This window comes from Dendrobates tinctorius, unplaced genomic scaffold, assembly GCF_039654945.1.
Source record: "Dendrobates tinctorius isolate UK_male_01 unplaced genomic scaffold, ASM3965494v1 ptg000115l, whole genome shotgun sequence".
NCBI classification, from domain to species: Eukaryota; Metazoa; Chordata; class Amphibia; order Anura; family Dendrobatidae; genus Dendrobates; species Dendrobates tinctorius.
Window position 1 is genome coordinate 11,335,165 of NW_027361783.1, and position 72,089 is coordinate 11,407,253.

Consider the following 72,089-nt stretch of genomic DNA (forward strand, 5'->3'; position numbering starts at 1 on the left):
TGCCTACACCCTCCTATTTCCTGGGCTTCAACACAGCCAGTTGTAGCTCGGAAGTGCCGTCCACACGGAAAGAGACACTTGCTCCCGTGTCTCAGTGGGGTTCAGTAACGCTAGCTGATCCCCTGCTGTGTGGATGGCAGTCTCTCCTGCTATCTCTGCATTCCAAAGACAGTAGGCCTCTGCCTACACCCTCCTATTTCCTGGGCTTCAACACAGCCAGTTGTAGCTCGGAAGTGCCGTCCACACGGAAAGAGACACTTGCTCCCGTGTCTCAGTGGGGTTCAGTAACGTCAGCTGTTCCCCTGCTGTGTGGATGGCAGTCTCTCCTGCTGTCTCCACATTCCAAAGACAGTAGGCCTCTGCCTACACCCTCCTATTTCCTGGGCTTCAACACAGCCAGTTGTAGCTCGGAAGTGCCGTCCACACGGAAAGAGACACTTGCTCCCGTGTCTCAGTGGGGTTCAGTAACGTCAGCTGATCCCCTGCTGTGTGGATGGCAGTCTCTCCTGCTGTCACCACATTCCAAATACAGTAGGCCTCTGCCTACACCCTCCTATTTCCTGGGCTTCAACACAGCCAGTTGTAGCTCGGAAGTGCCGTCCACACGGAAAGAGACACTTGCTCCCGTGTCTCAGTGGGGTTCAGTAACATCAGCTGATCCCCTGCTGTGTGGATGGCAGTCTCTCCTGCTATCATCACATTCCAAATACAGTAGGCCTCTGCCTACACCCTCCTATTTCCTGGGCTTCAACACAGCCAGTTGTAGCTCGGACGTGCCGTCCACACGGAAAGAGACACTTGCTCCCGTGTCTCAGTGGGGTTCAGTAACGTCAGCTGATCCCCTGCTGTGTGGATGGCAAAGTCTCCTGCTGCCTACACAGTCGTATCACTACTGATTTTTAACCGTGCTCCAATTAGGCCTGTGGCTCCACTGTCTCTCGTATTTCCCCTGTCCTCCAACCCTGACAGTTACAGCTCCGAAGTGGCGTCTGCACAATCCACACTTGTTCCTGTGTTCTAGGTGTTCAGTCCGGTCAGTTAATCCCCTGATGTGTGTCCGGCAATGTCGCCTGCTCTGTCCACATTCCCATAACTAGTTATGGGAATGTGGACAGAGCAGGCGACATTGCCGGACACACATCAGAGGATTAACTGACCGGACTGAACACCTGTTACACAGGAAGAAGTGTGGATTGTGCAGACGCCACTTCGGAGCTGTAACTGGCGGGGTTGGAGGACAGGGGAAATACAAATATCAGTGATACTCGTATTTCCCCTGTCCTCCAACCCCACCAGTTACAGCTCCGAAGTGGTGTCTGCACAATCCACACTTGTTCCTGTGTTACAGGTGTTCAGTCCGGTCAGTTAATCCCCTGATGTGTTTCCGGCAATGTCGCCTGCTCTGTCCACATTCCCATAACTGAGAATGTGGACAGAGCAGGCAACATTGCCGGACACACATCAGGGGATTAACTGACCGGACTGAACACCTGTAACACAGGAACAAGTGTGGATTGTGCAGACACCACTTCGGAGCTGTAACTGGCGGGGTTGGAGGACAGGGGAAATACAAAAATCAGTGAAGCCACAGGCCTAAGTGGAGCTTGGTTAAAATTAGTAGAAGTCTACAACCGATCTTAAAATTTCTTCAATGCAGCCTCAGTCTGCTCCGTGCTTGTCCCTGGGCTTCAACACAGCCAGTTGTTGCTCGGAAGTGCCGTCTTCACAGAGTAAAACACTAGCTCCTGTGTTTGTGGGGTTCAGTAACGTCAGCTGTTCCCCTGCTGTTTTGATGGCAATCTGTCCTGCTGCCTCCCAATTGACAGCACATCAGGCCTCAGCCTGCTAAGTGCTTGTCCCTGGGCTCCAACATCGCCAGTTGCTGCTCATAACTGACTTTGGCACGGGTACTCCCTCCTGCCCAGCTTGGTTCCAGCCCTGCCTGCTGTTTCCGGGAAGTGTCAATGTCAATTTGCCACCCCAAGTTGCCATGTCGTGTTGCGGTTGGGTTAGCCGAGGCTAGGGTGCCAGCAGTTTAGGTGCTTCCTATGTGGACTGCGGGTTCTGGTAAGAAAGGCTTGTTCCATAGTGCCAGTAGGACAAGCACCCCCTGTAGGACTGTGTGATTCGGTAACTGCGGCCAGCTTGCGGCATGCTAACTTTGCTTTTCAGGGGTAACTTCTGCTACCCCTCCGGGTTCCAGCACCGTCAGCTGGTTCTCGTCAGAGCCTTTGGCCTAGGTGCCTCCATCTCGGTATCCGAGTTCCGGCAACGTCTGTTGGTCCTTGGTAGTGCTTTGTAGCACAGGTACCTCCTGCTTAGTAACCGGGTTCCAGCACCGTCAGCTGGTCCTCGGTTGTGCCATTGGCTCTTATTCCTTCTGCTGCCCCTCCGGGTGCCAGCACTGTCAGCTGGTCCTCGCTATTTCCATTTGTTCTTGCAGCTTCTGCTACCCCTCCAGGTTCCAGCACCGTCAGCTGGTTCTCGTCAGAGCCTTTGGCCTAGGTGCCTCTATCTCGGTATCTGAGTTCCGGCAACGTAGCTGGTCCTTGGTAGTGCTTTGTAGCACAGGTACCTCCTGCTTAGTAACCGGGTTCCAGCACCGTCAGCTGGTCCTCGGTTGTGCCATTGGCTCTTATTCCTTCTGCTGCCCCTCCGGGTGCCAGCACTGTCAGCTGGTCCTCGCTATTTCCATTTGCTCTTGCAGCTTCTGCTACCCCTCCGGGTTCCAGCACCATCAGCTGGTTCTCGTCAGAGCCTTTGGCCTAGGTGCCTCCATCTCGGTATCCGAGTTCCGGCAACGTCTGCTGGTCCTTGGTAGTGCTTTGTAGCACAGGTACCTCCTGCTTAGTAACCGGGTTCCAGCACCATCAGCTGGTCCTCGGTTGTGCCATTGGCTCTTATTCCTTCTGCTGCCCCTCCGGGTGCCAGCACTGTCAGCTGGTCCTCGCTATTTCCATTTGCTCTTGCAGCTTCTGCTACCCCTCCGGGTTCCAGCACCGTCAGCTGGTTCTCGTCAGAGCCTTTGGCCTAGGTGCCTCCATCTCGGTATCCGAGTTCCGGCAACGTCTGCTGGTCCTTGGTAGTGCTTTGTAGCACAGCTACCTCCTGCTTCTGAACCGGGTTCCAGCACCATCAGCTGGTCCTCGGTAGTGCCATTGGCTCTTGTTCCTTCTGCTGCCCCTCCGGGTGCCAGTACCGTCAGCTGGTTCAAGAGGACAAAGAACAGGAAGACAACCACCAAGATGCAGAACAACAAGAGAGAGAAGACAAAGAAGCATAAAAAAACAAAGCAGAAGAACATTAAGCATAAGACTAATACTCTGAGCAAATGATATTATCTTATTTATAAGCAGAAGAAGACTAAGCAGTGTATGGGGGTGAGTCCGTTCCTCCTCATGGTGCCCCTGGAAAAGACCTGCTGCTGCAGGCCAAACTGAACGCGGACAAATCCTGTTGTAAATCTTTTGTGACAGGCAGAACGGAAGGTGTAAACTTCTAACTTTTCTAGATAACAACTACAGGAATGCCTGACACAAACAAGAATATGATGAAGAAGAATAGGAAGAAGATGAAGAAGTTGAATATGTAGAATAATAATTGTTGAATAAGAAGAATATGAAGAATGTAAGAAAAGGAAGAAGAAGAAGAATGTAAAAAAAGGAAGTAGAAGAATTTAAAAAAAGGAAGAAGAAGAAGAATGTAAAAAAAGGAATAAGAAGAAGAATGTAAAAAAAGGAAGTAGAAGAATGTAAAAAAAGGAAGAAGAAGAAGAAGAATGTAAAAAAAGGAATAAGAAGAAGAAGAAGAAGGTAAAAAAAGGAAGAAGAAGAAGAAAGAAGAAGAAAGAAGAAAGAAGAAGAAGACATACATGTCTGGCAAAATATAAATGAGGCTAACATAGTCAATATCTTTGTAACTCCTAACGTCTTTAAAAAAAAAAGTTTAATTCCTGCTATTCCATTTGATTGGGCTAAACCTCTATGGCTTTAATGTCTCCTCCACCTCCCACAATACATTCTACATTATTCTTAGTTGTTTTTCTTCATGTAGAATTAACCTACAAGGAAAGAAAGGGTTTTTTTTAATTCCGATATTTTGGCCCCATTGACTTGCATTGGTTCCCGGTATCGGAATCGGCGATACCGATACTTTTTTTTAAGATCGGCCAATCCATTCCGATCCGATATTTTCAAGTATCGGCTGGTATCGCTCAACTCTATTTATAACACCAGCTTGAAAAAATGATTTTAAAATCTGAAATATTGGCCTACTTAAAGGTATGTTCAGTAAATGCACTCAATACTTGGTCGAGGCTTCTTACTTTCTTAAGCAGTCTTCAGCTTAAGTAAGAAACACTAAGATGAGAAACACCAGACTCAACAATGCAGATGAGCTGAAGACTGCTATCAAAGCAACCTGGGCTTCCATAACATATCAGCAGTGCCACAGGCTGAACCCCTCCATGCCATGCCACATTGATACAGTAATTAAGAAGTAATTAAGTAAGTGCAGTACCTTTGTGGCGACTGAGCCTCAGGGGCGCCACAGCTATGTTGGTCCCTTTTTTTTTTTTGGTTTTGAATGTCATAAATGTTTATTTCTACATTCTGTGCTGTTATATTGGTATACCTGGTGAAAATAAACAAGTGAGATGGGTATATATTTGGTTTTTATTAAGTTGCCTAATAATTCTGCACTGCAATAGTTACTTGCACAAACAGATATCCTCCTAAGATAGCCAAATCTAAAAAAAAACCCACTCCAACTTCCAAAAATATTAAGCTTTGATATTTATGAGTCTTTTCGGTTGATTGAGAACATAGTTGCTTTTCAATAATAAAAAGAATCCTCTCAAATATAACTTGCCTAGTAATAATTATGCAAACAGTGTATAAAGCTCCATATATAATGTGCCCCATTAATAATTCTCCAGTGTATAAAGGGCCCCCGTATATGATGCTCCAGTGTATGATGGGCCACATTTATAATGCTCCAGTGTATGATGGACCACATTTATAATGCTCCAGTGTATGATGGGCCCCATTTATAATGCTCCAGTGTATGATGGGCCCCATGGATGATGCTCCAGTGTATGATGGGCCCCATTTATAATGCTCCAGTGTATGATGGGCCCATATAATGCTCCATATATTGTATAAATGGCACCATATGATGCTGCAGTGTATAATGGGCCCTATCTATGATGCTCAAGTGTATGATGGGCCCCATATATAATTCTCCAGTGTATAATGCTCCCCATATATTGCTCCAAACATTAAAAAAATGAAATACCTCTCCTCGCTGGGCCCTGCTCTACTCTAGACTCCTCAGCGTCGCCATCTTCAAGCTCTCTGCACTTGGACTGTTCAGGCAGAGGGCGTACAGACGTGACATCATCGCGCTCTCTGATATGAATGTCACTCTCAGGAAACGCGGAAGAGGTCACAGCGCTGGAGCAGGGAGAGGTAAGTATTGCAAGTGCTGGTGCCCTGAGCAAGCATGGGGGGCCCACTCATGGGCGACGGCAGTGGCACAGGGCCCCTCAAAGTACGACGGTGTCTGTGATGGCGAGTGGGCGCCCCCACCGTCAGAGACTTGCATACTGTGAGGGGCCCTGTGCCAGTGCCATCACCCAATAGTGGGCCCCCCGACCTGGTCAGGACCCCGGCACTTGCCCAGGTGCGCCAGGTGCTGACACCGGCCCTGGGGGGGACAGCCGAGTTAGGGAGGTGGAAAAACTGCCATATGTTGAGGTGTAGGCTGGACATTCCGAAACTGCAAATGGAGGAATTGCAGAAGTCGGAGGAAGAGGAGGACAAAGCGAGCCATTTTGCTGGCAACCTATGTGTCATCAGGGGAAGGTCGTACAAAATCCTTTGAAACACAGGCATGGTTCACTTTAATGAAGGTGAGATCACCAACATTTTGGGTCGACAGCCGGGTCCTTCTTTCTGTCAGGATTGATCCAGCAGCACTGAAGACTCTTTCTCATAGCACACTACCAGCAGGGCAAGCGAGCTCCTGTAAGGCATATTGTGCCAATTCAGGCCAGGTGTCCAGTTTAGAGGCCCAGTAGTCAAAGGGGAATGAACTGTGAGGGAGAACATCGATAGGGGAGGAGAGGTAATTTTGAACCATAGTTGACAACTGCTGTCTCCTGTCTGTTGCAATTGATTCAGTATTAACAGTCGTGTGAGTGGTCCTCAAGAAATCAGTCCACAACATGTTCATGAAACCCCTGTCTCCAACGCCAGTTCGGCTGTGTGCTCCACGAACACCTCTTCCATTTGGCCCAGTACGGCTCATGGTAGAACCTGCACCGCTGCTGTGTGCTGGAAATGCCTCTAACAAATGGTTTACCAGTGTTGCTTGTTTGTTCGCCAATATTAGCTCTAGGTTCTCCTGTGGCATGATGTTCTGTAATTTGCCTTCATAGCGTGGATCGAAGGATGCTGACCAGTAGTCGTCATCCTTCATAATTTTGACAATGCGGGGGTCCCTTTTTTAGGATCGGCAAGAGATAATCACACATGTGGGTCAATGTTCAAGGTGTCAATGATGCACTGACAGTGGTGGGTGGAGGAGCACTTTCTGCCAAATTCACATCCCTCCAGTCACGCACAAACCCTGTACCTGACCATGGCAAGACAACATTTTCTCTTGCTCCCCAAGAAGCATCCTTCTCCCCAAAATAATAATCCCCCTCATCCTCCTCCTCTTCTTCCTCCACCTCATCCAGGACAGTTCCTTGAGCAGACAATGGCTGGCTGTCATCAAGGCTTCCCTCCTCCTCTTCCTCCTCCGCTGCAGATGCCTGATCCTTAGTGTGCGTCAAAGTTTGCATGAGCAGACGCATAAGTGGGATGCTTATGCTTATGATGGCGTCGTCTTTGCTTACTAGCTGTGTGCATTCCTCAAAACACTGAAGAACTTTACAGAGATCTTTCAGCTTTGACCACTGCACACCTGACAACTCCATGTCTGCCCTCAAACTGCGTGCCCGTGTATCCTCCCATAAATGCATTACAGCCTGCCTCTGTTCACACAGCCTCTCAACCATGTGCATGGTGGAGTTCCACCTTGTTGCAACGTCTATGATTAGACGGTGCTTGGGGAGTTGGAGCGATCGCTGCAGCCTCTGCATACGACTGGAGTCTACGGGCGAGTGACGGATGTGCGAGCAGTCTTCGCACCTTATGGAGCAGGTCTACTAACTCCAGATAATTATTTAGGAAGCACTGCACCACCAGGTTCAAGGTGTGAGCCAGGCAAGGTATGTGTCTGAGTTTTGCAAGGGCTATGGCTGCCTCAAAATTACGGCCGTCATCACTGACTATATTGCCTGGCTCAAGATGTAGACTGCCCAGCCATGACTCAGTTTCTCGCTGCAAGTAGTCAGCCAGTACCTCTGCGGTGTGTCTTTTGCCGCCCAAGACATCATCTTTAAAACAGCCTGCTGATGCTTACCACTAGCTGCTTGATAGTGGGACACCTCGTGTGCAACACTGGCAGCTGCGTGCGACTGCGCTCTGTCGATGAGCTTTCACTTCTGGAGGAGGAGGAGGGTCGAACACCTACAGCCTACTGTTTCCTATACCGTGGGCTAGGCAGCACTGTCTCACCTTCGCTGTCCCCTGTGGACCCTGCATCCACCACATTAACCCAGTGCGCAGTGATGGACAAGTAACGGCCCTGGCCATGCCTACTGGCCCATGCATCTGTTGTGAGGTGCACCTTTCCACTCACTGATTTTTTGAGTGCATGGACAATACAGTCTTTCACATGCAGCTGGAGGGCAGGGATGGTGTTGTGAACTCATTTTCTGCTCCACCAGTTGAGAGTTCTTCCGTTCTCCCTCTGGTGGTGACAGGAGATAGTGAGGTTGGTTTAATTGGAAGTGATCTGCCACCTGATGAGGAGGATAACGATTGGATCTCTGGAGTATCAGACTGGATATAAGACAGCCGACGCCCTATCCTGGTGCTGGTGATTCAGTCTGCTTCTCAGGTCTTGGACTTCAGCTCTGTTCCAGTCTTCTCAAGTTAAATTTGTTTTTGCTATTGTTCACACTTGCTCTTGTTGGTCAATTCAGTTTTTTGTGGTCAGCCAGCCCCTGCTGGGGTTGTGCTGAATTTCCACTCCTATTTATCTGTATTTGCCTTTTGGTCCCATATTAGATTGGTCTCTTTTTGCTCTGTCTCAGGATATTTCAGAGTGCTGATATAGTGGGAGAAGTGTAGTGACTTCAGGGTTAATTTTGCTATCAGAAGTGTTGGACATTATTTTGGTAGGGTTTTTGACAGATTGCAGACAGTGTCTTTCCTTTCCTGTCCATTCTAGTTAGTCGGGCCCCATTGTTTGCTCAGCCTATTTTTCTGCCTTTGTGTTTTCATCTTGTTTCACCGTCAATACATGTGGGGGGCTGTCTTTCCTTTGGGGTCTGCTCTGGGGCAGTTAGTTTTCCTCTTTTCCTGCTTTAGGCTTATGTAGCTCTCCGGTTGTGACGAGGCGTCTAGGTTCATCGTAGGTACGCTCCACGACTGCTGCTAGTTGTGTGGTAAGATCAGGGATCTGCAATCTGCATAGTTACCAACCTCTCTGGTTTTCTGAGACTTGGCTTGTGTTGTTTTTTCCTCCTCGGTGACCCATTCATAACAGAATCACCAGCCATACCGCAGATTCTAGGGTACTCAAAAGCAAGAGAAAATTGCTTAAAAAGGAAAAAAAAAGTGTCAGAATTTTTTTTTATTATATTTTTTCCTCTTTTTCTCTGGGGCCGTAGGAGGATTTTTTTTTCCTAATGGAAATTAAGCAACCGTTTGATCGTGTGGAGCAACTTGCTGCTGAAGTACAGGGAATTTCCACCTATCTCATTCAGTCACATGCTGCTCAACCCAAGATTCCTATTCCTGATGTGTTTTCTGGGGATCGGTCTAAATTTCTGAATTTTAAGAATAATTGTAAATTATTTCTTGCCTTGAAGCCTAACTCATCGGGGAGCTCTGTGCAGCAGGTTAAAATTGTCATCTCCTTGCTGCGCGGCGATCCCCAGGATTGGGCTTTTTCTCTGACACCTGAAAATCCTATTCTGACTAATGTGGATGCATTTTTTCAGGCCTTGGGGTTGTTGTATGATGAACCTAATGCCATTGATCAAACTAAGAGAACAAACCAGACCCTGGAGTCTTATTTAAGATGTTTTATACCTGCTGATCAAGATGATTTGGTCTCATTTTTTCCCTTGGCCGAATTTGCGCTGAACAATAGAGCTAGTTCTGCCACTTTGATGTCACCCTTTTTCTGTAATTTTGGATTTCATCCTCGATTCTCTTCAGGGTAAGTGGAATCTTCATCCTGCCCAGGTGTGGACACTGTGGTTGTGAGAATGCAGCAGATATGGGACCAAGTGGTGGATAAGTTGTCACTCTCTCAGGAAAAGGCCCAGCGTTTTTCCAACCGGCATAGGACCATTGGTCCCCGGTTTAAAGTGGGTGATATGGTTTGGTTGTCGTCTAAGAATATTCCTATGAAGGTTGCATCTCCAAAATTTAAGCCAAGATTTATTGGACCTTATAAGGTTTTGGAGATTCTTAATCCTGTTTCTTTTCGATTGGCTCTTCCAGTTACGTTCAAAATCCATGACGTATTTCACAAGTCACTGTTGAAGAGGTTTGTTCAGCCAGTAGTTCCTGTGGCGGCACCTCCTGACCCTGTATTGGTTAAAGGCAATGTGGAATATGAGGTAGAGAAAATATTGGATTCTTGCTTGGTTTGACAGAGACTTCAGTATTTGGTCAAATGGAAGGGTTATGGCCAGGAGGATAATTCTTGGGTCTCTGCCTCTGATATTCATGCCAATAAATTGGTTCGTGCTTTTCACCAGGCCCATCCTGATCGGCCTGGTGGTATGGATGAGGGTTCGGTGACCCCTCCTCAAGGGGGGGTACTGTTGTGAACTCATTTTCTGCTCCACCAGTTGAGAGTTCTCCTTCCGTTCTCCCTCTGGTGGTGACAGGAGGTAGTGAGGTTGGTTTAATTGGAAGTGATCTGCCACCTGATGAGGAGAATAACGATTGGATCTCTGGAGTATCAGACTGGATATAAGACAGCCGACGCCCTATCCTGGTGCTGGTGATTCAGTCTGCTTCTCAGGCCATGGACTTCAGCTCTGTTCCAGTCTTCTCAAGATAAGTTTGTTTTTGCTATTGTTGGTCAATTCAGTTTTTTGTGGTCAGCCAGCCCCTGCTGGGGTTGTGCTGAATTTCCACTCCTATTTATCTGTATTTGCCTTTTGGTCCCTTATTAGATTGGCCTCTTTTTGCTCTGTCTCAGAATATATCAGAGTGCTGATATAGTGGGAGAAGTCTAGTGACTTCAGGGTTAATTTTGCTATCAGAAGTGTTGGACATTATTTTGGTAGGGTTTTTGGCAGATTGCAGACAGTGTCTTTCCTTTCCTGTCCTTTCTAGTTAGTCGGGCCCCATCGTTTGCTCAGCCTATTTTTCTGCCTTTGTTTGTGTTTTCATCTTGTTTCACCATCAATACATGTGGGGGGCTGTCTTTCCTTTGGGGTCTGCTCTGGGGCAGTTAGTTTTCCTCTTTTCCTGCTTTAGGCTTATGCAGCTCTCCGGTTGTGACAAGGCATCTAGGATCATCGTAGGTACGCTCCACAACTGCTGCTAGTTGTGTGGTAAGATCAGGAATCTGCAATCTGCATAGTTACCAACCTCTCTGGTTTTCTGAGACTTGGCTTGTGTTGTTTTTTCCTCCTCGGTGACCCATTCATAACAGGATGGCTTTTCTAGAAAAGAAGTGCTGACTGGGTAGGTCATAGTGTGGGACAGCGTAGGCCATGAGCTCTCAGAAAGCTTCGCTTTCAACCAAACGGAAGGGCATCAACTCTAATGAGATCAGTTTGGCAACGTAGGCGTTCAAAGCCAGTGTACGTGGATGAGAGGATGTGTACTTTCTTGTCCTACTCAGAGTATCTGGTAGGGTGAGCTGGACTTGAGAGCTGCATATGGGGGAACTAGTGGTGGACCTGACGGACTGACAGGGGGTTGGTGATGGTGATGGTGGTGATGGCCTAGATTCAGTCTTTCGTTGCAAAACATTGGATTCCCTGACTGCTTTGGCCTTGCGATGACACCTCAACATTTCTTGCTGGTGGTGTGCTTACCGGTGGGCTTACAGTGGGGGAAGTGATGGAGCGTTGCTGGCTACCTTCAGTCAGAGCAGATGCACATATGCTACCTGAGGTTTTCTAGTCCATCCACGCTTGCAAGTGCATGGTGGTTAAATGTCTAAGCATGCAGCTGGTATTCAAATTTCGGAGATTTTTCCCTCGGCTAAAGGTCCTTCCGCACTACTTACAGATAACCTTTGCCTCATCAATAGGATTTTGGTCAAAAAAGTGCCACACTGCACTCTTCCTACTATGGTGTAAATTTTCAAGGCTTGCACACTGTGCTAATTTGTCCATCTGGCCAAGCTGTCCTGCAGCTCTTTTTTTTTTTACCACGTTTTTGGATAGCTACGGGCCTGCCAGATAACCGCTGCTGCGATGATGATGCCTGCTGCGGATCCTTCTCCTCTTCTGAGCTATTGCCAGCGGCACCCTCTTCCCCCAATGGATGCCAATCCGGGTAAAAAACTGGGTCATCCATCACCTCCTTTTCAATTTAATCTGCACCTTCCTCTGTGTCACTGTGTAAGGTGGTATAGAACACGGGAAGTGGCACCTGAGTTTCATCAGGGTCAGATTCTGGCTCAGTAGACTGCGAGGGCAATGTAGTGCTCTGGGTCAGTGTAGCAGCAGAATCATCTAGCAGTGGCTGTGCATCAGTGCACTCTATGTCAGATTCATCTTGGACTGGGGAATTCAGGATTTGACTTGATAACCCAGGCATGGTATGTAAAAAGAGCTCCATGGAGTAATCTGAAGTGTGGCCTGCCGCATCCTTCACTTTTGGTGGGGTTGAAGGACACAAGGAAAGGTGTTGTTCCTGACCAGAAGCCAGCACTTATGACTCAGTGCTTGCAGTTTTGAAACTTCAGAAGAGGAGGCGATAGAGCTGGAGGCTGTTTCAGCAATGTAAGCCAAAACCTGTTCCTGATGCTCCGGCTTTAAAAGCAGTTTACCTACTCCCATAAAAGGGAACCTTACATGCCTTCTTGAGCCAGACGATGACGCAGGCTCAACATCTCCTGCCTTAGCTGCTATTGTGCTTTTGGCATAACCAGCAGATGCACCACCACCACCATCAGTACCAGCTGCCCCCCCGCCCATGTCCGCGGCCTCTTCCACCATACTTCCTCATGTTTGTGAAAATGTACCAAAAATACCAGCAGCTATATGGTACTATATGAGGAGCATAGAGCTGTATAGGGTGCAGTGAAGATTTTAAATCTCCGTATATATTTCCTTAGTCACAGGCTCTCTCCCAGTATGTATTTGACAGTAATCCAAACAGCAGATATATGGTACTGTATCAGAAGCGGACAGCTCTATACAGTGTATGGAAAAATGGAAATCTCCGTATATTTATTTTCAGAGTCACACACACACTGTCTCAGTATGGATTTGACCTAAATCCAAACAGCAGATATGCGGTACTGTATCAGAAGCGGACAGCTGAATACAGTGTAGGGGAAATGTAAATCTCTGTTTATTTATTTCTGGAGTCACACACAGATAGCATGTATTTGTCCGTGATACCAGACGGTACACGGTAGTGTGTGAGGAGCGTACAGCTCTATACGTTGTATGGAAAAATGTAAATCTCTGTATATTTATTTCCAGAGTCACACACACGCTGTCTCAGTATGGATTTGACCGTATTCCAAACAGCAAATATACGGTACTGTATCAGAAGCAGACAGCTGAATACGGTGTAGGGGAAATGTAAATCTCTGTATATTTATTTCTGGAGTCACACACAGATAGCATGTGTTTGTCCGTGATACCAGCTGGTACACGGTAGTGTGTGAGGAGCGTACAGCTCTATACGGTGTATGGAAAAATGTAAATCTCCATATATTTATTTCCGGAGTCACACACACACGCTGTCTCAGTATGGATTTGACCGTAATCCAAACAGCAGATATACGGTACTGTATCAGAAGCGGACAGCTCTATACGGTGTATGGAAAAATGTAAATCTCCATATATTTATTTCCGGAGTCACACACACGCTGTCTCAGTATGGATTTGACCGTATTCCAAACAGCAAATATATGGTACTGTATCAGAAGCAGACAGCTGAATACGGTGTAGGGGAAATGTAAATGGTAAATCTCCGTATATTTAATTCTGGAGTCACACACACACGCTGTCTCAGTATGGATTTGACCGTAATCCAAACAGCAGATATACTGTACTGTATCAGAAGCGGACAGCTGAATACGGTGTAGGGGGAAATGTAAATCTCTGTATATTTATTTCCAGAGTTACACACAGATAGCATGTATTTGTCCATGATACCAGCCGGTACACGGTAGTGTGTGAGGAGCGTACAGCTCTATACGGTGTATGGAAAAATGTAAATCTCCATATATTTATTTCCGGAGTCACACACACACGCTGTCTCAGTATGGATTTGATTGTAATCCAAACAGCAGATATACTGTACTCTATCAGAAGCGGACAGCTGAATACGGTGTAGGGGGAAATGTAAATCTCCGTATATTTATTTCCGGAGTCACACACACATGCTTTCTCAGTATGGATTTGACAGTACTCCAAACAGCAGATATACGGTACTGTATCATAAGCGGACAGCTCTATACGGTGTATGGAAAAATGTAAATCTCTGTATATTTATTTCCAGAGTTACACACAGATAGCATGTGTTTGTCCGGAATACCAGCTGGTACACGGTAGTGTGTGAGGAGCGTACAGCTCTATACGGTGTATGGAAAAATGTAAATCTCCATATATTTATTTCCGGAGTCACACACACACGCTGTCTCAGTATGGATTTGACCATAATCCAAACAGCAGATATATGGTACTGTATCATAAGCGGACAGCTCTATATGGTGTATGGAAAAATGTAAATATCCGTATATTTATTTCCGGAGTCACACACAGATAGCATGTATTTGTCCATGATACCAGCTGGTACATGGCAGTGTGGGAGGAGTGTACAACACTAGAAGGTGTAGGAAAAAATGAACGCTCGGTAACTGTGCAGAAAAAAAGAATAAAAGTATGAGTGCTGTGTAAAAAGCAGTCTGTACAGCAGTGTGCACACAGCAATGCAGCTATCAGGCAGCCTAACAACCAGCGCTGCTGCACATAAGAAAAACCTCCCCTGTCATTGCACACTAACTGTGCAGCACAATTGCTATCAGCAGAAGCACAGAATGTTTTTTCTTTCCTGCCTATCTGTTTTCTTTCCTGCGTAACAGTCTCCCTATTGAGAAACAGCGGCAGCAACCCCTCCCTATGCTAAGATCGGCAGAAGTAAAATGGCGGTCGGCGGTCAGGGCTTTTATAGCCACTGTGATGCCATACAAAGCAAGCCAATCACTGCAATGCCCATCTCTAAAATGGTGGTGGCCACTTCCCATGTCTTCGCGTTGCCCACAGTGTGCATCCTTGCACATTGGCAGAGAAAAGGTGCCTGAAAGCATTATGGGAAATGCGACTTTGGTGCTCGGGTTGGCGACCGCATGGCCCACTTCACGCTATGGTCGGGTTTCGCTCGGCGAAACCCGACTTTGGCAAAAGTCGGCGACTTTTGAATGTGACCGACCCGTTTCGCTCAACTCTATTCAGCAGTTTTCCCATCTATTTTAACATTTTCACTGCCCCCCAGACCTCTTTGTAAGGCCTGCTGGAAAAAATGCTTGGATTTCCCATTGATTTCCATGATACTAATTACTCGAAACAAGCATTTGAGTATTAGGATTTACTCGGTTCGAGTAATGATCATCCGAGCATTTTAGTGCTTGCAGATCTCTAGTAGCTATAATTCAAATTGCTAAATGTGCTGCTGAATGTATTTGAAAATGTGTTAAAGAAGGTTAGATACTTATTGCCCTGAATGTAATGAATATAAATATGTAATAAATGAGACCAATGAGAACAATATACAATATAATATCATTTTATAAATACCCCAAAAATGAATAATGTCAATATAGGCAACTATACTTATGATTCTATGTATGTTGCTGTTAGGAGGTAAAATAAGTAAAAGTATTACAATACATGGCCAGTACACCTGCCATATGCAGATATTTACATAAGATAGGGAACTTTAACCATGGAAAACTAATAAAAATCATAAATAGGTAAAATGAAAAAGATATAAACAATATAAAGGTGCTCAGTGCAAGTGCACGTCTAAGGCTGGGGTTACACCTGTGAGTGCAATGCGGGAAACTTGCGTGAGTCTCTCATCTCAATACCGGCACTGCCCTCGGTACTCAGGATCGGCGTGTGCGGCTGCATGTCTTTCTATGCAGCTGGATGCTCCAGTCTGAACTACTGGCAGCAGTGTTGAGTATTGAGACAAGAGACTCGTGTGAGTTTCTCGCATTGCGCTTGCAAGTGTGATCCCAGCCTAAGGAAAGAAATTAGACACATATTCCTATAGATAAATATAATAAATTTAGAAATAAATATACTGTATGATAAATATATATAATTTGATTCCATAGATACTCACATTATTAAAACATAAAAGAGTGAGCAATATAACCATAAATAACTATGCTTATATGGACATAAACATCTTGGTCATAAGATAATACTATATATTTCATTGGTTCTAATCCTTTAAAATAAGCAAGCTGTTAGATACACATGCTATATAACAAGAATGGTAGAAGTTTTGTAAAATAAGGGTCAATACTGTATATATTGAGTCTTTGCATAAACTTGATGTATTTGTCAATAAAGGTTTTAAAAAATATGAAATGATTATAATGATACTTCAGTAACCATATAAACATCTTACTAGATCAAAAAGCACTAAAGCAGAAAACAGTGAAAAAACAAAATTGTGGTAGTCTCAAAGCTTTTGGCCATGACTGTATGCTTGAATGCGTTGAACACAGTGCTTTTGAACATCTTTTGTCTCAATTTTTTCTTTTTATTCCAGCAGACTCTGCACTTACAATGTTAAGCTTTTCAATCAGAAGCTATGAGCTCCTTCTGGTTTTCAGTATTGAGACCTGGGTTTGCGATGATGATATACTAGGCCAAGAGCTAAATCTAGTTCAGAGAAAGAGAGTGGAAATTTTGGAATAGAATGCCTGCCTTTTTCTCAGTACAGCACTGCACGGTGCTCCAAAATACTTGTGAGGAAACATCGTTGTCACTTGTTAATAACCAGTGTTACAGGGTTGAAATAACAGACACAGCACTGGCTCATACTGTCAGCCTGAGAGCACTTGATATGTGCTATGCCTCTATGTCATAGTAATCTGTAGGGTTTTTACAAAACCTTAACATTATTTACAATGCAAAATACTGCAATACAATTTATTTTGAGAGTCTTTATAGAAATTGTAAGTTCTTAAAGTTGTCGACAAACTCTTTTATAGTGATAGAAGTTACCTATTCATACTGTAATTATAAAAAAGACTACACTTTGCTAAAACTTAATTCAGTTGGTTAACTTTGGAATCTCCTAATGTATAAACTTTTATAACACATCATGTACCTTAAAACACATTATTAACCAGGAGAAAAGTCAATAGTGCACTTTTTTCTAGAATAGCATACCATCTGTACAACATACACTATTGATTTTCACATTGTGATACAAGCCAGCTCTCTGCTCATTAAATTTACCCAATATTTTAGAATTTGTATTATGTTTCCTATATTTTCAACAATTTATAACATAATACTTAGAAATCTCACTCAATTGGCAGTCCATAATTGAATTTGAAACAAGGAGCTACAAAACTTGAAAATCCACCTTCTTAAAACATGGTAATATTTAGAAGAAAAAAATGTTCAGTAGCTTATTTAGATGCAGATAAATGCATATTAGGCATGAGCGAATCAACTCAGTGCAAATTGAATACGTAATGAATTTGTAGTAATTTGCTTAAACCAGTAAATTTAAACTATTTGCTAATCTGTTCTCACAAAATGCCAAAAATAGTTTCTGATATTTAGCATCAATTAGTGAAAAATTACATAACATCAGGTGGGCTTCCCCATAATTCCATGACAGCCAATGGACTATCACAGTCTATATAAAAGCAGAAGTAGGAAGTGCATCAGCCACTTTGTCTTAAATCTATATAGTGAGAGGATGTGTTAGTTCACAGCTTAGACAAAGAGATAGGGAGAGAAAACCGTGAAACAATGAAGAAACTGTACAGAGAGTGTTTGTCACAGCACAGCAATGAAGATGATTAGTGTGTGAGGAAAAGATGATTATGTAATTCATGTTTTAAGGGCAATTGGTGGATTTGGAGTACTTGCAATTCTTGGCTAATCAATTTGTAGAGAATCACATTTTCTGGAATTATTTGGGATTAATTAACAAATCTGAAGAGTTCTAATTTCAAAAGAGTAGTTCATCTCTTAATAGCAGAAGAAATTTTTTAACCCCTCTCCATAATCTTTGAAAATTCTTGGAGAACAGGAGATGTCCCAGAAGACTGGAGAAGAGCAAATGTTGTTCCATTCTTCAAAAAGGGGAAGATGGTGGACCCAGGCAACTATAGGCTGGTGAGTCTGACTTCTATACCAGGAAAAAAGATCTTAGAACAAATTATTAAACAACATGTATGTCAGTACCTGGATAAGAATGAATTGATTAAACAGAGTCAGCATGGGTTTGTAACTAATAAGTCATGTCAGACTAACTTAATTTCCTTCTATGACAGAATCACTGATTGGGTGGATCAGGGAAATGCTATAGATATAGTATATCTTGACTTCAGCAAAGCATTTGACAAAGTATTTCACACAATCCTTATTTAAGAATTGGCTAAGTATGGAATGGACAAGGCAACTGTTAGGTGGATTCATAACTGGCTTAGTGATCGGACCCAAAGAGTGGTCCTAAATGGCTGCACATCCAGTTGGAAAAATGTCTCAAGTGGGGTACCACAGAGCTCTGTCCTGGGCCCTGTATTATTCAACATCTTTATCAACGATTTAGATGAAGGGATTGAGGGTAAACTGATTAAATTTGCTGATGACACAAAGCTAGGAGGGATAGCTAATACTAGAGAAGAGAGAGAGAGGATTCAAAAAGATATAAATAAACTGGAGCAGTGTGCAGCAACTAACAGAATGGTTTTAACAGGGAAAAATGCAAAGTACTACATCTGGGCAATAAAAATGAAAAAAGCATATACAGAATGGGAGGAATAGGGCTAAGCAACAGCACATGTGAAAAAGACTTGGATATACTAATAGTTCACAGACTGAATATGAGTCAACAGTGTGATGCAGCAGCAAAAAAGGCAAATTCAATTCTAGGATGTATTAACAGAAGCATACAGTCTAGATCACGTGAAGTCATTATTGCCCTCTACTCCACTTTGGTCAGACCTCATCTGGAATACTGTGTCCAGTTTTGGGCGCCACATTTTAAAAAAGACATCAACAAATTGGAGCAAGTTCAGAAAAGAGCGATCAGAATGGTGACCGGTCTGCAAACCCTGTCTTATGAGGAAAGGTTGCAGGATTTGGGAATGTTTAGCTTGCAGAAGAGAAGACTGAGAGGAGACTTAGTAGCTGTCTACAAATATCTCAAGGGCTGTCACATTGTAGAAGGATCATCTTTATTCTCATTTGCACAAGGAAAGACTAGAAGCAATGGGATGAAACTGAATCAGAGGAGACACAGATTAGATATTAGAAAAAAACTTTTTGACAGTTAGAGTGATCAATGAGTGGAACAGGCTGCCACGAGAGGTGGTGAGTTCTCCTTCAATAGAAATCTTCAAACAGAGGCTGGACAGACATCTGTCTGGGATGATTTAGCGAATCCTGGTTTGAGCAGGGGGTTGGACCAGATGGCCCAGGAGGTCCCGTCCAACTCTATGATTCTATGATTCTAAAGATATATTTATGCTCTAATCTAGTCAGCTAAGGTTAAAGTCAATGAGAACATTAGGAATTTGTTGTATTTCTTTACGATCATTTTTAGTAAAGAGTGTGCTCAAACATGGAACTGCTACTCATTACAAAGTAGACAAAGAAATTTATTTCTGCCAGGTAAACCAGGATACATGTTAGATGGACAGCAAAAACTGGAATTTGAAAGGGACTTTAACCTATTCGGATCAGTAATCACTCAAGATGAAGCAATGATACTGGAATTCAAAAGGAAAGTAGCAATGGTTAAAACAACAATGAAGTAACTAAATAAGGTCTTCAAATTGAGGGTTTTACTGGTGACAGAGACACAGCTCATATACACCGTGTGCAGAATTATTAGGCAAGTTGTATTTGAGAGGATTCTTTTTATTATTGGATAACAACTATGTTCTCAATCAACCAAAAGACTCATAGATATCAAACCTCAATATTTTTGGAAGTTGGAGTGGGGTTTTTTTTATATTTGTCTATCTTAGGAGGATATCTGTTTGTGCAGGTAACTATTACAGTGCAGAATTATTAGGCAACTTAATAAAAACCAAATATATACCCATCTCACTTGTTTATTTTCACCAGGTAAACCAATAGAGCAACACAAAATTTAGAAATAAACATTTCTGACATTCAAAAACAAAAAAAAAAATCAGTAACCAATATAGCCACCTTTCTTTACGATGACACTCAAAAGCCTTCCATCCATAGATTCTGTCAGTTTCTTCATCTGTTTTCGATCAACATTGCGTGCCGCAGCCACCACAGCCTCCCAGACACTGTTCGGAGAGGTGTAATGTTTTTACTCCCTGTAGATCTCACATTTTATGAGGGACCACAGGTTGTCTATGGGGTTCAGATCAGGTGAACAAGGGGGCCATGTCATTATTTTTTCTTCTTTTAGACCTTTACTGGCCAGCCACGCTGTGAAGTATTTGGATGCATGTGAAGGAGCATTGTCCTGCATGAAAATCATGTTTTTCTTGAATGATACTGACTTCTTCCTGTACCACTGCTTGAAGAATGTGTCTTCCAGAAACTGCCAGTAGGTCTGGGAGTTGAGCTTCACTCCATCCTCAACCCGAAAAGGTCCCACAAGTTCATATTTGATGATACCAGCCCATACCAGTAACCCACCTCCACCTTGCTGGCGTCTGAGTCGGAGTGGAGCTCTCTGCCCTTTACTGATCCAGCCTCGGGCCCATCCATCTGGCCAATCAAGAGTCGCTCTCAGTTCATTAGTCCATAAAACCTTAGAAAAATCAGTCTTAAGATATTTCTTGGCCCAGTCTTGACATTTTATCTTATGTTTCTTGTTGAAATGTGGTTGTTTTTCAGCCTTCCTTAGCTTGGCCATGTCCCTGAGTATGGCACACCTTGTGCTTTTTGATACTCCATTAATGTTGCAGCTCTGAAATATGGCAAAACTGGTGGCAAATGGCATCTTGGCAGCTTCACGCTTGATTTTCTTCAATTCATGGGCAGTTATTTTGCACCTTTTTTTATCAACACGCTTCTTGTGACCCTGTTGGATATTTGCCATGAAACACTTGATTGTTCTGTGATCACGCTTCAAAAGTTTGGCAATTTCAAGACTGCTGCATCCCTCTGCAAGACATCTCACAATTTTTGACTGTTCAGAGTCCTTCAAATCTTTCTTCGGACCCATTTTGCCAAAGGAAAGGAAGTTGCATAATAATTAAGCACACCTTATATAGGGTGTTGATGTCATTAGACCACACCCCTACTCATTACAGAGATGCAAATCACCTGATTTACATAATTGACAGTTGGCTGAAAAAAAAGGATAATGTGATCAAAATACTCATTTGCCTAATAATTCCGCACCCAGTGTATAGTTTGGTCTTTTCTGTGGCAACATACAGATGCAAAACCTGGACAATAAAATAAATAAGATAGAAGAATAATGAACACCTTTGAAATATGGTGATGGAGAAGGATGTTATCAATATCATGGATGGCAAGAAGAATAAATAAATAAATTTTGGTTCAAATCAGGTCCTACATGTCCCTTGAAGAAAAGATCACTTAGCTGCGACTTGCCTACTTTTGACCCATCATACAAAGACAGCAATCACTGGAAAAAGACATCATGGTCAGAACAGTAGAAGGAACAAGATGAAGAGGAAGACCAGCAACTCGAAGTCTTTATCAGCAATTTCAGAAGAATTTATTATCCAGGCATTTTGTAGTTTGTCAGGAGCCTTATCGTAGCAACAACTTTCTCTTTCAGAATGTTCAGCTCTCTATCATCTCTAGTCTCAGTTTTTTTCCTGAGGCATTGTTGTAGAGGTTCTTTGTGTACTATTTTCATCTTTTGTTGATCTTTCCTGGCTCAGTTAGTCACTTAGTTTGCTGTTGCTGGCATCTTTCAACATGCCCACTCTTGATTAAAACATTAGTCTTTACTTCTTTCAACTTTAGGTATGCCTTCCTGTTTTACTGACCTTCAGATGTTTGCTTTCTAACTCTGAATATTTCTTTTAATAATAAAGTTCTTTGTCTTCTCAAATGGCTCTATCTAGTTATTTTTAAATGATGTTGTCTGTGTTCTGCTTGTCATTAGAGATTGGCGAACTCGAACAGTAAAGTTCTGCATCCGTACCAAACACCTACTGTTTGGGCATGGACACTGAACACGGACTTCACCAGGAAGTCTGTGTTACTGTTCAGGTTTGGATCCCAAACACCGCGTGTTTGTCACGCTGTCATGTGCATGGCAGCATGGCATACATCGTTTCTCATCATCGGTGAAATTATCCCCGCCGGTGGTGAGAAAAAGAGAAAGGAAATTACACCTTGAAGGAGCCAGGCCAGCTCCAAAACTCTTTGCAACAATTAAAGTTTTTCTACAATTACCTCAGTGGTACACCAAATTATTACCTGTGGCAGCGCTGAGCCAAACCTCCAACCTAAAATTCTCTCTTTTTTAGCAATTATAACGAACAAGACAAAACTTTAACAGGCCAATTAAGGTCTTAAATCTTGGTCAAAGTTATCTGAGCACAGAAATCTCCAATGGTATCTAAACATTTGCGTAGGCCTAATTTCCTTTTTGGAATTTTTAAAATATAAAAAATAAAATACAAAGGAAATGTGTCATCTTTACTTTTAGACCTTTTAGAGCTGATTTCATCTTCAATTTGCTTAACTGGTCACAATAACAGTAATTTTGACCAGGCGTGCCCAAACTTATACATGGATATATCCCACAAAAGATTTGGAGTATGGTGCCCTAAAATATTATGTAAATTAAAATAGAGATCAAAAAGACACTAAAAACAAAAACAAGACATAACAGATGGTAAATGGTGATGAGAAGGGATAAACTGCAAAATGTAAAAATATTTGATATCACTATAAGGCTAAGTGCACACGTACCGGAACTCTCGCGGAAATTACCGCGAGAATTCCGGAATTCCATTCTGCGGGAAAATCGCATTTTAAATTCCCGCGATTTTCCAGCTGAAAAACTAGCATTTTGCAAGAGTATTTAGCTTGCAAAATGCTAGCGTTTACCAAGCGATCTGTAGCATCGCTTGGAGACTGATTGACAGGTTGGTCACACTCGTCAAACATAGTGTTTGACGAGTGTGAACAACTTTTTACTGTTGAGGCTGCCTATGCAGCATCAGTAGTAAAAGATAAAATGCAAAAAAAAATAAAAAATGGTGTTATTCTTACCCTCCGACGTCCCGCGCATCCGTTCCCAGTAATCCTTTGCGAAAATGCCCGCGATGACGTCCGTTCTCTCGGGATCGCGATGTCTCGCGGTCATTCGCGATGACGTCGCGTGAATGACCGCGAGACTTCGCGATCCCGCGAGAACGGACGCCATTGCGGGCATTTTCGCAAAGGATTACTGGGAACGGGAGCGAGAAGCGGGAAGGCTGCGCGGGACGTCGGAGGGTGAGAATAACAATATTTTTTATTTTTAAATTCTTTTTTTTACAGGGATATTGTACCCAGAGCCCGGAGGACAGTCTCCTCTCCTCTGGACCATGTGTACCATCCACAATTGTTCTGCTTACTTTCCGCATGGTGGGCACAGCCACATGCGGGAAGTAAGCGGAACAATGCATTCCTATGGGTGCGGGATCGCCGCGATTCCGCAAATTAATGAGCATGCTGCGGTTTTTACCGCAAAGCGATTCCGCCGCGGTAAAAACCGCAGCATTAGCACAGCATTGCGGAATCCCATAGGAATGCATGGGATGCTTATTTTTCGCGTTTTCGCGGCAAAATCGCGCGATTAAAACCGCAGAGGAAACGCGAAAAAAACGCCACTTGTGAACTCAGCCTAAGGAGTAGCTTGATGTTCAAACTAGTTTAAATTAACTGTGTGTCCTTTTAGAAACCAGAAATTGCTTTGTGGAAACCTAGAAGTGGGGCAACATGTGTACACATAGGAAGTGTGTTCACAAGGTCACGAAGTGGCATAAGAATAGTGTCTCACAGTATGCTCAGAGTCCTTTTCCACACTGCAATCAGAATAAACACAGAGTAGAATTAACCCCTTAACCACCAGGGGTATTTATGGTTTTGCATTTTCATTTTTTTCTCCTCTTCTTCCCAGAGCCATAACTTTTCTATTTTTTTGGTCAAAATGGCCATATGAGGGCTTATTTTTTGTAGGACAAGTTGTACTTTTGAACGATACCATTGATTTTACCATGTTATGTAACAGAAATTGGGGAAAAAATTCCAAATGCGATGAAATTGCAAAAAAAGTGCAATTCCACACTTGTTTTTTTGTTTGGCTTTTTTTGCTAGGTTCACTAAATGCTAAAACTGACATGCCTTTATGATTCTCCAGGTCATCACTAGTTTGTAGACACCAAACATATCTAGGTTCTTTTTATCTAAGTGGTGAAAAAAAATCCAAAGTTTGTAATAAAAAAAAAAAAAAAGTTGTCATTTTCCAAAACCCGTAGTGTCTCCATTTTTCGGGATCTGGGGTTGGGTGAGGGCTTATTTTTTACGCACTGAGATGACATTTTTAATGATACCTTTTTGGTGTAGATATGTTCTTTTGATCGCTTGTTATTGCATTTTATTGCAATGGTGCAGTGACCAAAAAAACGTAATTCTGGCGTTTCGATTTTTTTCTTGCTACGCCATTTACCGATTTGATTAATTATTTTTTTATGTTGATAGATCGGGCGATTTTAAATGAGGCGATACCAAGTATATTTGTTTTTTTAACTGTTTTATTTTGAATGGAGTGAAAGAGGGGTGATTTGATCTTTTATATTTTTTTAGATTTTTAAAACTTTTTTTGTTTTTTGCATGCTTTAATAGTCTCAATGGGAGACTATAAGCTGCACTTGTCTGATCGCCTCTGCTACATAGAGCAGGGCTGCAGTCCTGCTCTTTGTAGCAGAAATGCTCACTTGCTATGAGCGCCGACCACTGCGCAACGCTCATAGCGATTCAGCAATGACAACCACAATGTCTTCTCCTGACCCCAGGTTGTCATGCCAACCCATCGGCGACCCGCAGTCATGTGACACAGGCGCAGATGGGAGAAGGGAATGACGCGCTTCCTGCACGTGCATGTTACATGCCTCTGTCAGAGTTTGGCAGCGGCATTTAAGATTTTAATAGCAGTGGGTGAATCGCGATTTACTGTCCAGAGAGCACAAAAGGGTCATTATTACTTTTTAGGTGACACAACAGTTTGCATACTATATTGATGCTCAGAAGGTGCCTTTTTTGCTTTGTGGCAGCACAAACAGGGCCCTATTATGAGTCATCATGAAGAGCCCTGTTTATTTCTTGATGGCAGAATGGGGCACTGATACTTTTTGGTAGTCCTAAGGACTATTGCTGTGTATGACATTATTATTTTGGCGTATTTTACCACATTGCACATAATTATTGTCTAAAGCACCACCAAAAATCTTAGGGTGTGTGCACACGCTGTGGATTTTTTCAGCAGAAAAATCTGCATCGCTAACATTATGCTGACATTATTTGTTTTTGGTGGTAATTTGTGGTTATGTTGTGACAGTACTATTAACACCTTGTTGAACGGCATGGTTGCCAAAAATTTTTATTATGCAGTGCACTTTGTTCAATAATAATATTGAGGTTAAATTTAACCCCTTTACACCCAAAGCCTGTTTACACCTTCATGGCCAGGCCAAATTTTATACTTCAGACCAGCGTCACTTTACGTGGTAATAACTCTGGAACTCTTCAACGGATCTCACAGATACTGAGGGTCTTTTTTCATGACATATTGTACTTCATGATAGTGGAAATATTTATTTGATATGACTTGCGTTTATTTGTGAGAAAAATGCAGATTTGGCCAAAAATTAACCAATTTTCAATCTTTTAATTTGTATGCCCTTAAATCAGAGTTATGACACCAGTATAAAAACAACACCCGTCAAGGTGCTCAAAACAATAATCAAAAAGTTTATTATTATTAACCTTTCAGGTGCTTTACAGGAATTTTGGGAATGTGGAAGGAAAACATGAACATTTAATTTTTTCACAAAAAAATTATTGTAGACCTCATTTTTTTTACTTTCTCAAGGGTAGCAGGAAAAAATGGACATAAGGAAATGTCATATGCAATTTCTCCTGAACATGCCAATACTACATATATGGGAAAAAAAACACTGTTTGGGTGCACGGCTGGGCTTAGAAGGGAATGAGAGCGATATGACCTTTTAAATGTAAAATTTGCTGGAATAATTAGCGAATGCTATGACGCTTTTAGAGAGCCCCTGATGCGTCTTAACAGTGGAAACATCCCAAAAGTGACACTATTTTGTAAACTATACCCCTCAAGGAACTTACCAAGATATGTGGGTGAGCAACTTTAACTCCCAAGTGCTGCATATAAGTTTGTAACACTGAGCCATGAAAATAAAAAAATATCCCTTTTTTTCAAAAAAAATGTTTGTTAGTCCAAAATTTAGAATTTTAACAAGTATAACAGGAGATTTTTCACCATAGAAATCGTACAATTTCTCCTGAGTACACCAATACCTAATATGTGGAGGCAAACTACTGTTTGGGCGCACAGCAGGGCTTGGAAGGGGAGTAGCACCATCTAGCTTTTTGAATGCAAAATTTGTTGGAATAATTAGCAAATGCCATGTAGCGTTTGAAATGACTCTGATGTATCTAAACAATGGAAACACCTCACACATGACACTAGTTTGGAAACTAGACCCCTCAGAGAACTTATCTAGATATGTGGTGAGCACCTTGAACCACCAGGTGCTTCACAGAGGTTCTTAATGTTAAGCAATGAAAACAAAAAAATCTAATTTTTTTCACATGTATGTTTTTTCAGCACCATATTTTTCATTTTTAAAAAGGTAAGCAATTTCTACGGAATACGCTGATACACTGCATTTGGGGGAAAGCTATTGTTTGGGCACTCATCAGGCCTCAGAAAGAAAGCAGTGATGTTTTGGAATGCAGACTTTGCTGGAATAGTCTGCAAGTGTCATGTTGCGTTTCGACAACCCCTGATGTGCCTAAACAGTGGAAACCCTCACAAGTGACTATTTTGAAAACTAAACCATTCCATGAATGCATCTAGATATCTGCTAAGCACCTCGAACCCCCAAGGTGCTTCACATAAGTTTATAACGTAGAGCCGTGAAAATAAAAAAAACAAATTTTTCTCACAAAAATGTTATTTTAGATCTATTTTTTATTTTCATGAAGGTAACAGGATAAAATGAACCGCAAAAATTATTGTGCCATTTCTACACCGATACCCCATATGTGGTTGAAAACTACTTTTGAGGTACAGTGCTAAGGTCAGAAGGAAACAAGCGCCTTATTGGAGTTCATATTTTTCTGGACTGGTTTGTGGGTGCCTTGTCATATTCGCTGAGCACCTGAGGTTCCAGAACATCAGAACCCCACATAGTTGACCCCATTTTACAAACTGCATTTCTCAGTAAGTTCATCTAGGAGTGTAGTGATCATATTGACACCACAGTCATGTCACAGAATTGTCTACCATTGGGCAGTGAAGAAAAAATAACTACATTTTTACTATCAAAATGTAGTTTTAACCAAATATTTTACATTTTCACAAGGGTAAATGGGCAAAAATGGCACCAAAATGTGTCCCACAATATCTGCTGACTGCAGAAATAACCCATATGTGGCTGTACAGTGCTGCTTAGCCATACGGCAAAACTCGAGAGGGATGGAGTGCTACTTACCTCCTGGAGTGCAGATTTTCCTAGAATAGTATGTGGGCTCCATATATAGAGCCCCTAAGTGATAGAAGAGCAGAATACCCCTTCAAGTAAACCCATTTTGGAAATGTTACCCCTTTGGGAATTTATCTGCAGTTGTAATGATGATTTTGACTCCATGTTTGTTTTCCAGAAACAAACAGCAGTAGATGCTGCTGAGTGAAAATTCCAAACTGCCTTTTTAGTGATAAGTACATTGTAGTTATCAGTACGTTGTAATGACCAGTTCTTTGCAGTGACCAGTACATTGTAGTCACCAGTACATTGTGCCCAGCTCATGTTTCTGTAGACACACACCCGTAAATTAGGAGGGCTCTCATCACTTCAGAAATGCCAAACATGTGGATGCTAAATATGGTTTAGGCACAATGTGGGGCTCACAAGGGAAGGTGGCATTTGGATTTTGGAGTTTAGAATTTGCTAGATTTCTTTTGTGGGGTGAGGAGCTATTTTGCTCTTCCAGAACCTTTTTACTATCAGTAAAGTGGAAGCCCCCTAAATTTCCATTGACAAATGATGGACTTAAGTGAGGTCTTGCTTTTTTTTGTGGACTGATTTGAAGCTTTTGTTCTTAACATTTTACATACCATGTGGGATTACATTGATCCGGCACTCTATGCTGAGCACTTACATCTGGGTTTCCATCTAGAACTCTGAATGACGTGATTCATATGAAACCCACGAGGGATCCATTCATTATAATGAGTCAGCAGAGTTACTCTGGACTCCATCTGGGCCCTGTTCAGTGTTGCCCTTCTTTTGAGAGGAGCACAAATCTGTGTCCAACTGCACATTCTTGCACACCTAAGAAGACGGACATCGCCATAAAATAGGCCAGACAGTGTCCATAGTGCCTCCATCTGCATTCATTATAGAGAATCTTCCTTCAGTGGTTCTGTCTGAATCAAGTATTTCAGAGATTTGCATGGAAACCCCAGTGTAAGTGCTCAGCTTAGAGCACAGGAGAAATGTGAGCCAAGGCTTACTGAGATCTTTGGGAGGCAGAATGAACAAATCAACAGTAGGTGAAGAATTGGTTTTATTTATTGATTACACCATTTCTCGTCTGGTGTAAGTGACTAAATGACTTCATTCTTCAGGTCGGTGCAATTACAGAGATACAAGATTTATAAATTTTTCTGTTAGGCTGCTGTCACACACTAGAAGACGCTTTTCTTTGCATTAACATATTTTGAGAGCTATTATTGTTTCCTTATTTCTGCAGACATAGTCATGTAATGGCTTGTTTTTTGATCACAGGATTTGTTTTTTGTTTTTTATGCTGTTCTGCGTGTGGTAAAATTGATAATGCAGATTTATTCTTCGGGTCAGTATGATTACAGCGATACCACATTTATATATTTTTTGTATTTTGGCCCTTTTATGCAATAAAAGCTAAAAACAATATTTTTTTCAGCGCTTTATTCTGAGAGCTATAACTTTTTTATTTTTCTACTGATTGTGCTGTATGGTGGCTTGTTTTTTGCAGGACAAGATTCAATTTTCAGTTAAGCCATTGTTATTTACATTCGTCTTTTTTATTCCACTTTTGGTTTGGCAGTATGATGAAAAAGCATACATTTTTTTGCATTTTTTGGGTGTTCACTGAATGGGTTAACTTATGTGCCAGTTTTATAGATCGGGTCATTCTGGATGCATAAAAACCAAATATGTGTACTTTTTTATTTTTCATAAGCATATTTATTTATGAGTACAATATATTTTTTATTTTTTATTATTAATTTGCATTTTTTTCAAATATTTTTACAATTTTTTTAAACTTTTTTCTTTACTCGGTCCCTTCGTGGGATTTTTGTATTCTGCAGACTGATCGCAGTTCTAATGCATTGCAATGTGCCATCTTTGCAACACATTAGAACTGTCAGCTTTGCAGACATAAGTTAGTTAGATCATGCACTGTGCATGATCTAACTAACTTGCTAATGTCTGGTTACCCGAATGCTATTAAAACAACATCGGGTGACCATGGCAACGATCCCTCCCTCTGCATGCCTGCTAAGTGCTGCAATCACTAGCGAAGGTAGTATTTAGGGGGTTAAAGTGCACCCGGCAATGATCGTGTGCGTGCGGAATCACCATAACATATCCATATGTTCTAGATCGTTAAGTACCTGGCAACTTGGACGCATGGTACTTCAAAGGACGTAAAGAGGTTAAATACTGTATTGTGATCATTTTGATCCTACCATTATGGCAATATTGTAATTTTATATCTTTTTATGTATACAAAGATTTTAACTTAAGGAACATATGTTTTGGTGTTTGTGCCCCTGATCTGCCATGACGCTAGCAATGTGTCTGACTGACTGGATTCAGAAACAGAACTCAAATTGCGAAGGACATCTTTGTTCACAACTCACCCATAGTGATTTTCATTATCAAATAACACTTTTAGATTTTGATTCGTACAGTATACGATGTGAGCTTCAGAAGTTATATATGGTCTTAGTACAGCCTTCCCTGCATTGTGTAGAAAAAACGATGAAGTTAAAAACAAAAAGCCAAATAACTGTGTCTTTGTATCATCATCTGTCAGAAACCACAGTTCTATTTAAAGTTCTCCCAAGGGCACTTTATAATGATCCACTCCCGAGGTAACTTGGCCACTTTATCGTTCTTCTCTCTAATCATTTTATGTCGAGGGTACAAAATGCTGGCAGAAAGCGCCTGCCAAGTATCTCCGGATAATGCACGGATTTGTTTAATTTTGCATGAATGTGTAAAGAGTTACTTCTGTTCCATTTGTTATAAATTATGTAAATGTTCTTTCAAATATCATTCACTAAATTGTCTCGTATAGTTTAACTTAACTCCTGCAGGACTGTTCAGATATTGCAGTGATGATGACATTGACTTGAATGTGCCTTCCAAAAATGTCAAACTCTTTGTCAGATGGCAGAAGTGTCTTAATTTGAAATATCACGCATTTACGCATCTTAAAGCACACAAAAAAATAAATTCCAAAGTCAAGTGGAAATACAAAATGAACATGCTGAATGATTGCCCCTAAGCATTGGCATGTAATCATTCAATGAAGATTATTTACAGAATCATAAGTGATAACCAGACAAAACTTGACATCATCTGTATAATCAGATCTTTTAAAATGTCAGTATTTCAGATTTATCTAGAAATTAGAGAAACAAGGCATGTAGATGATTCTTATCTTTCTGATGAGAACTTAATAACATTTTGTAAAAAAACATGCATTAGACTTAATTTGGGCTTAAAGCTGAACTGGAGGACTACCTTATGGTAAAGTTTCCCTGAGTTCTTAACAAATACCACGTTTTACTTGAATATTAAAGTTTATTTATAGACATGAGCAGATCTTTTGAATTTTGAATTCACCAACTACACGGAATTTTCTCTCAAAATTTGATTTGTGGCAAATATCAATTCAGGAAAGCTTGAAATACAAATATACTAAAAAACAGGTGAGGGAGAAGAGTGAACGAGAGCTGAATATATAGAGAGGGGAACCTGCTGACCATAACAGATTACACTCTACAGAAGATTGATTGACCTTGCCATTCCTAAAGGGGGCTTTACACATAGCGATATCTCTAGCAATATCCCTAAAGCGTCACCAATTTTGTGACACAGCAGCGATATTGCAAGCGATATCACTACATGTGATACTTACCTCCGACCGGCTCCCCCGCTGGTTATCGCTGATCACGCGAGATCGGCCTGGTCCATTTCGCATTGTCGGCTTCCTGCTGGCGCCGATGAGTGAGCCATGGATGCAGGCGGAAGACGGACACCCTCGCCGCGTCTGAAAGGTAAGAGCGACTGCCGGGCATCGCTGCGTCACTAGTGAGATCTGCCTGTTTGGCAGTGCACTAGCGACCATTTAGCAATGCACCAGCGATCCTGACCGGGTCATATCGTGGTTGGGATCGCTGGTGCATCGCTAAATGTAAAGGGGCCTTAAGAGCTTACACTCTACAGGAAAGAGAGACAGAGAGAAAAAGAGAAAGTTAGAGGACCTCACTGACCATAACAGCTTATGTTCTACTCTACAGGAGAGAAAGAACCCTGATGATCTTAACAGATGATCTGGCTCATAATGAGACCTTACACTTGTAGGGTTCTGCAGGTTTGCAGGATGCAGAGATGACAAACTAGACGGATGGTGGTTGGTGAAATAACTTTTTATCAAACTAGCCGCTGGGGCTTAACTGAACAAACACAATATACTGGGACAAACAGTCCACGCAGGGACTCAACAATCTTAACAATACTATTGCGGTACTTAGCCTCCCAGGGGCTGACAGGTTCGTGAACGTGGCCGCGTAGAGGTCGCTGAGGCGGCTGTCCTGACGCCTCGTTACTCCTGGGAGGAATGGGGCTCAACAGGCCCTGAAGAAAACGATGACGGTGGGGCGCAACAGGCCCTGAAGAAAGCAATACCGTTGGGGTGCAACAAGCCCTGAAGAAAATGCTGCCGTTGGGGCGCAACAGGCCCTGAAGAAAGCGCTGCCGCTGGGGCGCCACAGGCCCTGAAGGAAACACTGCCGCTGGGGTGCAACAGGCCCTGAAGAAAGCGTTGTCGCTGGGGCGCAACAGGCCCTGAAGGAAACGCTGCCGCTGGGGCGCAACAGGCCCTGAAGAAAGCGCTGCCGCTGGGGCGCAACAGGCCCTGAAGGAAACGCTGCCACTGGGGCGCAACAGGCCCTGAAGAAAGCGATGCCGTTGGGGCGTAACAGGCCCTGAAGAAAGCGATTCCATTGGGGCGTAACAGGCCCTGAAGAAAATGATTGAGGTGGCGCGCGGTGATGACGCAGTTCCCCAGATGACCTGTAGCCGTCCTTTATCGAGGAGTCTCTCCCAAAGCCAGGGTAGCGAGCCTTTTATCTCCCCTGTGACAAGGTGGCGTACCTTCAGGCCGGTGACGGCCGGGTCGGCGTGATGTGGGAAGGCTGGGGGGAAGTGCCCAGGCCTCTGTGGCCTGGTTACGGGTACTCACGGCCACTACCTGAGGTAAAGTTTCTCTCTCGCCAAGGCGGGGGACAGCGGGGATGATTCTCTGAGAACGGGGGTGGGTAGCAGTCTCCGGTAACAGTCTCTCTCGTCGATAAATGCGCTTTCTCCTCACAGGCTCTTGTCGGTGCCCCTGCAAATCACTCTGCTCCCTGCCTTCACTCTGGCTCCTCTCCAACTGCCACTTCAGTGCGTCCCAAGCTCCTTTTACCCTAGCCCCACCCCCTGTTGCCCTGACAACCCCAGTCGCATGTCTCCCTTTGTAATCCTCCTGAGGTGATTCCTTCAATAACTCTGATGGCGGTCCCCTTGGTTCCAGCCCAATCACTATATGGAGGTCCTCCTCCCCACATTCTCCCACCCTGTAAGCTCGCCAGTCCTCGGGCGAGGGAGTTAGTCTATTGAGATTGGCCTGTAAAGGTGTCAATATTCGTTGCCATACGAACTGGTCTTGTTCATACCGTTCGGGGGGGTTTGCCGGCTGTTGACCGCTCGGAGCGCCTAAGTTCAACTGGGGTGGAATCTTCTGGGGTGGTGGACGTCGGTGGGCTGCAAGATGCCAGTGGGTTAACTGTGTCAACTGGCTCATTATTGGGTGGAGGGCCCTTGGGAACTGGAGGGAAATCCTCATCGTCCGAGTCCCAGCATATGGACTCCGGTTCGGATGTCTTCGGGACGGGTTCCAGTTGTTTCGGGTCGGTGGAAATACACGGGCGTAACATATTACGATGCACAATGCGGGTGGGCAGTGTTTCATCCTGCTCGAGCCGTATTTCGTACACAGGTCCTTCTGGATGGATACGGCGTAGTACCCGATAAGGACTCTCTTCCCAACGTGACTCCAGTTTATTCTGGGGGCGTTGATCTAGTACAAGCACACGGTCCCCGCTTTGGAGATGGGGAGGGGAGGTTGTATTCTTCCCTGGGTGTTCCCAGTCTTGAAGTTTGGTATGTACAATTCGGTGAAGAGTTTGCAACCTGTGGCGATGATTTCGGACCCAAGACGACATTCCGGTCCAGGGCCGAGGCTTTCGGGGTCCAACTCTACCTCCGTGATCCCTTTACCCTCTCGTCCGAACAGCAGGAAATAAGGAGTATAGCCCGTTACTCGATGTACCCGATTATTATAAACCCACACTAATTCAGAAACATATTCAGGCCAACGAGCTTTCTTGTCACTCTCCAGAGTGCGTAGCATTTGAATCAACGTCCGATTAAATCGCTCACAAGCCCTATTCCCTTGCGGGTGATATGGTGTGGTCCGGGATTTATCAATCCCATAAAGATGATGTAGTTCCTCCATAACTTTCCCCAAAAAACATGCTCCCTGGTCGGAATGTATACGTTGAGGACAGCTGTACACTTGTATAAAGTTTCTGCAAATTGCGGAGGCGGCTGACTCCGCGGTCTGGACTCGAGTAGGGGTGACCACAGCGAACTTGGTGAAATGATCCACCATGACGAGGCAGTGTTCGTATCCCTGAAATGCGGGACCAATGTGCAGATAATCCACCGTCAGGAGCTCAAGGGGTGCTGAAGTCACAATCGTCTGTGTTGCGGCCCTCTGAGCAGGCGGTTTGGCCAATTCACATAAGCGGCAGGTACGGCAAACTTCATCCACAACAGCCGACAAGCGTGGGTGATAAACTTTCTGTTGTAACCATTGCAAAGTCTTTTTGACTCCAAAGTGGGCCCCTTTTTCGTGAGCCTCTCGAGCCAGTTCGTGTAGTTGAGCTCCGGGCGTAACCACCTGCCAAACAGTCGTTGAGGTTGTTTGCGAAGTGATTTTACGGTACAGTAGTCCCTTTCGGATAATCAGTCTCTCCCATTGTCGCAGCATCAGCGACAGGTCTTGGGTCAAAGCTTGTCGCTGAGTATCAGTGGGTAATTGACCAGCGGCGACCCATGTCCGGAGAAGTCCAACTTCTTCATCTTCTTGTTGCTGTTGTATCCACTTATCCCGAGATTGTTCCAGAATGCCCCTGTGGGCCTCTGGGGAAGATACTTTTGCATCAACATTGGTGAGCACGGCAGCGGTAAGAGCGAACGGTATTTCCTCTCCTTCTAATTCTTCGTCTCGATTCTGTCCGAGATGTGTATGTCGAATCCTAGAGAGAGCATCTGCATGAACATTCTCGGCCCCTCTTTTGTAAATAATCTTGTAATTGTACTTCGCCATTCGGGCCACCCATCGCTGTTCCAAAGCCCCCAACTTGGCGTTTTCCAAATGAGCCAGTGGGTTGTTGTCAGTTCGCACTACCACCTCGGAGCCCGCTAGGTACTCTGCGAATCTCTCCGTCATAGCCCACACCACTGCGAGGAGCTTGAGCTTAAAAGAGCTGTAATTGTCAGGGTTACACTCGGAGTCATGGAGTGAACGGCTTCCATATGCGATCACCCTCTCCCGGCCATCCTGAACCCGTGACAACACAGCCCCTAGCCCGTGAAGACTCCCGTCAGTGTGCAGGATGAACGACTGAGAGAAATCCGCATAAGCCAACACTGGGGCATCCGAGAGTGCAGCCTTGAGATCTCGGAAGGCCTCTTCCTGAGGGTGTTGCCACTGGATTTTTCACCCATTGGCCCCAGCGGGAGCCCCCTTCAGCAGGTCATGCAGGGCTCGAGCTCGACATGTAAAATTCTTTACGAAACGACGGTAATATCCAGCTAACCCCAGAAAAGCCCGCACGTCTTTCACCGTCTCAGGGGTAGGCCATTCCTGGATAGCAGCAATCTTCTCCCGGGATGGCCTCACACCCTCTGCCGAAACGACATGACCCAGATACTCAATCTGAGAGCGAAATAGGTGGCATTTCTGAGGCTTCACCTTGAACCCATATTTTTGCAGCCGGCTGAGTACCTGCCCCAACCGCTTCAGGTGGTCCTCAAAGGAAGCGGCATAGACAATGATGTCATCCAGGTAGATCAACGTGGCCTCAAAATTGAGATCCCCTAGACATCGCTCCATCAATCGCTAAAATGTCCCGGGGGCGTTGGCCAGCCCGAATGGCATTCGATTAAACTCAAACAGTCCCATGGGCATTATGAACGCCGTCTTAGCTCTGTCCTCTTCTGACATGGGCACCTGCCAGTACACACTGGCCAAGTCCAGGGTCGAAAAATATGTTGCTTTGCCCAATGCAGACAGAGATTCTTCTATGCGGGGCAGTGGGTATGAGTCTTTAATAGTACAAGCATTCAATTTACGATAATCCACACAGAATCGTAGTGTACCATCTTTCTTCCGGACCAACACGATGGGGGCCGCCCAAGGGCTTTGACTTTCCCGTATCACCCCTTTTTGTAGCATCTGAGCCAGCAAAGTTTTCACCTCTTGATAGAGTTGTGGCGGAATCTGTCGATATCGTTCTCGGATAGGGGCCGCTCCTGCTGTGGGGATCTCATGAGTGATGGCGGTGGTACACCCAAAGTCGTCCTCATGACTAGCAAATACTTCATGGTACTGTCCCAGCAATGCTTTTACTTGTGAAAGTTGGGCCGCAGTTAGTCCAGAAAGCTCGGCTCGCATCTGCTCCAAAATATTTCGGCCCTTCTTTGTGTCGAGACTTCGTGGGCCTGTAAGGTTCGTATTGTTACCTCCCAAGGATCCTTGGGGTGTACTCGTAATTGAACCGCAGGAGCGGGCGGCACTTCTTCTAAAGGCTTTACTAATTTGGCCAGTACAGTCCGTGCTTTCAGAATGGTATCTCGGTCTTCAAGGTTAACGCAGCGGACCAGGATGGTTCCTTTTCGCACCGTAGCGAGGGAACGGGCCACCAGTATGCCAGGAGGTAAGTGCTCTGAGTGACACGGCTCCACCTGCACCTCTACGCCTTCCAAAGGTATCGGGGCCCGAATTGGCAGGGCCACCACTGTCTGTCCAGGAGGCAGCACAAGCAGGGGTGCCGCTGACGCTATGACCTTGCCCAGAGCCTCACCCTCCTGGCAGTCGAGATGCACCCGCGCACCTCGCACCAGCTGCTGGAATACCTGTCCCTGAGCCGTGCGAGAACCCCACTGCTTCAGTGTCCTTTGTGTGGGATCATAAAGCAACAGGTTACCAAACTCTTTTAAAATATTCATGCCTAGGGTGACGGGGTGTCGTTGATCAGCTTCTCCTTGAGTCAGCACCACCCCTCTGTGGCCGAGGGGTTTACTGCACAACGTCACCTGCACCCACACTACCCCGGCAACCGGGACCGGCAGTTGGTTGGCGGCTACTAGTCTAATCATGGGCCCCCACTGAGGCCTTGCTGCCTCCGGAAAGTTTCTTTGAAAGTACGCTGCGGCCATAGTGGTTACTTGTGACCCCGTGTCCACCAGACACCGGACGGCCCGGCCCTCTACTTCTGCCCAAACTACAGGACATTTTGCTACCAAATCTTAGGGACTTCCACCACCCCTAGTTGTGGTTTTCGGCTCCGAGCGGCATCCCCCCAGCCCGGAGCCCTTTAGTTTAATGGCCGCCGGGGTGGGTATCTCCCACGCCGTGGACACTCTCGGGCGAAGTGGCCTGGTTCTCCACACTCATAACACCGGGCCGGTAGAGATTGACCACCCCGCGGAGAGCGTGACCCCCAGGGACCGGGATTAACACTGGGTCGCCCAGTCTCTGGTTCGGTTCTTCTCTTTACTTCAGCCAACTCGCTCTTAATATTTTTCAATTCTCGCTTCATCTCCTCCACCCACTGAGGTTCCTCAACTGTGTTCGAGGAGGCCTCCACACCTCGGACCTTCCCCATGGGGACCGCCATCCCCTGCTCTTGCTCCCGAACCCATACCTGACTTCCCACTTCTGAAAAGTCTATTTGGGGATTCATTCTGATCTGTTCCCGTAATGCCTGCTTTATCAGTGGATCTCGCAGTCCAGTCACCAGTAGGTCACGTAGGGTAATGTCAACAGGTCCTACCCCTACCCCGTCTTTTCTTTCAATAGCCGTATGCAACTCTTGGAGTACATTCATATACTGAGTAATCGTCTCCCCCTCTGCCTGCATCCGGCTAAACAGACGGGTCCTTAACTCTCCCACATTAGTGGGATCCCCGTGGGTCTGTTCCACTATCTGCAACACCTTTTCAAAAGTGTTGCGGTGCCCCGGAGGATTCAACATCACTGACCTCCGCACCTCCCCATCTAGGGCCATGAGTGCCACTTCAGCTTCCAGGTCAGGGGTCATTGGGTGCATCCGAAAGAGCCCCCGCATTCGCTCTGTCCAGCTCCATAGCATAGTATTGGAGCTGGAGAATCTAGGCAGGTTGTTCAGCATGGCCCCCAATGAAATGCTAGTACGGGGGCCCTCATTATTTATAGAGTCTACAGCTTCCCCCTGACCTGCGCCACCACCATCTACGCTCGGAGACTGCATCCTGCCGACTTCGCCAAGTGTAGGGTTCTGCAGGTTCGCTGGATGCAGTGACGAGACACTAGACGGATGGTGGTTGGTGAAATAACTTTTTATCAAACTAGCCGCTGGGGCTTAACTGACCAAACACGATATACTGGGACAAACAGTCCACGCAGGGACTCAACAATCTTAACAATACTATTGCGGTACTTAGCCTCCCAGGGGCTGACAGGTTCGTGAACGTAGCCGCGTAGAGGTCGCTGAGGCGGCTGTCCTGATGCCTCGTTACTCCTGGGAGGAATGGGGCTCAACAGGCCCTGAAGAAAATGATGACGGTGGGGCGCAACAGGCCCTGAAGAAAGCAATACCGTTGGGGCGCAACAAGCCCTGAAGAAAACGCTGCCGTTGGGGCACAACAGGCCCTGAAGAAAGCGCTGCCGCTGGGGCGCCACAGGCCCTGAAGGAAACACTGCCGCTGGGGTGCAACAGGCCCTGAAGAAAGCGCTGTCACTGGGGCACAACAGGCCCTGAAGGAAACGCTGCCGCTGGGGCGCAACAGGCCCTGAAGAAAGCGCTGCCGCTGGGGTGCAACAGGCCCTGAAGGAAACGCTGCCACTTGGGCGCAACAGGCCCTGAAGAAAGCGATGCCGTTGGGGCGTAACAGGCCCTGAAGAAAGCAATGCCGTTGGGGCGTAACAGGCCCTGAAGAAAATGATGGAGGTGGCGCGCGGTGATGACGCAGTTCCCCAGATGACCTGTAGCCGTCCTTTATCGAGGAGTCTCTCCCAAAGCCAGGGTAGCGAGCCTTTTATCTCCCCTGTGATGAGGTGGCGTACCTTCAGGCCGGTGACGGCCGGGTCGGCGTGATGGGGGAAGGCTGGGGGGAAGTGCCCAGGCCTCTGTGGCCTGGTTACGGGTACTCACGGCCACTACCTGAGGTAAAGTTTCTCTCTCGCCAAGGCGGGGGACAGCGGGGACGATTCTCTGAGAACGGGGGTGGGTAGCAGTCTCCGGTAACAGTCTCTCTCGTCGATAAATGCGCTTTCTCCTCACAGGCTCTTGTCGGTGCCCCTGCAAATCACTCTGCTCCCTGCCTTCACTCTGGCTCCTCTCCAACTGCCACTTCAGTGCGTCCCAAGCTCCTTTTACCCTAGCCCCGCCCCCTGTTGCCCTGACAACCCCAGTCGCATGTCTCCCTTTGTAATCCTCCTGAGGTGATTCCTTCAATAACTCTGATGGCGGTCCCCTTGGTTCCGGCCCAATCACTATATGGAGATCCTCCTCCCCACACACTCTACAGGAAAGAGAGAGTATGCCACTAATCATAGGAGCTTACACTCTACATGTAAGAGAAAAACAGAGGACCCTGCTGACCATAAGGGTTTACACTGCACAGACAGTCTTACCCACTGTAAGGAAAATGACTCCACTGTGTAAACTGTGCTCCTTTGAGTACCACCGATTTGTGATGGCCCATATACTGACCATCACTGTACAAAGTATGAGAATTTGTAAGATGTCATAGCTACAGGGAATTATGGGGAAGTCTGTTTCAGCAACATGAGAAATGGTGATGTACAAGATTTTTTACTTTTCAAAGTGCAAATCAAATATTCAAATTTGTGGGAAACCGTGTGGTTCCCTTGAAGAAGAAGTTGGATTTTGAAACGCATAGAGAATAAACCGCACTGTTACTACTCTGAATTAACCCCTTGATTGTGTGTTGTGAATTACAGGGTTTCATTAGCATTTTGCATTGTTAAATTGAAGAAAAGGTAAAGGTGATGTTTATGTCTGTATCATGCTATTTTAAAATTTCATGTTTTAGGTTAACAAAGGGTAAATCTGAAAGTTTTCTGCCAAGAAAAGTAGATATCTTGCAAACAATTAAATCTGAAATATTGCACTTGTAGACACAGCATGAGGTAGAGTCATTAAAAAACTTTACAACTCTACTGATACTTTTCACAAGTTCTAACGTATCTTTGTAAATCTTCAGTTAAGATTTTGCATTTTCGTTTAATTGAAACTTTTACTCTGACAAATGCTGAGCTCGAAATAGGTAAAACATGAACATATTGATGCCTTGCTAATATGCTACCTGACATAAATGGAAGTGATAAAAAGCAACAAATCACTTTACATATGCAATGGAACGGTTCCGGATAAATGACTAATTGATTTTTGACTGTTTTTTTGGCAAAATGCAAATGATTCCGTTCTGAACACCTTTGCTTGTTAAAACGCTACCAGAAGTTAAAGACTGAAGACTGCCAGCATCCTTGTTATTAGACAAGGAAATTATATGAATGTGCTATAGTCTTGTTCCACAGCTTGAATGATGAATCAGATCATTACCATTTGAAAATAAATCTTATTTCTAAAACTTTTTCAAGTTCTATAGCACTAAACATGGCAGTGGTTGCTTGTCCTATTATACTATTTCATATACAGGATACTAAGTTTTCTATAAAAATACACAATACCTGATATATTTGAGTAAAATTAAATTTAACTCACATATTTCAAAACATGGATGGGACGGTGCTCTTGGGGTTGTACTCATCCTTCTTCTTCCTTCAAACACAGAGAGTGGAGATGATACCAAAGTTCTAGTTTGGTTTCATCTGACCACATGAGCTTCTACCATTCTTCCATCTTGATTATCCAAATGGTCATTTGTGAACTTCAAATGGGCCTGGACATATGCTGTTGTGAGCAGGAGGATTTTGTGTGCCCTGTAGAATTGTAATCAATGATGGTGTAGTATGCTACTAATGATAATGATTGAGACCGTGGTCCCAGCTCTCTTCAGGCCATCGACCAGGTCCTCACATTTAGTTTTGGGTGGATTCCTAACCTTTCTCAGAATCATCCTTACCCCACAAGATGAGGTCTTGAAAGGAGCCCCAGACGGAAGAAGATTGACAGTCATTTTGTGTTTCTTCAATTTCCTAATAATTTTGTCAACATTTGTTGCCTACTCACCAAGCTGCTTACCTATTGTCCTGTAGCCATTTCATACTTGTGCAGGTATACAATTTTGTCCCTGGTGTCCTTAGAAACCTATTTGCTTTTGGCCACAGTGGAAAGGTTGGAGTGTATTAGGTGCCGAGATTCTCCCACTGCACAGGGGGAATCTCAAGCCATATCCTCTGCAGTCTCCCATTCCTCTATGGCCACAGAGGTTCCTGCTCAGCAGAGACGTCGGTCCCAGAGTCTTGCCCAGGCTAATGTTAGGCATCTGGTTGCTACTCCAGGCTCAGCTATTGCACCGTGCATGAGTCAGCAGCGAGCAGACGCTCCTGGGACTAAGTCCTGCTTTTCTCCTACTGAGCATGCCCGTGGGACGACCTCTTATTGGAGGTCAGAGGTCACATGCTCAGGTCTAATTGCAGCTCGGATTGGGCAAACAGGAAGGTCCCGGAAGGCTGCATCTATAAAAGGATTGCACGACCGCACGGCCATGCGTTAATATAGAGAAACATATAGATCATGTGGAGTGAGTGTTGTATGCATGTATGAATGTCTCTGGTGAATGACTCATTATGAAGCCCCAACCCTTGGTACGCATGTGTTGTGTAGCCTAGCCTGCTAGCGCCCAGGCTGAGGTTCAGGTAGAGGCAGAGTCGGAGACTGGCATCAGCATCCACCGGTGGCTTTGTCTATACACCATGGTGCACATCTTCTGGACTCCTTTGGTCAGTGTTCATTAGGGGCATCTGCAGGTGTGACGCTGCATGCTCAGTAGGTCTAGAGGGACTCAGACCTCGTGTCCTTGGGGCTGAGTTCTGTGACCATATACTGAGCGCTCTCTTGCCGAGCTCTGTGAGTTTTAACAGGCTCCAGCATTCATGTTCCGTGGTACTGTGGCTCTGTGACGTAACAGAGTCCGCTCCTGTTCACACCGGGTGACGTTAACCCACGTGTGACCTTTTGTATACCACTATATACGTCCGCCATTACTAAGCAGCAGTTTACCACCTCTGCACGGTGGACCCCGGACTGCGAACGCATCTTACTATCATTTTATTATTTGGTGCGTTCCGCCAGCCCTAACAGGAGTGTGATTGAGTGTGTGGACAGGTGTCTTTTATACAGGTAATGAGTGCAGAGTAGGGGGGCTTCTTAAATAAAAGCTAACAGGTCTGTGAGAGCCAGAATTCTCGCAGGTTGTTAGGTGATCAAATACTTATTTCATGCAATAAAATGCAATTTAATCATTTGAAGATCATACAATGTGATTTTCTGTTTTTTAATTTTTAATTCTGTCTCTCAGAGTTGAAGTGTACTTATGATAAAAAGTACAGACCTATCTATACCTTGTATGTGGGAAAACTCGTAAAATTGTCAATGTATCAAATACTTATTTTACCAATTGTATTAGGCACACTTTTAATATAATCTGTTAAATTTTAATATAACCTAATTCAGGTGCTTCTCGCAAAATTAGAATTTAATTTATTTCAGCTCTTCAACACAAAAAAGTGAAAGTCATATATTATATAGAGTCATTACAAACAGAGTGATCTATGTCAAGTGTTTATTTCTGCGAATGTTGATGATTATGGCTCCCAGCCAATGAAAACCCAAAAGTTGCTATCAGTGTGTCAAGAGTTGGAGAAGAGGGTTGCATTGATAATCCAACACAATGGGCAGCACTTTGAACTCATGAAAGAATAAAGTTATGTTGAATCCAAGCACACCATTGTTTTTCTTGTGAAATTCTCAATATGTTTGATTTGTCACTGAAAAAAATAAAGTTGGATCCAAAATGGCAGCCATGATCACCACCCATCTTGAAAAGAGTCCCCCTTCCATATACTAATGTGCCACAAACAGGAAGTTGATATCACCAATCATTCCTATTTTCTTTAGGTGAATCCATATAAATGGCCCAGCCTGTATATAAAGCTAGATGCAAATAAGTGCATTTTTTGCCATCTGGGAAAATAATAGTCACACTTTGATTAAACTCTAATCAAAGTTTGATCAGAGTCTGATCATAATGTGATCCAATTTTCCATCTTCTCCATTCTGTCAGTCCGGGGAAATAAAAATGTACTCAGATGTCATCTGAGTGCAGTCCAATGTTTCTTATGCACTGAGTGTCATCAAAATATTGGATCAAACTAGGGCATGCAGTGACTTTTTCCTTGGACATGCTCTGTCTGAAATAAAAATGGACACGTGCACAACCCCATAGACTAACATTTGTCTGAGTGCGATACGATATATTGTCAGATCTCACTCAGACCTATAGAACGGTCGTCTACATGAGCACTAACGGCTAAAAAATTAAAAATGTTCAAATTATTATGAAAACCATTGAACACTTTCTAGTTGATTCTGCTGTAGTAATTGAACATCAACTGTAAATATCTGCAGTTTATTAACATCACAATTTACAGTGTCAAATAATTAAAACAAATAAGCTTGAATTAATGCCACCTAATATGTGCGTTTCTCAATTAAGCATTGTATGATTTATGTGATTACTTTGCACATTAGGAGAATATTTCCTTATGCTATTTAGTGTGAACTTATCAGGAGAAACAATGCAAACACAATAATGGCTTTTTTTGGAAAAGCTAAGATACCATTGGAAAGGCAAAATATCTGTACGTTACATGTAAAGCGCCTGTCACACTAAGCGATATCGCTAGCAATATCGCTATAACTAGTGTTGAGCGATACCATCCGATACCCTAAAATATTGGATCGGATGGTATCGGCCCGATACGAAAAAAGTATCGGGTATCACCAATTCCGATACCAGAAGTCCCATTCAAGTCTATGGGACTTCCGGTTTTGGAATAAGAAAAACCCTTTTCTGTCCTTATACAGCCTCTCGGGGGTGTGTACGGACCTTCCGGGAGTCTGTGCCGGCCTGCCATGGGTCTGTGCGGACTGCCCGGGGGTCTGTGCGGACTGCCGGGGGTCTGTACCGGCCTGCCGGGGGGCTGTGCCGGCCTGCCGGTGGTCTGTACTGACTGTCCGGGGGTCTGTGCAGGCTGCGGGGGTCTGTGCAGGATCGTCCGATGGGACTACAAGTCCCATCGGGTGATGCCTGCTACCATGATGGTGATTGACACATTAGCCAATGATGGGACAGTAGTGGTCCCATCATCCGGCTAATGTGTTGAATGTACAAAAAAACCAACATACTATATACATACTACATGCTACATACATACTACATACATGCTACATACAAAAAACTACATACATACTACATGCTACATACATACTGCATAGAAACTACATAAATGCAACATACATACTACATATATACTACATGCATGCAACATACATATATACTACATATATACCACATGCAACAGGCATACTACATATATACCACATATATACTACATGCATGCAACATACATATATACTACATGCAACAGGCATACTACATATATACTACATGCATGCAACATACATACATACATACAACATATATACTACATGCATGCAACATGCATATATACAACATATATACTACATGCAACATACATACTACATATATACTACATATATACTACATGCATGCAACATACATGTATACTACATATATACTACATGCAACATACATACTACATATATACTACATGCATGCAACATACATACATACTACATACATACTACATATATACTACATGCATACTACATATATACCACATGCATGCAACAGACATACAGTCATGGCCAAAAGTATTGACACCCCTGCAATTCTGTCAGATAATATTCAGTTTCTTCCTGAAAATGATTGCAAACACAAATTCTTTGGTATTATTATCTTCATTTAATTTGTCTTAAATGAAAAAACACAAAAGAGAATGAAGCAAAAAGCAAAACATTGATCATTTCACACAAAACTCCAAAAATGGGCCGGACAAAAGTATTGGCACCCTCAGCCTAATACTTGGTTGCACAACCTTTAGCCAAAATAACTGCGACCAACCGCTTCCGGTAACCATCAATGAGTTTCTTACAATGCTCTGCTGGAATTTTAGACCATTCTTCTTTGGCAAACTGCTCCAGGTCCCTGATATTAGAAGGGTGCCTTCTCCAAACTGCCATTTTTAGATCTCTCCACAGGTGTTCTATGGGATTCAGGTCTGGACTCATTGCTGGCCACCTTAGAAGTCTCCAGTGCTTTCTCTCAAACCATTTTCTAGTGCTTTTGGAAGTGTGTTTTGGGTCATTGTCCTGCTGGAAGACCCATGACCTCTGAGGGAGACCCAGCTTTCTCACACTGGGCCCTACATTATGCTGCAAAATTTGTTGGTAGTCTTCAGACTTCATAATGCCATGCACACGGTCAAGTGGTCCAGTGCCAGAGGCAGCAAAGCAACCCCAAAACATCAGGGAACCTCCGCCATGTTTGACTGTAGGGACCGTGTTCTTTTCTTTGAATGCCTCTTTTTTTCTCCTGTAAACTCTATGTTGATGCCATGGCCCAAAAAGCTCTACTTTTGTCTCATCTGACCAGAGAACATTCTTCCAAAACGTTTTAGGCTTTTTCAGGTAAGTTTTGACAAACTCCAGCCTGGCTTTTTTATGTCTCGGGGTAAGAAGTGGGGTCTTCCTGGGTCTCCTACCATACAGTCCCTTTTCATTCAGACGCCGACGGATTGTACGGGTTGACACCGTTGTACCCTTGGACTGCAGGGCAGCTTGAACTTGTTTGGATGTTAGTGGAGGTTCTTTATCCAACATCCGCACAATCTTGCGTTGAAATCTCTTGTCAATTTTTCTTTTCCGGCCACATCTAGGGAGGTTAGCCACAGTACCATGGGCTTTAAACTTCTTGATGACACTGTGCACGGTAGACACAGGAACATTCAGGTCTTTGGAGATGGACTTGTAGCCTTGAAATTGCTCATGCTTCCTCACAATTTGGTTTCTCAAGTTCTCAGACAGTTCTTTGGTCTTCTTTCTTTTCTCCATGCTCAATGTGGTACACACAAGGACACAGGACAGAGGTTGAGTCAACTTTAATCCATGTCAACTGGCTGCAAGTGTGATTTAGTTATTGCCAACACCTGTTAGGTGCCACAGGTAAGTTACAGGTGCTGTTAATTACATAAATTAGAGAAGCATCACATGATTTTTCAAACAGTGCCAATACTTTTGTCCACCCTCTTTGTTATGTTTGGTGTGGAATTATATCCAATTTGGCTTTAGGACAATTCTTTTTGTGTTTTTTCATTTAAGACAAATTAAATGAAGATAATAATACCAAAGAATTTGTGTTTGCAATCATTTTCAGGAAGAAACTGAGTATTATCTGACAGAATTGCAGGGGTGTCAATACTTTTGGCCATGACTGTATATACAACATATATACTACATGCATGCAACATGCATACTACATATATACCACATATATACTACATGCACGCAACATACATATATACTACATATATACTACATGCAACATGCATACTACATATATACTACATGCATGCAACATACATAAATACTACATATATACCACATATATACTACATGCATACTACATATATACCACATGCATGCAACATACATATATACAACATATATACTACATGCATGCAACATACATATATACAACATATATACTACATGCATGCAACATGCATACTACATATATACTACATGTATGCAACATACATATATACTACATATATACTACATGCAACATACATACTACATACATACTACATATATACCACATGCATGCAACATGCATACTACATATATAATACATACATATAGACACACAGTACATATAACATAGAGTACATACTCACCATCACTTGTCACTTTGTAGTATATATGTAGTATGTATGTAGTATGTATGTTGCATGCATGTAGTATATATGTAGTATGTATGTTGCATGTAGTATATATGTAGTATATATGTATGTTGCATGCATGTAGTATATTTGTAGTATGTATGTTGCATGTAGTATACAGTTGTGGCCAAAAGTATTGATACCCCTGCATTTTTGTCAGATAATACTCAGTTTCTTCCTGAAAATGATTGCAAACACAAATTCTTTGGTATTATTATCTTCATTTAATTTGTCTTAAATGAAAAAACACAGGGGGGTGTGGCCTGGCTTCTGCCACATGAAGAAGCAAGAGTCCTAAGCTCCCACAGAAACCCCACTAAAAAGCGTCTAAAGCGACTCTGAGACCCTTTACTGGCCAGGATTAGCCTCCTACCTAAAGCTTAACTCACAGGGCTTAATTTGAGATCAAATTCAGATCTCTAGGCTAAAAAGATCTTGGGATAAGAAGACCTGAACATTTTGAGCTGGGAGCCCTCATGGTCACGCCGCCATCTTAGACCCTGGTTGTACTGCGACCTGCGGCAGAAAACAGAGGAAGAGACTGTCTGTTCTCCCCCGGCTATCAGGAGGTCCCTTGCCTGCCAGCTGAAGAACGGGGGGGACCTGGGATTTTGGAGCCGCAGCTGCGGATTGGTCTTCTGGGGAGGCTGCGATGTCTCATGCGCCGCCGGTTTCACAGCCGGAGCTCCTGCATCTACACATCATTTCACTGCCTATCACAACCAGGGCAGGGACCGGAGACTAACAGCGACCGCTCCGGGGACTTACCCGGATCACTGCTGAGGAACCTCCTGTGAAGGACAGACCCACCGGAGGACACTGTGCCTGGTCTCGTGGAAGTGCCGGTGGAGAGGAACCGCGGGCCACTTCTACCTCCTGCAGCATCGGGGGACGGAGACCGGAGTCTGGATTCTTGTTCACCAAGACTGCATCATCATTCTGTAGCACAGCAGTGACATAGTAGTGTCAGCACCCTCCCTGCAAATAGGGGTACAAGGTAAGCCCGGTAACGGGATTCCCCTACGGACTATAACACTCTGCAAATATAGTGAAGGGGTTGTACCCTGGTCTGGCCAGCGAGTGACTTTGCTGTGGAGTTTGATATAAACTATAATTGGGAAATCACTTCCCCAGCATTAACATATGAGAGAGAGACGGGGTTACTGCTTAAGCGAGAGGCTTGTTGTCGAATTTCACAAAGTGTAACTTACACAGTTATATAAAGCAGTCATTGTGGATTGATAATAAATCTCTAAGGTACATAGTACCCATAAGAAAGTCTGGCCTAGTATCTCCTCTCAACGCCACTGCTCCACCTAGTGGATAAATAAATATTTCTCCGAGATAACTGAGAATTTGAGGATAACAGCTTTATTCCTTCTTAACTTTGGCATTTAAAGAGGTAGTTCCAAACTTGAGTTATATGTGACTTACATGGAGGGTGTCCATCCTGCCGCTCTAGTTATTTAAAGCCGGGAACCTGTCTACTGAAATTAGGAGACCCAATTTAAATAGCTTGCTTATACACCAAATTTCCTAAATGGAACAAAAGTCTGATAACAAAAAACCATTACAAAACCAAAGAAGAACCTCCGCATCTTATTCCAGATCAAATACAGATATTTCCAACCAGCTGAGCCCTATTAAACTTAGATCCCCCCAAAAAGCTGATGACTATAAAACTCATAAAATAACTACACAATCAAACGGTACTAAATCCATCTTTCAAAATACCACTCCTATTACTAGAAGCAAAAACCCTCCTTCTTCGATGACTTCCTCCTCTGCACCGAATCAGCTGATGGATACTTCTGTCTCGACTAAAAGAAGTGCTCCAGAAGAGGAGAGAAATTCGGAATCAGAAAATAAAACTAAAAAAGATCGACCTGAATCTGAATCAATGGCTCCAAAAATGAGCCACGAGGAGATATTCTTTCAAAAAATAACTTCACTAATTGACGAAAAACTAAATATGGGCTTTGCTAAACATAACGCCGCTTTCGAGGAGGTTTGCAGAGGTTTTACCCAAAAACTAGAAATTTATGAATCCAAAATAATTGTCCTTGAAAAGAAGACAGAATCACTAACCAGTCAAAACATCGCTCTAAAAAAAGAAGTTAACGATATCAGAACCAAAATGGCTGACTTAGAGGACAGGAGTCGGAGAAATAATTTGAAAATCAGAGGTATCCCCGAAGAAGTAAGCCAATCTGAACTACCAGAATTTGTCAAGACTATTTTCAAAAAAACAATACCAAACCTCAATACTCTAGACCTGTGCATTGACAGAATCCATAGACTTCCTAAACCCAAAGGCATCACAGCAGACAAACCAAGAGATACGATCCTTCATCTGCATTTCTTTACCACCAAGGAAAAGATACAGAATTATGTCAAAGCCAAGGGTTCGCTCCCGGAACCTTACCACCAACTAAAAATATTTACAGATCTTTCAAAACATACTCTGGATTCCCGCAGATCCTTCAAGCCTTTAACAGATATTTTAAGAGGCAAAAACATCCAGTACAGATAGGGATTCCCTACTAAACTGATGTTCAACCATAGAGATAAATTCGTAGTGATTAATTCTTTGGAGGAAGGAATGGCTCTATTTAAATCTCATCCCTGATCTGACTTTAAAGAACTAAAGAGACTTTGGAAAAGTCAGGGCAATCGTCTCAATAACCATGGGGTAAAAAACGGAGAACTTTCTTCTTTTTTCACGAACTTTTCCCCCAACAGGTCGAGATTTCCTCAGGGAAAAGACCTAGAATTGAATTTCTTGCTCATACTAGTCATACTGTACTGTATTTGACAAATTCGTTTGTTTCTGATTGTTGAAATTGTTTCTGTTTCTCTTTTGGTGTTCCCTTAGCTCCTTAAACACATCGAATTATGCAGCTGAAATGTATGTCCTATAATGTCAGAGGTCTTAATAGCCCATGGAAGAGATACACATTGTGGAAAGAAATTAAGAATTCACACGCAGACGTCGTCTGCATCCAGGAATCGAAATTTAAAAAAGGTAATCATCCAAGTTTCACCCATAGGGACTTTCTACATTCTTTCTCAGCCTCATCTCCCAAGAAAAAGGCAGGAGTGATCACGTTGATAAAAAACACAGTGCCATTCCATCTTATAGAGGAGGTGGTGGACCCCGCTGGCAGGTACCATGTTTTGGTGTGCGAAATTAATTCGACTCAATGTACAATTGTTAATGTGTACTGCCCTAATACAAAACAACTGAGTTTTCTCAACAAAGTGATGAGGAAAATCCAGTTAAAAAAGAAGGGCAATCTGTTCATTCTAGGAGACTTTAATATGGTTCCTGACGGAGTATTGGACTCCACTTCTTCAACTCGCCAATTATCGGGTAATCTCAGTAAATGGATTCAAAATAACGAGCTATATGACACATACAGATGTCTGAATTCCTCATCCAGAGAATATTCGCACTTCTCAGAGGCACATAAAACTTCGGCGAGAATAGATTTACTTCTCACAGACATTTTCACTCTCACTAAAATAAAAAACTCATCCATACTAGACAGATCAATCTCGGATCACTCTCCCATTTTGTCGGAAATTTGGGTTGGCCCATTCTTTAAAAATTCCACGGTGTGGAGGTGCAATAACTTTCTACTGAATATCCCAGAATATAGAAACGAAATTGTCACGACATTAAAACAATACTTTAAAGAAAACGACACAGGGGAAATGAACCCACTTACAGTCTAGTGTGCACATAAGGCAGTAATAAGAGGGAAACTGATCCAATTACAGCAAGACATAATGCGAAAAAAAGAGAAAAAATTTAAACCATACAAAAACAAATAAATTCAAAGGAAAATGATCTCGCTAAGACTAACATAAAATCTCAGCAAATTTACAGGGAAATACTTAATTTGAGACAAGAATTAAACAGGGCTATTCTTGACGACTTTGATAAAATCGTTAAAGTATCAAAATTTAAAGTATACTCTGAAACGAACAAGCCAACGAGATTCATGATGTCCAAACTGAAGAATGAGAGAATCCGTAGTAGAATAAATAAAATAAAAAATGCAGCCGGAGATATAAAACATCACCCAACCGATATTGTAGAGGAATTCGCATCTTATTATAGGAAACTATATAACCTAAAGAACGTGATCCCTCAACCAGACCCCCCAAAAATAAATGAGTTTATTAAGAAACTACAACTTCCTAAAATCAATCCTCCAGACCTATCACAGCTTAATTCACCTATACCAATTTCAGAAATTATAGAAACGGTAAACTCACTAAAACTACAAAAATCACCAGGCCCAGACGGACTAACAAATGAATACTTCAAAAATTTTGCAGATATACTCATCCCTTATATGGCTAAAATTTTCAATCAAGCTTCGGAGGGTGGTTCTTTTCCGGGAGAGATGTTGGAGGCAATTCTCATTGTGATACCCAAGTCATTAAATAATCTAGAAGAGGTGAAAAATTTTCACCCAATTTCCCTGATAAATTCAGATATAAAATTTTTTTCCAAAATACTGGCTACAAGATTTAAGGGAATACTACCAAAACTAATAAATGATGATCAATCAGGCTTCATTGAAGGCAGACAAACTTCTGATAGCACTAGGAGACTTGTCAACATTATTAACAGAATTAACTCTACTCGAACTCCTTCAATACTCCTAACACTAGATGCCGAAAAGGCATTCGACAGGGTCAATTGGTCATACCTAAAAACTGTTCTCCTAAATTTTGGTTTCAACAACAAATGGATAGAAACGGTATTCACCCTATACTCCCAACCAAGGGCCAAAATTTACATAAATAACACCTTATCCAAATCTTTTTATATAAATAATGGGACAAGACAAGGGTGCCCCCACTCGCCAATGCTGTTCGCCTTGGCGATAGAACCTTTAGCCGAAGCAATTCGCATAAACGAAAAAATCACAGGGATCAACACTCCATCTAAACAATTCAAAATAAGTCTGTTTGCAGACGATATGCTGCTCTCACTCACAAACCCGACACAATCCATTGCAACACTGCTCGAGATAATAGATGAATTTTCACAATTATCAAACTTTAAAATTAATAATAGTAAATCAAAAATCTTGCAATTCTACCTTTCAGATACTACAATAAACTCTATTAAAAATATATCAGAGTTTGGTTGGGAGGAGGATCAAATATCACACCTGGGTATTGTGTTCAAAAAAACATTACGCAATACAGTTAAAGCAAATTGTGAGACCTTCCTAGCCACTATCACAAATGATCTCCAACCCTGGAAAAACATAGGCTTGTCGTGGGTGGGCAGAGTGCTAGCAATAAAAACAGTGATACTCCCGAAACTTTTATACGTTTTTAGGGCTCTTCCTCTTTCCTTTCCAATAACATTCTTTAATAGCTGCAACAAAAAAATCTTCTCCTTTGTTTGGGGAGAGAAGAGAGCTAGAGTAGACAGAACAATTCTCTATAAACATAAATATAACGGAGGAATGGGGATTCCGAACATTCTAACTTACTACTACGCCATTCTTATCAAACAAAGCCAATGTTGGATGGGTGAGAATGCAGAACCTTCTTGGATGATGCTGGAAAGAGACCATAGTTCCCCAAACCTACTTAAAAATCTTCTCCTCAATCATATATTCCATCTAAAAAGATATAGACTAAATCACCCTATTTTTCTGGCAATTACCCAGGCTTGGGATCATTTGGCCTCACCGAACAGAGCTGAGTAGCCAAAATTAAAAGAAAATTTCCCAATATCCCTGATCGCGTCTATTTACGGATTTACTGTGCCTGAAATATGGTCAAAAAATGGCATTCGAAAGTTGGGAGACGTTCTCGTAATGGATAAATTACTCAGTTTTTCCGAGATTAGAAACAAATTCAACCTACCCTTCTCAGACTTTATGCAATATTGCATAATCAAGGAGTATATACAAAAATTTGTCAGCTTGGTCCCTCCGAAAACAGAGGTGGTTCATCTTCTTCTAAACAGTCCAAACCATAAGATTTTCTGGAGCACTAAATTCCTTTGTAGCTCTTTCAATAAAGATGGCGACTTCACAAAAAACAAATATATGTTCAAGTGGGAGAAAGACTTCCAGTTTTGCGCAACAAAGGGTCAATGGGAAAGGGCAATAAGGGACTCGTACTCTTCCAACATATCAATACTACTTCACGAATCATTCTACAAAATTTTAACGAGATGGTACCTAACTCCCTCTAGAATATCACATTTCAAAACAGATTCATCCCCATTGTGCTGGAGGGGGTGCGGGCTCAAGGGAGATTTGAAACATATTTTCTGGTCCTGCCCAGCTCTCACAGAATTATGGAATAAGATTTCCATATACATTGGTGAACTTCTTGACAAGAACTTTACACTTTCCCCTCAAACAGCTCTTTTTTCCTTGGACTTGGAAGAGGTACATTACTCAACTAAAAAAGTTATAATACACCTTTTACTGATAACTAAAAATATGATAGCCTCCTTCTGGAGAAGAACTGACATACCAAGATTCTCTGACATTGTGGATAGACTAAAGACACATAATTCCTTGGACCTAAAATTCTCAATAGCAAATGGATGCTTACATAAATATGACAATAAATGGAGCATATGGAACACTAAATACCAAGATTTAGTTTAGTTTAGTTAAGACTTTCTTGTTAATAAGTTTTTTTTCTTACCCTTAAGCTAAAGGTAGCTTCCCAGCTATTTTCGATGTACATGGTTTGAACATGGAAATTCAAAGAAGATTATCTCACTAAGACAGATAAATTTTTTTGTAGTAGATATACAAATATGTTCAGCTCTGTCTATGTTACTATCAAAACTCCTTTCTCTCCCTTCCCTACTCCTATCCCTTTCCTTCCCCCCCTTTCCCTACTTATCAAGGTGAATTATTACATAAACAAAGAGCATGTTTGTAAATTTTGTTAAAATACCTAATAAAAATATTTGAAAATAAATGAAAAAACACAAAAGAGAATGAAGCAAAAAGCAAAACATTGATCATTTCACACAAAACTCCAAAAATGGGCAAGACAAAAGTATTGGCACCCTCAGCCTTATACTTGGTTGCCCAACCTTTAGCCAAAATAACTGCGACCAACCGCTTCCGGTAACCATCAATGAGTTTCTTACAATGCTCTACTGGAATTTTAGACCATTCTTCTTTGGAAAACTGCTCCAGGTTCCTGATATTAGAAGGGTGCCTTCTCCAAACTGCCATTTTTAGATCTCTCCACAGGTGTTCTATGGGATTCAGGTCTGGACTCATTGCTGGCCACCTTAGAAGTCTCCAGTGCTTTCTCTCAAACCATTTTCTAGTGCTTTTGGAAGTGTGTTTTGGGTCATTGTCCTGCTGGAAGACCCATGACCTCTGAGGGAGACCCAGCTTTCTCACACTGGGCCCGACATTATGCTGAAAAATTTGTTGGTAGTCTTCTGACTTCATAATGCCATGCACACGGTCAAGCAGTCCAGTGCCAGAGGCAGCAAAGCAACCCCAAAACATCAGGGAACCTCCGTCATGTTTGACTTTAGGTACCATGTTTTTTTCTTTGAATGCCTCTTTTTTTCTCCTGTAAACTCTATGTTGATGCCTTTGCCCAAAAAGCTCTACTTTTGTCTCATCTGATCAGAGAACATTCTTCCAAAACGCTTTAGGCTTTTTCAGGTAAGTTTTAGCAAACTCCAGCCTGACTTTTTTATGTCTCAGGGTAAGAAGTGGGGTCTTCCTGGGTCTCCTACCATACAGTCCCTTTTCATTCTGACGGTGACGGATAGTACGGGTTGACACTGTTGTACCCTAGGACTGCAGGGCAGCTTGAACTTGTTTGGATGTTAGTCGAGGTTCTTTATCCAACATCCGCACAATCTTGCGTTGAAATCTCTTGTCAATTTTTCTTTTCCATCCACATCTAGGGAGGTTAGCCACAGTGCCATGGTCTTTAAACTTCTTGATGACACTGTGCACGGTAGACACAGGAACATTGAGGTCTTTGGAGATGGACCTGTAGCCTTGAGATTGCTCATGCTTCCTCATAATTTGGTTTCTCAAGTCCTCAGACAGTTCTTTGGTCTTCTTTCTTTTCTCCATGCTCAATGTGGTACACACAAAGACACAGGACAGAGGTTGAGTCAACTTTAATCCATATCAACTGGCTGCAAGTGTGATTTAGTTATTGCCAACACCTGTTAGGTGCCACAGGTAAGTTACAGGTGCTGTTAATTACACAAATTAGAGAAGCATCACATGATTTTTCGAACAGTGCCAATACTTTTGTCCACCCTCTTTTTTAAGTTTGGTGTGGAATTATATCCAATTTGGCTTTAGGACAATTCTTTTTGTGTTTTTTCATTTAAGACAAATTAAATGAAGATAATAATACCAAAGAATTTGTGTTTGCAATCATTTTCAGGAAGAAACTGAGTATTATCTGGCAAAATTGCTGGGGTGTCAATACTTTTGGCCCCAACTGTATATGTTGTACATATGTATGTTGCATGCATGTGGTATATAAGTAGTATGCATGTAGTATATATGTGGTATATATGTAGTATGCATTTTGCATGCATGTGGTATATATGTAGTATGTATGTTGCATGCATGTAGTATATATGTAGTATGCATGTTGCATGTAGTATATATGTTGTATGTATGTATGTTGCATGCATGTAGTATATATGTGGTATATATGTAGTATGCATGTTGCATGCATGTGGTATATATGTAGTATGTATGTTGCATGCATGTAGTATATATGTAGTATGCATTTTGCATGTAGTATATATGTATGTTGCATGCATGTAGTATATATGTAGTATGCATGTTGCATGTAGTATATATAGTATGCATGTTGCATGCATATAGTATATATGTAGTATCTATGTATGTTGCATGCATGTAGTATATATGTGGTATATATGTAGTATGCATGTTGCATGCGTGTGGTGTATATGTAGCATGTATGTTGCATGCATGTAGTATATATGTAGTATGCATGTTGCATGTAGTATATATGTATGTTGCATGCATGTAGTAAATATGTAGTATGCGTGTTGCATGTAGTATATATGTAGTATGCATGTTGCATGCATGTAGTATATATGTATGTTGCATGCATGTAGTATATATGTGGTATATATGTAGTATGCATGTTGCATGCATGTGGTATATATGTATATTGCATGCATGTAGTATATATGTAGTATGCATGTTGCATGCATGTGGTATATATGCAGTATGTATGTATGTTGCATGCATGTGGTATATATGTAGTATGTATGTAGCATGTAGCATGTATGTAGTATGTATGTAGTATGTAGCATGTATGTGGTATGTATGTAGCATGCAGTATGTATGTAGTATGTATTTTTTTTATTTTTTTTACATTCAACACATTAGCCGGATGATGGGACCACTACTGTCCCATCATTGGCTAATGTGTCAATCACCGTCATGGTAGCAGGCATCGCCCGATGGGACTTGTAGTACCATCGGACGATGCCTGCACAGACCCCCGCAGCCTGCACAGACCACCGGACAGTCGGCACAGACCACCGGCAGGCCGGCACAGCCCCCTGGCAGTCCGCACAGACCCTTGGGCAGTCGGCACAGACCCCCGGCAGGCCGGTACAGACCCCCGGGCAGGCCGGTACAGACCCCGGGCAGTCGGCACAGACCCCCCGGAAGGCCCGAACTGACGGCGCATCATGATGCGCACAGACCGCGCATCATGATGACGTCATTTCGGCAGCCAATCAGAGCCACAACAGTGGCTCATTGCATTATGGGAACTTCCGATTCCGTTATCCGATATTGAAAAAATATCGGTACTCGGTATCGGAATTCCGATACAGCGAATATTGGCCGATACCCGATATTTGCAGTATCGGAATGCTCAACACTAGCTATAACGTCACTGGTTTTTGTGACGTTATAGCGATATTGCTAGCAATATCGCTATGTCTGATACTTACCTCCGACCGCTCCCCCGCTGGTTATCGCTGATCGCGCGAGAACGGCCTGGGCCGCTTCTCGTCGTCAGCTTCCTGCTGAGCTTCCTGTGGAGAGACGAGCGACGAGCGTGGACGTGGGCGGGAGGATGTCAGGATCGCCTCGTCTGACAGATAAGTAGCGACCCCCGACCCCTGCGATGTTACTGGTGAGATCTGCCTGTGTGGCAGCTCACTAGCGACCACTTAGCTATGCACCAGCGATCCTGACCGCGTCATATCACTGGTCGGGATCACTGGTACATCGCTAAGTGTGACAGTACCTTTAGTAACATGAGCTATAATGTAGCACTTGTGTTTATTTTATGCCTTTGACTACCACATATTTTGTTTAATTTTATGTTGAACATATTAGGCTGAGTGCAGACGTACTTTTTGGCCCTGCGGATTTTTCCGCGCAGAATGGAAGAAATCTGCAGGTCAAATGACCTGCATTTTTCCTGCGGATTTCTTCCATTTTTCATGCGGTTTTCTTGCAGTTTTTGTGCGGTTTTCCACTGCGGTTTTCCCCCTGCGGATTTGGTGACAGGGGAGATGGAAAACCGCACAAAAGAAGTAACATGCTGCGGATTTTGTACCGCAGGAAAACCGCACGGAAAAATCCGCAGCGTCTGCACAGCGTTTTTTTTTTTTCATTGATTTTAAGGCTACTGTACATCACAATGCGGATATGCAACGTATCTGCGCGGTAAAATCCTCTGCGGATCCGCTGCAAATCTGCATCGTGTGCACACAGCCTAAGTCTACATCTCGCTCATAAATATTTTTAAACTGATGGAAGGATTCAAATTACCTGGCATGGCTTTCGTGGCTATAAATATGTAATGTCTTACATTGAAATGTAGCAAGCAAATGTGAAAATTGGGCTGCAGAATAAGAATCAGAATTTAGCAGGTTTATACGATTGTTTGGCCGAAGGCAAAAGTAATAAAATCCTACATTTAAACACCACTGGGGCTTATAGAATGAAGACATCTGCATTATTATATTAAAACGTTCCATGGTGTAATAAATACAGCTGACAGTAGTGCCTGACTTCTTTTATGAAAAATATGTTGATCGCTGTTCAATCTTAAATACTGAAGATCATAATTAAACTTTTATATGCCTAGTTTGTAGCTAAATGCTCAACAGATGTCCAGATTATTGTTCACTGTTGGGCACTGGAAATACATCTTTTACTTATATACCAATGATAAACTTCATGTAGGAATGTGATGATGCACCACCCTGGTGGAGATTTCTACTTTCACAATAACATTGAAAGCATAATCGAACAATGTTCTCATTCTTAATGGCAAAAGCGTGTTTCTGTGTCATTATTTTTCATGTCGGTTTAGAGAGTGTATGTTATGCTGAAATGAGCGTTGGGGATGATATATGTTTATAGGATCTTACATCCAGCTGGAATTTACATATATTATAACTCTTCCATTCACATTTCAAGTAAAAACTGACCCAAAATAAATGCAGAAATATAAAACTCATCTATGAAAAGCAACGTATGTCAATGAAAGATCAAGTCAAAATATTGTGTGCTTATAAATATTCTGACTACTGTTTTGTGCTATTATTCCCATTATATTCATATCTCATTGTTCCTATTATTCATGTAGTTGGAAGCTGCAGGAACTGTAATTTTGCAGTTACCATATACAATGTTGAAAATAAAGTGGACAGTCTGCGCATTAATATCAGCGTTTTTTTGCTTTCAGTAGCATCTCTACGTTGATAACATCCAAATATATATACACTACTCACGAAAAGTTAGAGATATTTGGCCATCGGGTGAAAAGTATGGAAAATGTATAAAGCTCACTCTACAGTGATATTTTATCATGAATGTAGGGCATTTAAGTAGAGCATGCAATGGTGATTTCTTCAGCTCAAACAATTTATTGAAACAAAAGCCAACAACAGTGGTGGTTATACCCTCTAAAAAGTGTCAATGTGTCAATAACTTGTTATGGGGCCTTGAACATTAATTACAACTTGACAATGATGTCTCATGCTGTTTACAAGTCGAGTTATTTGTCTACTGCGGCATGTTAACCTACTCTTCTTGAAGAATGGACCTTAGGTCATTGGGATTCTAAGGTACAGAGCTATGAGGCTCTACACAACGATCCAGCTGATCCCATAGGTTTTCTATGGGATTCAGGTCTGGAGAAAGTCCAGTCTGCAGTGCAGGCCATCCAATTGAGTTACCCCAGTCTCCAGCAGCCATTAGTTAATGATGTGACCTCAATGAGATGGAGCATTGTCATCCATGAAGATGGAATTATTTAGGCCTGTGTTGTTCATGCGGAGGCGCAATGACTGGATTAATGATGTCATTAAAGTAGTATGGGCTTGTCACAAAGTGTAGGGCAGTTCTGAATTGACTAGACACACCTGCCCACACTTTAACCAACATCGTTGACGGTCATAAATTCTGCACAGCGTGAATCGACTTTCATTAGTGAACAGCACTGAGACTCACTGGTCCCTTGTCCAGCGTTGATGCTACCTGACTCATGTACAATGATGACACCTGTGCCTGGAGGTGTGGTCAGATACCCTTGCATGCCAACTAACACACAGACAATGTTGATGTAAATGGTTTGGAGTGGTCTGACGTGACACATGGGTGTCTCTCACCACAGTTAATTGTGCCTGGAGTTGTGTGACATTCAGTATCCGGTTTTTGTCAACTCCACCTCAAAAACATCTCTAGAATGTACACTTTTCTTAAAACAGAAGCCACAAAAACTCTTATTTTTGCCTTATTTATTCTCATTTTCAATATTGCAGCTCATATATCTGTCCGACCAATATACTAGTGCTACCAAACTGTGCCAATCATTGCACTGGTTTCTCATCAGCTTCAGATCAAAACATAAACTTATCACCCTCGATGTCAAAGCTTTTTACAGTATTGCTGTAAAGGGAAGGGATTCATTGGATGCAGTGAAGAGCCTGAGGCAGAGAAGGGGTTAACAGGGTTTACTGAACAGATTATTATACAAAGAATACTACACACAGGGTGACAAGATTAGTAACGGCAACAACGGAAATTGCATACAAACACAATGCTTGAGAAAAAGGTATACAAAAAAGGTAACTTATCACTTGCAGTTCTTGTAGGAGAAAGGCTGGAATATCTCCCGATGGCATCGCAAATCGTGGACAATGTCTCTGGCTCTGTTAAGGAGGAACGAAAGGCACCGTATCCTGATGGTGCCGATGTATCCGGTCTCGCTTGGCTTGAGTTGACTGGAACATAGAAACAGTCCTTTGTGTGGATTCCTCTGGAGTGGCACTGAAAATGAACTGTGGGCACGCTAGCAGACCGTGGCAGTGGGCAGTCCTCTGGAGCAGTCTCTAAGAATGGAGCAAGTCAGCTTATCTGCAACTGCGGGCTGGAAGGAGCCGTCCAGCAAGGAAGGGTCAGAAGACAGCTCGGTGGTGACTCAGTCAATGCTGTGAGTCCGAATGCTGGGGGATGAATGACGTGGAGTTTGCAGTCGGAGCAGTGGGGAGGGAGTCAACCTTCTCCTTGTTCTCTTGTCACTTTCCCGCCAAGTCTGCCCCAATCCCGCACTCAGCCCTTTTTATCTTCCCTGCTGTCCAGCGTAAAGGTCTTCTCCTCCCAGAAGAACCATCCCCTAGCAACAGTGGTGCCAGTCCTGATAGTTCCTCGGCCCCATAGGGGACCGGAAACCGCTGACTTTGTCTCGGCTCATTTTCTTACGTTGCACAGCCCTAAATCAATCTCCTACCTCATCTCCTCATCTCAGTCTACCACCATATCTGTGCTGTCCATTCTGCTAATCATCTAAGATTAACCTTCTACATAATACGGACCTCCCCAACTATCGTCTCCAAAATTGGTCTTCTGCTGCACCAGTTCTCTGGAATGAACTACCCCTAACAATACAGTTAGTTTCCAGTATCCACACTTTTTGGCTTACTCACAGACCTATTACATCACCTTTTATCTATTTTCCCCATGCTCTGTGCTCTAAGTACAACTTCATATCAGTACACACACAAAAACTAACTGCTGACAGTTCATACAGCTTTACATGAATACCTTTATTTATCATAAATATGGCTGGACTATATTACTGTACTTGACACGCCCTGGGAAGAAGCAGCAATAGTGAAACGATGCCCATCGGGTGTGAGGGGAATGCTGCACGCCATCCTGACTGTATTACCATCTGTGTGGAGGTAACATACAACCATTTCATGATTTCATTATTTTCATAATCTGATAGGCAGCACCTAAAAAAGGTTTTTTTTGCGTATACATCTTACTTATGGTCATTTACTTATTATAAACAAGTAACTACACTGGCACTTTTTGCAGCGCCTCTCAGAAGACTGCTTGACAATCAAAAGTTTATCCATTTACTTGTTACATAGGCACCATCCCATTCCACTATCATCCCTCTTGTCCTTTTATATGGACTTATGATTTTGATATACTTGAAACATTTTTTCTTTTTAACAGGAACTAATGCTTGTTTGAATTGTCAAGTTATTTGATATTGGTTTTGTTGATACTTAAATTCTCTGATATGTAAAGTGCTTTGAATTATTATTATTATTACTATTGAAATAATTTGTAATAATTATTTTTCAGGACTTAATGTATCTTAACATTATGAGTTATACTTCCGGTGGTCTCATACTTAACACATTAAAGGTCTTGTAGGTCTTCCAGTAGACAAAGCCATTTGGACACAACTTTAATGACAACTGCAACTGGAGCTTATTCACCAGCTAATTTACAATAATCTGTTAGACTTTGCTAATGCTATACCCCAAATTTGCAATTGTGTTAGCCATATTTTAAGATGCATTTAAAGTATATATGTAAAATCTTAAAACTTGCTGAATGAAGGTCCCAAGGAACCTCAGTTTGATACAAATATTCACATTTTGTAATGTACATTAATTAATAGTGTTGGTGCTTGTAGAAGCTGTTAATGCCAAAGGCGGATGATAAACTAATTAGTCTTGATGAAAATTATTTTTGATTTCCATAGAACATTGGAAAGGGGTACATACCTAATAATTACAGATGTAACAGTCACCAAGCAAAGCACTGCATTCTAACTGGCATGCCTATGGAATTTGCATAGAGTGGCACTAATGCTCTTTGTATAAACATGCTGTGCTTAAATAATAATGATTTAATGTCACTCTCCATATCCTTAAGATACCTTTCCTATTTGGTTACTTTATTACTATTTTAAGGAAAACCAAAAATATATAAAAAACAAAAGTTCACAAACTTTCTCATTTTGTCATGATACCAGTGCTGGGTGACCTGCACTGCTGGGGTTAATGTTCTGACCTCAGTGCAGACTCTCACCTGCACACCTGGGACCTATTATGGTGGCCTCTCATTGGTTCTGGGGAGGCTTCTTATAGCCTCAGGAAGCTCCCATCCCCCGTCAGTTATACTTTCGCCCGTGGCATTGTGTGGTGACCCCTGAGTGTGTTAGTGCTGTGTTCTGGTTGCTTGATTCTCTGTGTATGACATGGTCTGTTCTCTGGATTTTGCTTTGGATTCTGCTTGGTACCTTCTATGTCTGTTTGGTTTTGATCTCTGCTCGGCCCTGACTATCCGTTCTGTCTCATCCCTGGTACTTTACTAATATCTTGTGTATGGCCTTTGGCTTTGTCTGACCTCCCGTCTGTTTATCCCTCCTGTACCTCGCTTGCCTGTACTGTGCATGACACCCACTTTGCCCGATTTTGAGTTTTCTACCTTCTTTGAAAGCAGGACGCTAAGCCCCACCCCCTTGCAGTCACATGACCGTTCACATGACCGTAGGTCCTGTGCCGGCTTGCTAAACTTCTACATTCAGGTCCTGTGCATCTTTATTTTCTGGCTGTTCTTTTCCCCAGGGGTCCCTACGGTGCAGGTGAGTCCCTGCTTAGCAGAGGCTGTACGCCGGCGCTGTCAGGACCCTGACATTATAACTGACCATTAAGTTTTTTGGGGTTTTTTTATGCAGAGAGTTATGGATCCCATACAGTCTCTGGCTGACCAGATGAAAAGTCTGAGGCAGATGTTTCAGGGTTTATCTCTGGAGCAGCAAGCTCTGGCTCGTTCTCAGCAGCAGGTTTCTGAGACAATGCGGGGAGCTCTAGCTGCTGGGTCTCTGGGGGCTGGGGCGAGTGATGTTGTTTTGGTGTCCCCAGAACCACCTGTTAAACTGCCTGACTTTTTTTCTGGAAACAAAAAGGAGTTCAGGGTCTTCATGGAGGGGTGCCAACTTTTTTTTAGTTTGAGACCACGTTCCTCTGGGGACAAAAGTCAGAAGGTTGGGGTCATAATGTCTCTGTTAAGAGGGTCCCCATAAGCTTGGGCTTTCTCCCTTCCTCCCACTGCCCCTGAGAGAGTGTCTGTGAATGCATTCTTTGAGGCCCTCGGGCACATTTATGATGAGCCTGACCGAGTGCGATTGGCAGAGGACATGGTGATGAGCGTCTGTCAGGGGAAACACTCAGCTGAGTGGTTTTGTACTGAATTCCGCCGCTGGGCCGCAGAGGTCTCTTGGAACGACGCTGCACTCCGAGGACTCTTTCATAGAGGCTTTGAAAAAAACAGCGGACAGCACACGGATGCATAAGATGCACGTTACAAAGGCCCCAGGGCCCGTTGGGTCCAGCAATGCAAGCAAATATAAGAAAAAGGAACAGCATCCGTCTCCAGGTGAGAAGTTCTATAACTTTATTCTGCCATCATCAAATACGATACAACGTTTCGGCCTCCATGAGGCCTTTATCAAGTACAAACTTATGACACAATGAGCGGCCATATATAGTGTGGAAAAACCAATCACCATTTTGGCTACGCCCCCACACATAAAATATACAAAAAAATGGTCAAATAAAACATGGCCAATTGCTTTATTGTATATTCATCACCATAGTGATGGTTTACCAATCAGCATCGCTCTCCTGTGAAGTAAACCCTGGGCCAATAAAAACGCTGCATGGCGTTTGCACCAAAACCATATCCACTCACCACACATTCTATGTGGTGTGTTGTTCTGGTTGAACTTCTCACCTGGAGACGGATGCTGTTCCTTTTTCTTATATTTTCTTTCACAGAGGCTTGTCCGAGCGGCTGCAGGGTGCCTTGGCGTTACATCCCCCACCTAACTCTCTTGAGGACGCCATGACCCAGGCCGTCCGGATGGACTGCAGGCTGTGGGCCAGAGGGGTGATGCAGGTGGAAACTCCATTGTTCCCCAGTGGAAAAGAGACTGCCCCTGAGCTCATGGATGTAGGCGCCCTCTCCCTGAACGATACGGAGAGGAAACGCCGGAAGGACAAGCAGTTATGCTTTTACTGCGGTAAAACGGGACATTGGAAAAGGGAGTGTCCTGATTGCCCATCTTCAACCCGGTCGGCGGGAAATGACTAGGTCTGGGTAGTCAACGGGGAGACTACTCAGACCCTCAGGTACCCTTTTCCGATCAAGGTGATGGCTATTGACTCCTCTCCCCTCACTAAGGGGGAATTCTCTTTATGTCTGACTTGTTTTCACTCAGAGTGGGCGCTACTCATGTGGAAAACCGAAGTTGTTCTGTTCTGGACAATCTACCTGCAGGGTTGGTGTTGGGCATGCCCTGGTTACAACGTCATAACCCAGTTATTAACTGGGAAACGGGGGAGATTGTCCAATTGGGGTTTAATGATTTTAAGTTATGTGATAAATCCGCACTGCTGGTTGAACCTGTTAAATCTGTGTCTGTACCATCTGTCGAGCTGGAAGGTATTCCAGAATGCCTGAAGGACTTCGAAGATGTATTCTCCAAAAGCGAGGCCGAGACGTTACCGCCACATAGACTCTTTGACTGCGCTACTGAGCTGGTCCCGGGAGCTAAATTACATAAAGCCCGTCTGTTTAATTTGTCCGGTCCTGAGCGCTTGGCTACGAAGGGGTACATTGCTGAAAGTCTGTGCAAAGGACACATACGTCCTTCAGTCTCACCTGTGGCGGCAGGTTTCTTTTTTGTAAAGAAAAAAGATGGTGGTTTACGTCCCTGTCTCGATTTTCGGGAGCTTAATCAGATTACGGTACGGAATACGTGCCCCCTTCTGTTGATTCCCGATTTGTGTAACCAATTATCAGGGGCAAAGTGGTTTTCTAAACTGGATCTTCGGGGGGCATATAATTTGATAAGGGTCCGAGAGGGGGATGAATGGAAAACCGCGTTCCTCACGACCGAGGGACTATTTGAAAATTTAGTCATGCCATTTGGTCTTACCAATGCCCCCGCCTTATTTCAGAATTTCATCAACGTGGTATTCTCTGATCTCATTGGCATTTTGTCGCTATCTACTTAGATGATATTTTGATATACTCCTCCGACAAGCATTCTCATTTGGAACATGTACGAACTGTTCTCCAAAGACTGAGAGAAAATCATCTGTATGCCAAATTGGAGAAATGTGTATTCTATGTGCAAGAATTGTCTTTTTTGGGATTAATTGTATCCGGTGAGGGTTTTCGCATGGACCCCAAGAAGGTGCAGGCCATTGTGGATTGGGTGCAACCCCGAGATCTTAAGGGTCTTCAGCGCTTCTTGGGGTTCGCGAATTATTACCGCAAATTTATCCGGGGGTTTTCGCAAGTGGTCAAACCTCTCACAGATCTAACATGCAAAGGTGCGGATGTGAGAAATTGGTCCTCACTCGCAAAAGAGGCCTTTGCGACGCTGAAAAAATGTCTTATGTCTGCTCCTTTCTTGGTACAGCCAGATCCTTCCAAACGATTTGTGGTAGAGGTGGATGCCTCCGAAGTGGGGGTGGAGGCAGTGTTATCCCAAGGGTCTGCCACTCTAACCAACCTCAGGCCAAGTGCTTTCTTTTCCACAAAGTTCTCTGCTGCTGAAAGAAATTATGATGTAGGCAATAGAGAGCTTCTTGCGGTCAAGTTGGCGCTTGAGGAATGGAGGCACTTTTTGGAGGGGGCCAGTCACCCTGTTACTGTGATCACTGATCACAAAAATTTGTCATACATTGAGTCTGCTAAAAGATTAACGCCCACACAGGCCCGTTGGTCACTTTTTTTTTCTCGTTTCCAGTTTACTATTACATTCCGTCCAGGGTCAAAGAATGTCAAAGCTGACGCCTTATCTCGTAGTTTTCACCCTGTGTCTGCCCCTGAGCCACCGTCCTCCATCCTGCACCCTGGGGTTGTGTTAGCAGGGATCTCGTCTGAATTAGAACAGGAAATTGAGGGGGCCCAGTCACTGGCTCCTGCGGCCAAGCCAGGGGGCAAGTTGTTTGTCCCAGAGCAACTTCGCCTTAAACTCTTGCAAGAGTTCCATGAATCCAAGTTGTGTGCTAACCCTGGTATATCAGCCATGCGACTGGCAGTGGCTAAGATCTTCTGGTGGCCTACTCTTGGTTCTGATATAAAGAAATTCATTTCTGGTTGTGGGATCTGCGCTCGTTCTAAAAGCTCCCATAGCCGGCCGGTGGGGGAGCTGATACCCTTGGAAGTTCCCGAAAGACCGTGGACCCATCTGTCCATGGATTTTATTACCAATCTTCCCTTTTCCAGGGGTAATGCAGTGGTATGGGTAGCGGTGGACAGATTTTCAAAGCAGGTTCATTTTGTAACCCTGTCCGCATTACCTTCTGCTGAGACCTTATCCAGATTGTTTGTGCAGCATGTGGTCCGCTTGCATGGGGTACCCCTGAATGTAGTGTCTGATCGTGGTGTGCAGTTTGTGGCTAAGTTTTGGCCTGCTTTCTGCAAAAAATTAGGGTATGTCTCTGTCCTTTTCGTCTGCATACCATCCTGAGAGTAATGGTCAGATGGAACACACTAATCAGTCTCTGGAACAGATCCTCAGATGTCTGACTTCTGCTAGACAGAATGACTGGTGTGATATTCTGCCGTTGGCTGAATTAGCCTTCAATAGTAGGGTGAGTCAATCCACTGGTATGTCCCCTTTCTTGATCAACTATGGGTTCAGTCCTCATTTTGGTGAGTTTTCTCGTCTGGATACGGGGTGCCCCGGGGCTGAGGACTCTGTTCAGCAGTTAAAAGAGACATGGGCAGAAGTCCAGCGGCGTATATCTAGGTCTCAAGGCAGGTATAAATTTTTCGCGGACAGGAAACGAACACCTGGTCCCATGTTTCAGGTTGGAGAGAAAGTTTGGCTCTCCACGTGAAACATTACGTTAAAGATTCCGTCAGCCAAGTTGGGCCCCAAATTCATTGGCCCGTACAAGATTGTGGAAAAAATCAACCCAGTAGTGTACAGGCTGTGCCTTCCACCCTCTTTCAAGATCCCTAACATCTTCCATAGATCTCTACTGAAACCGTTTGAACCAGTCAGGGGAGAATCCGAGTCCGCTGCTCCTCCGGTTTCGGTTGAGGGACATGAGGAATATGAGATTGGTCACATCGTAGATTCTAGGTTGGTACGGCGGTCAGTACGGTACCTAATTCATTGGAAGGGGTATGGGCCGGAGGACAGGTTCTGGGTGGCGGCCCGGTTGATGCATGCAGATCGTCTGGTTCGTGCTTTCCATGCTAGTTACCCGGGCAAGCCTGGGGGTCCAGAGGCCCCCCGTTGACAGGGGGTACTGTCATGATACCAGTGCTGGGTGACCGGCACTGCTGGGGTTAATGTTCTGACCTCAGTGCAGACTCTCACCTGCACACCTGGGACCTATTATGGTGGCCTTTCATTGGTTCTGGGGAGGCTTTTTATAGCCTCAGGAAGCTTCCATCCTCCGTCAGTTATACTTTCGCCCTTGGCATTGTGTGGTGACCCCTGAGTGTGTTAGTGCTGCGTTCTGGTTGCTTGATCCTCTGTGTACGACTCGGTCTGTTCTCTGGATTTTGCTTTGGATTCTGCCTGGTACCGTCTACGTCTGTTTGGTTTTGATCTCTGCTTGGCCCTGACTATCTGTTCTGTTTCATCCCTGGTACTTTACTGATATCTTGTGTGTGACCTTTGGCTTTGTCTGACCTCCCGTCTGTTTATCCCTCCTGTACCTCGCTTGCCTGTACTGTGCATGACCCCCGCTTTGCCTGACTTTGAGTTTTCTACCTTCTTTGAAAGCAGGACACTAAGCCCCGCCCCCTTGCAGTCACATGACCGTTTGTTGTGAGTTCATTTTCCCCTTCGTCACTGAGGTCTGGTGAACTCCCTATTCTGGTAAAGGAAGGTAATGAGCCTGATTATCAGGCACCTGAGCCTAATGATGATGACTGGCTGAGTGGAGTCACGGACTGGATATAAGGCTGCCGACGCCCTTCTGCCCTGCGGGTTATTTCTCTGTGGACTTCTAGGAGACCAGTCTGATTCCTGCTCCTCTAAAGCTAAGTTTTCCGCTTTGCCTGTTAGCATTTGTGTTTTGTTTTTGTTTGCCTTGCTTTTCTGGATTCTGCCATTCCCTGCTGGGGAGAGCTGAATCTCCTTTTGCCTGTTGCTCTGTCTTCAGAATATTCCTGAGTACTGACATAGCCTTTTTGAAGCCTAGCGTCTTCAAGGCCTTTTTCACTGTCAGTTTGTTGGCTCTTATTTTCATAGGGTTTTTCACGGATTGCAGACAGCAGCCTTCCTGTCCTTTCCTATGTAGTTAGCTTGGGCCCCGTCTTTGCTCAGTCTATCTTTCTGTCTGTGCTAGTGTTCTTTCTTCTTGCTTCACCGTCATTATATGTTGGGGGCTGCCTTTTGCTTTGGGGTCTGCTCTGGGGCAGTTTAGATTTCCCTTTCTGTCTTTAGGCTATATAGTCCTCCGGCTGTGATCGAGGGGTCTAGGGCATCGTAGGAACCCCCCACGGCTACTGCTAGTTGTGTTGATAGGTTCAGGGGTCTGCAATCCGATAGCTGCCAACTTCTCTGGTTTTCTGGACTTAGCTAGCATTTCAGTTTTTGCCTCCTACGGTGACTCATTCATAACAACCGTTCACATGACCGTAGGTCCTGTGTCGGCTTGCTAAACTTCTACATTCAAGTCCTGTGCATCTTTATTTTCTGGCTGTTCTTGTCCCCAGGGGTCCCTACGGTGCGGGTGAGTCCCTGCTTAGCGGAGGCTGTACGCCGGCGCTGTCAGGACCCTGACACATTTCTATAGCAATGTTGAGTCTTTATAGAATCATAGAATGTTACAGTCGGATTTGACCACCAGGGTCATCATGTCCAACTCTCTGCTCAATGCAGGATTCAGTAAGCCATCACAGACAGATATCTGTCCAGTCTCTGTTTGAATACTTTGTGAGGTAGCACTGTCATGTAAGTAGGGGATTCTCGCTTGGCAGCCACAAAAATCACATCCGGCACCAGGATTTTCATATACCATCACAGTCCATATGGTTTATTGTTCAGCATAAACCAGCGTACTCAACAGACAAGTCATATCAGCATAGCGCCCATTGGATAGGCTAATCAGCCTCAGCGTTATCTCACCCGTCAGGGTTCCTTAAGCAGCTTCACCATCGCATATGTTAGTTCCCTCCAGGGAGCTCTCAGGCACACATCGCCATTGCTCACACACAGCCGCTCCACAGGCTGTTAGTGAGGAGATCCTTCTCCTCATGGGACCTTCCAAACTGGACCAATCCAGTCCCAGCATTCACCCCATGTGACCTATCCTGGCCACCATATAGGGTCCATAGCCATGCCCACCAGGTCACATGGCTATGACCTCATCACAGGTCCTTCACATACTCACATAGCCTTTTACAATAGGTGTTATCAGACACACCCCTGGGTGGATTTGTAGGCAGCTAGAACCCGCCCATCTCTCCAGCTGCCTGAAGGCTTCTCCCTAACACATAGGCACGAAAGATCAGCTCTGCTGATTAGCACATAACCAAGCCTTCATCTCAAAGCCACCCACTTTGAGATACACAACGGCCACTCAGTATTCTGCCACTCATCCTCTCTCTTGGGACATCCACACAGCGCCCCTTAGCGGACACAGTAGTCATTACACCACAACTTCCATTGAAGGAGAACTCACAACCTCTCATGGCTGCCTGTTCCACTCATTGATCACATTCACTGTCAAAAAGTTTTTTCCAATATCTAATCTGTATTCAGTTTCTTTAAACTGCTTCTCGTGTTTCCATGTGCAAATAAGAATAAGGATGATCCCTCTACACTGTGACATCACTTCAAATATTTATAGACAGCTATTAAGTCTCCTCTTAGCCTTCTTTTTTTACAGCAAAACAATCCCAGATCTTTTAACCGTTCCGCGTAGAACTTGCTCCAGTTTTTTAAAGTTCATTTTTAAAATGTGGGGCCCAGACCTAGACACAGTATTCAGGATGAGGACTGACCAAGGAGGAGTAGAGGGGGATAATTACTTAATGTGATCTAGACTCTGTGCTTCTCTTAATACATCCTAGAACTGTATTTGCCTTTTTTGCTGCTGCATAACATTGTTGACTCATGAGCAATCTGTGACCTATTAGTAAACCAAAGTCTTTTTCACGACTGCTGCTGCTTAGTTCTATTCCTCCAATTCTGTAGATGTAATTTTCACTTTTCTTGCCCAGACGTTGATTCTTACATTTCTCCTTGTTAAATACCATTATATTAGTCACTGCCCATTATTCAAGCTTATCTGTATCCTTTTTAATCCTTTCCCTGTCTTCTCTAGTGTTAGCTATCCCTCCTAGCTTTGCATTGTCTGACGTGACTCCCGGCATTAGGTATTTGAACCACATGAGTGGGGGACAACGGTAATGCAGCTAGAACCTTGCAAAGACTCCCCTGATGAGTGATTAATATAACGAAACGTGTCGGGAGACGCAATCCATGAGGGAGGCAGTATCGGGCTATTCACACAATGCAGGCTCGTGGTCATCGCAAGTGAATATGGAGTGACGGGGTTCCTCCAATTGGGTGAGATCAGATAAATTTAAGCTGCTATGGCACTTAAGTATATGGCATGATTAATGCTCAATAATGGTCCTTTGGAATGCTCACTGCATTAGTGAGGTAGCAGGGTTCTGTATTTTGTGACCATATATGGAGCGATCTCATAGTTCTGCCTACCCTATTTTGCTGCTACATTGGGTTTATTCCATCACAGGTCTCTACCTATGGCAAGTGTCTGATGCACAACTATTACATACTGAATGCATTTTTTGTGCTACCAATGAATGACGTTTATTCTGTGCAACATTAAGCATTTTCCCTGTGAGGGTTTAAAAAGATGCACCTAGCACTTTATTGATACCCAGAAAAAGGTTGTTGAGTATACATATTTTTGGTGGCCACCACTCTGACATGTGGCAATATTCATACCTTGCTCTAATGAAGGTTTTAATGGGCGAGGCATTTATGTGATACCATACTTGATCATACCTATGCCATACCGCTGTGATAAAGGAGGCCACTTCATTTAATAATGCACAGGTGCTCACCTGTGAGTATTTTTTATCATTGTCTACGTTGTTGTGGTTGGTTGTCTTTGTCACAAGGGTGATGTTTGTCTGTGGATCTTTTGAATATTCCTATTAAAAGTTATATTTTATCCATTTGCTATATTTGAATTATATTAAAGGCTTTATTATAAAATATTTATATAAAATTATATATATATATATATATATATATATATATATATACACACATATATAAAAAATACATATTTTATATGCAGTGGGGAAAAAAGTATTTAGTCAGCCACCAATTGTGCAAGTTCTCCCACTTAAAAAGGTGAGAGAGGCCTGTAGTTTACATCATAGGTAGACCACAACTATGTGAGTCAAAATGAGAAAACAAATCCAGAAAATCACCTTGTCTGATTTGGCAAGATTTATTTTGCAAATTATGGTGGAAAATAAGTATTTGGTCATTAACAAAAGTTCATCTCAATATTTTGTTAGATATCCTTTGTTGGCAATTACAGAGGTCAAACATTTTCTGTAAGTCTTCACAAGGTTGGCACACACTGTTGGTGGTACTTTGGCTGATTCCTCCATGCAGATCTCCTCTAGAGCAGTGATGTTTTGGGCCTGTTGCTAGGCAACACAGACTTTCAAATCCCTCCAAAGGTTTTCTATGAGGTTGAAATTTGGAGACTGGTTGGGCCACTCCAGGACCTTCATATGCTTATTATGAAGCCACTCCTTCATTGCCCTGACAATGTGCTTGGGATCATAATCATGCTGAATGACCCATTCACATTTCATCTTCAATGCCCTTGCTGATGGAAGGAGGTTTGCACTCAAAATCTCATGATCCATGGCCCCATTCACTCTTTCATGTACATGGATCAGTCGTCCTGGTCACTTTGCATAGAAACAGTCCCGAAGCGTGATGTTGCCACCCCCATGCTTCACAGTAGGTATGGTGTTCTTTGGATACAACTCACGTCTGGCACTGCAGGATCTGAGTCCCTGGTGGAATAGTGTGCTACTGATGGTAGCCTTTGTTACGGTGGTCCCAGCTCTATGCAGGTCATTCACTATGTCCCCCATGTGGTTCTGTGATTTTTGCTCACAATTCTTGTGATCATTTTGAC